A 72,089-nucleotide genomic window follows, 5' to 3' on the forward strand; every position below is an offset into this window, starting at 1 on the left:
TCAGGCTTACACCACCAAAATAAAACTCCCAAGTAGTCAGTATGACTTGTGTTTTTGAGTGGTTGGAATAGAAATATGGCAATTTTAACCAAATACATGGTAGATGTTTGATTAGTCAGGACTCTTCTATCACAGAGGAAACAACTTGCATTAATAGCTACAGACATTTCTTGTGTGTGTTTCAGTATTATCATTGATAGACTTATTCAGTACTTTATAATAATCCACCCAGTATCAAAGGAATTAGTAGTACAACTAAAAAAATATCAATAGGATAATTTTCATAGTTTCTGTTGGTCTATTTCAGACTCTAAAACTAAGAGTTAACCTCACAGAATGATGAATTGAACAATTATTGAGGGTTGAATTACTCTCCTTTTGGATGGAATATTATCATCAAAACTGTGATTTAAAATTTGGTGTATTATCTATACCATCAATATTAATATATAGTGTTTTTTCATCTGTAAGTCAAAACACATAGATCTAGGCAGAAAGGGAAGAATAGATGTCATAAATCGATGCTTTGTAACTGTTATAGGTTTAACTTTATCCCCCTCAAAAGGTAATCAACTCCTACCCCTTTAGTTCGTGCGAATGTCCTTGTTTAAATTATGGACTTAGCGCTGGCCCTGGTGGCTCACGCCTGTAATCTTAGCTACTCAGGATTCTGAGATCTGAGGATCATGGTTCAAAGTCAACCAGGGCAGGAAAAGTCCTTGAGACTCTTATCTCCAATAAACCTTCCAGAAAATTGGAAGTGGTGCTGTAGCTCAGTGGTAGAGTGCTCGCCTTGAGCTGAAGAGCTAAAGGATAGCACCCAGGCCCAGAGTTCAAGCCCCATGACTGACAAAAAAAAAAAAAAAAACAAAAAGTATGGACTTAGCCAGGCACTGGTGGCTCATGCCTGTACTCCTAGCTACTCAGGAGGCTGAGATTTAAGAATTATGGTTCAAAGCCAGCCTGGCAGGAAAGTCTGTAAGACTCCTATCTCCAATTTACCACCAGAAAACTGGAAGTGGCACTGTGGCTCAAAGTGGTAGAGCAAAAGAGTTCAAGGACAGCATCCAGGCTCTGTGAGTTCAAACTCCCAACCCATAAAACAATACATAGGGACTTGCCATCTGACCAAATTGGAGAAGGCCATTAAGTAGACACTAATCCACTATGAGCAGTAGGCTTATTAAGAAGATAAAATTGGACATAAAGTTATAGAAACAAAAGAATGATGACATGAGAGTGGAGTAAGTAATCAAATTATGAGGGTTCTAGCCTCTTCACCAATGATGGACTTATAGGTTCATAGATTGGAGGAAAGATTTGTTATAGAGGTAAGATCACTTGTATTGTTTCTTGACCTTCATGATTAAGCAACTTTGCAGTATGACACATTTTCACCATGATGTGCTACTGTTTCACTGCAGGTTCAAAATTTTTACTGAAACCTCTCAAAGCATAAACCAAAATAAAACATTCTTCTTTAGTTAATTTTTGGAGGTATTCTGTCACAGTAGTAGGTAACTTACTAAAACAAGAAAACTGGTATTAGGAATGGGGCTCTTTCTGTGACTATTTTTGATGTAGTTCAGAGATTTTTGGAATTGTTTGGAGAAACAGGCTAGAAAAGTTCTAGGACATTGTAAGCAAGGGAGATTCTAGACAAAGCTCAGGTAAGAATGCTCAGAGAAATGCAGATAGTCTGCTCATGAGATTTCAGCTAGAAGTGAAGACTGTGTTTGGAATTAATAAGGGGCCATTCATTGTATATTTGGAAAAGAATGAATCTATATTTTGTACATGCCCCAAGACTTTGTGGGAAGTAGATTATAAAAGTACAGACTAATTAAACTATTGAAAGAAATTTCACAGTGGTATGGTAAGAATTAAGAGCAAAAGCAAAGAGTAATCAATCTTTCCAGAAAACAAAATATTTATAAAATTGAAGGCAAAGGTAGGTGTGGCTAGTAAAGACATTAACACAAATAAAGAGAATCTAAACAATCTGTACCTGGACAATAAGAATAATGATTGGGGAGAGAGTAGATATAGCAACACTCCATATATTGTAATTATTGACTAATAATGTATACAGAGACAGAACCCAGGCCCTGAGTTCAAGCCCCACAACCAACCAAAAGAAAAAAAAATACGCATATGCCCTTCTTTCCATATATATCATCTAAAGACATTCATTTAATAATATAATACAAATAACTATGCATAACTGCCCCTCCTAATCACAATATCCAACAGCAAAGATCAAGGCTGCTGGTTCCCAATTCCCTGAAGGCACCTGGGAATCATTGAGACCCAAATCCTCTTGGGCTCAAAGGTGTACAAGTATAAGACTTTCATTTAAGACAGAATCCCTGTGTGTCTTCCTCCCATAGACCACACAAGAAGTCACTTTCACAAGATTAATTTCCTCCAATTCAGTCATCAAAACATTCAGACTCCACTGCAGCTGACATCCTGCTTAAAACAAAAGTAGTACCATCCATGTGTACTAACTTTACAGGCATGGAAAAGACAAGAGTTATGAAGTCATCTACCAAGGTTTGTTTGCTTGTTTGTTTTTGTATTTTTGTCATACATGGGGCTTGAACTCTGGGCTTGGGCGCTGCCCCTGAGCTCTTCAGCTAAAGGGTAGCACTCTACCACTTGAGCCACAGCGCCACTTCTGGTTTTTTCTGTTTATGTGGTGCTGAAGAATTGAACCCAGAACCTCATGCATGCAAGGCAAGCAGTCTACCACTGAGCCACCTTCCCAGCCCCTCTACCAAGATTTTAAAGCCTGCTATATGTAGCATGTTCAGATTCCTTGCGAATGGCCCCTTTTGCAGTGGTATGTGAAGCTATGAAAATAATACAGTGGGTCCCCAAAGACCTGAGAGCTATCAGAAACATGGAAGGAGGGAATCTGCAGGCAGTAAGCAAGCTGGCCTCAGAGAGTGACCGTATGAGCAGAGTGTCCATCATGGCATCATGAGCCCTAGATGTCTGATATGGAACTACAGGATTTAAAGTTTGCCCTGAGGTTAGTTTTTCTTTTAGATTTCTCCTTGCTTTTTTTCTTATGCTTCCCTTTTGGAAACTTTTGTTTTTCTTTACCATGAAATGAACTGAACCCAGCCAGTCCTTGGCCATGCAAAGGAAGTGCTCTATCCCTAAGCTACATCCCCAGTCCTTTTTCCTTCCTTTCAGAATAGGAATAGCCATGTGATATTACAGATTGGAAGGGTATAACTCATTCTTTTGATTTTTACAAAAGCTCGAGGTAACAATTTACTTCCTCAGAGGAGCCTTTGGACTGGAACTGGTACCACTGCAGGAATTCTTCGAGGAGGACTGGAAGCATTTTGTATTGTACTATGGACATGAGTTTCTGGAGCTCAGGGGTAGAGAATAATAGTTCACATTTAATATGAAAGCTATGCTGTGAACTTGGTCCCTAAGGTGATATCATTCAAGTGTAGAGCTTTGGGGAGGTGTTTTAATTATGAGGGCTCTCACTTCAGAATTGGATTTACCTCTTAGCATATTCATTGCTTCACTGGTTTGGGAGGAGTGCTTTGTTATAACAGGAAGTTTTTGTCCTTTTGCTTCTGGGGTGCCAGGGCTTGTCACCTTGAGCTCCTCTCTCATCACAAGCCTTGGAACAGTGAGGACAAGCAACCATGGGATAGAAGGGCCTGAAACTATGAGACAAAATAATCTTCCCCTTTTGAGTTGATTTTCTCAAGTATTCTTTCAAAGTGCGAGAAAGCTGACTCATTCCTTCTTTCCTTTACGTGGCAGGAATTTGTCATTATTAATCATAGATACAGAATACTGATTAGGCTACTCATAATATTTTGACAGTGCAATATTTAAATAGATCACTGAAGCAACAAAGAGGATATTAAACTCCATGAAGAGAAAATAGCTATCATGAAGAGCATTACTGTGTACCTTACCACAGAATTAGCAGTAAGTGAATAAGGTACAGGGTTTATTTATTTTTATTGTCAGAAACTCCCTACAACTCTTTTATTTTTTCCGGTTGTGGGGCTTGAACTCTGGGCCTGGGTACTGTCCCTCAACTCTTCAGCTCAAGGCTAGAGCTCTACCACTTGAGCCGCAGTGCTACTTCCTGTTTTCTAGTGGTTAACTGGAGATCAGTCTCATGGACTATCCTGCTGGGTCTGCCTTTGGACCATGATCCTCAGATCTCAACTTCCCAAGTAGATAGAATTACAGGTATGAGCCATTGGCTCCTGGCTATGCCTGCAACTCTTATAGCACAAATCTCAACTGCGATTTAACTTTAAAAGACCATATCAGTGTAGTATTTTGAGCTTTGTAGTAAAGGAAACTTAAGAAGGCACAGGTACATAAATAATAAAAGATAGTTAGAAGATGTAAAAGAAACTAGGTGTCGGTGGTTCAAGCCTGTAATACTAGCTGCATCAGGAGGCTGATTTGAGGATCGTGGTTTAAAGCCAGCCCAGGAAGGAACAGTCCATGAGATGTTTAACTCTGATTAACTACCAAAAAGCTGAAAATGGAACTGTAGCTCAAGTGGTAGAGAACTAGCCTTGAGCAGAAAGCTCAGGGACAGCACTCAGAACCTGAGTTCAAGCTCCAGGCGATTTCACACACACACACACACACACACAATGAAAAAGGGAACAACAACAAAATATAGATCAATAATTTTGCAGAGTAGACTACATTCACCCAAAAGGGAAGTCTAGATAAGTCCAAATTAGCCAAACTAAAGTAGATATCCTCTCTCCCATTTCCCTTTTCACCAAAAGCCCTATGAGAATGATTAAATAAGTAGAATGAATACACAAAACATATACACACATGCACACAAATCTTCTCTCTAACACAAATACATATATCATATATTACATATCATATGCATGTCTGGAATGCCAGTTAATATATCTGAACAATTTTGCCTTATTGTTATAATGCAGATGAAACATGTGTTTCCTTAAATCTTTCAAAAAATAAGTCTATAATTGTTTTTTTTTCTTGAAAAAAATGGATAATATGGATAATACAAAAGATACTACAAATAAAGTTTGCAAACTCTAATTATATCTCAAATTTGAAATCTTACATATCTTGGGAGCTAGAGGATGTAGCTCAGTGGTATAATACTACACCAAGTCTGTTCAAACCCCAGCACTAAACTAAAACCCAAAAACAAACTCAAACAACTCAAACAAAAATATCTGCACATCCAAGCATCTCAGCTGTGTCTAAATGTCTTCTTTTGCAAACTAGAGATGATTTTCAATTTAATTAAGCAACCAAAAATATAAATGACCATCATAGAGCCATGTATTCTTTACATGGTATACCATGCAGAATTCACCCACTCTAGCAGTCTTATGTAACATATGCAATTCTTCACGTACTAGACATGTATGTACACATAAGGTATACATATAATATGCAGTCCCATGTAATTTTTACTTCTGTTTAGAGTCAGTCAAACTGTAATGATCTCTTCACAAAGAAAGGCCTAGTAAATTCTTTTGACTAGGAGCATGGCAACTGCTTCTTCTTTCACTTCTCCAAAAATACTAGTTATCAGAAAATATTCCATAAGCCTAATGAACTAGATAGCAAGTTAGGACATGTAGTTGCGCATAGGTTTAGTCGTAAGTGGTTGATTGTTGAAAACTTGTAACTGTTGCTCTTTAATGTCAGTTCAGCCAGTAATGTTTTATCGTTGAAATTAGAATTTGAAAACAGCACCTTCATCCCGGTCAGTAATTAATAAAAACTTAAAATTTTACTAAACTGAAAAAAATCGTCTTTGAAAAGTTTAGAGTTTTAAACAGCCCAAGTGTTTGTAATTCAGTTATTGCCTGGTGCCAATTCTCGAGGATACAACACATGAAAGCATTCTCAACCATGTACATATTTAAGTTTTTGTACCCAAAGCTTTGATCCTCCTTATACATTTTTTTTTCTGATGAAACTCAGTATGTTGCCTTGATCTGGGTGTGGGAACATAAAGGACAGGAAAAGCAAAGATAAGGTGCAAAGAATTCGTGCCACCACTTTAGGGGGGGGGTGGAAATCCTCGGTACACAATGATCCTCACTACAAAATAACATTTCAGCTATTTGTATTCCGAGGTTAGAAAACGACATCTGCTTAACTGCCCGGCAAACCTACGTTATCCTGAAACAGCTCGTTTGTCAATGCGGGACAAGCAAACCAAGCTCAAAGTCCAGAAATTGCAAAAGGAATGTTGGTTGCAGGGGGCAGGGGCACCAGGTTGGGGGACTGACTTTGCTTCCCTACTTACATTCCGGAATGAGCTCATACTTTATCTTCGAACTGGGAATCTCGGTTGCTTCTGTGTCGGGGAGAGGAAGTGGCTTGCGAAGGTAGATGGCCAAGCTCTTTCATTGATACTTTCTGTCACCCCTGATCTTGCATCAGTCCTGCAGGCAACTCAGGACTTTCAAAACAGACCTACCACCATTACACAGCCTTGTTCGACCCACAGCTGCTTCCAGTGGGTCAGTGGCTGTGGGGATAGAAGGGGAACTTTCTAGGAGGTTCAGCCTGGAGAAGAAAATGGAAAATCCTGCCAACTAGAGCACGTCGTTGGTTTGGTGATTCAGGAGGAGAGGGGAGAAGGTCGACAGAGTGCCTTGGATTACTCACAGTTTGCCTCTGAGACTGGAAGCATGAGGGCCAGGCACGCCAGCAGCACCCCGCAGTGCCCACCCAGGACCCTCATTTCACAGGGGGCAGAGGAGCCGGCGGGGGCGGTGATCCAGACCTGTGCTCTCCGCGGCGTTGCAGCCAGCCCGGGCTCGGCGCTCCCAGCACTGAGCCCCAGCGACGCTCCGGGGCAGCCTGAGCTCTGGCCAGCAGCCCGGGGAGGGGACCGCCCGCTCGCAGCTCCCGGCTCCCAGCTCCCAGCCCCCAGCCGGCGAGGGGAAGTGATAACGAGGACATTTCCAGGAAGCTTTTTTGGAGCTGGGGGAAGGGCTCAGAGAGAGAAAGCAGAGGGGTGCCCGCACAGGCGGCGTAAATACTTTCCCAGAAAGGTTCCCCCTTACTGGTTCCCCTAGGCCCTGCGTTTTCCTGGCTGTCTTTGGAACAAGAAGTTTCCAAAGGGGGAGGGGACACGGTGGAAACCTCCTGGGAGCCGGGGTGCAGGACCGAGTGTGAGCAGACCTTTAAAGGCCTGTGAGGATCGGAGCTCCAGGCTTAGAAAAAGAAATCCCGATGGACTGTTTGGGCCATGAGGATAACAACCTAAACCTTGATGACAATGACTTACAAGCAGGGCAGAGATGAGAAAGATTGGAATAAAGGAGGATGGTTTTGGTCTGCACTTTTTGTACTTGTGCTTATTGTGTACACTATCATCAACAACAAAAAACATGTTTTGGCACAAAGAGAATATTTCAGATTATATCATCTTCATGCAGCTGCCTCTTACTAGTTGCAAATTGTTTAGCTTTTCAAAGCTTTGGTCTTATCATCTGCAAATAGTTTTGTGGTGAGGGATTTCAATAAATAACAGAACAACTGATTAGTCTGTGTTCAAGAGTAGTATTGATTGCATATTTACTATTATGCATTCTCTGTCCAAATTGAATGCAAATTGATTTTCTATGTGTGTGAGTGAAATTCAATAGGGAGACCATATGTGATGGATTTCCAGCTCTAGCTTTTTATGACTGTAATTATCCAGCTGGATGGAAGGTGATTCATATTAAAGTGCACTGCTTTCTGATGAGTAAATCAGCTGGGAAATTCTCTTGCATTCGGCATGTAGTCCATTTTTTCTTGTTCTCTTTCTAGCCTAACAATGCAGATAGACTATCAAGGAAAAAAAAGTCTATTCATATACCTAGGCAGAGGAGTTTTACAAAAATATGAGATGTGAAGAGGTGGCTAGATCTCTGAGCACATTATCATACTGAGCTGGCCAGATTAGAAAGGAAAGGGAGTTTGCAACTTCTGAAGGAAAGGAGGGAAATTCAGGGAGGGCAAAAACGTGTGATCAAGAAGAGTCTCCCACAATGACAATTGTCTCTAAGTATCACTTCTGGGTACAATACATTCTTTGCTAGGAATAAATGTTGTAGTTTGGATCTGGAGTGTCCTTCAAGACTTAGGTATTAAAAGCTAGTTGCCAGTCTGTGTTGCTGATTGTGGAAACTTTGGAAGTAGGGACTGTGGTAGGTCACTGGGGCAGGCATTTGAAGGGAATATTGAGATCTTTGCTCCATCTTTTGTCACTCTTGGCTTCACAATGCTAAGAGTGAACAGCTTTATTCCTGCATTCCATCCCTTTCTTCCAATAGGCAATTGCATTGCCATGGCGTTCTTTTCCATCCCAAGCCCAGAGCATGCAGGCTAAATGCCCAGAGACTAAAATGACGAGTCCAAACAGCCTTTTTCTTCCTTAGGTTGGTTTTCTCAGGTGTTCTGTCATAGTGAGAAAGATGGGTAATAGAATTCTTTCCAAAGGAGGAAATTAACAAACACCTTCCTTTAGGCAGTTGAAGAGTAGGTAAAAAAAAAAAAATCTTTTCTTCTTGTGGATTTTGGTTACCTTTAGTTCAAATATCCCATATTCCAAAGTAGCATACATTGATGTGATATTCTGAGTCACTACAGCTCACTGAAAAAATGTTTACAGCATATCTTTAAGTACTCCCCGTCTTAAATGTTATTCTTTTCTTTGTTTCTCTGCTTCCTGCAAATCAGTCTACTTAGCATTTTATTCTTAATACCAAGTGATTCAAATGTAAATATAATTCTATTCTCAGAAAAAAAAGTTTTCTTGGGATCAAACTAAAGAAACTTTAAGCACTATATTTAATTAATAAATATTTAGATGCGTGTTGGCCCTGACACTTCAAATAAAGCACAGTGGGAATCTCTTCATGTTGTGAGGATGATTTCAGATTTTATCAACTTTGACATCTCAAAATTTCCCAAGAAGGAAGAATGTCCCAAATTAAGAATCAACAAATTCATAATCAAATATTCCCAATACAGACATAAAATGATAAAGAGCATAAGGAAGGAGAATGTAAGGAAATATGAGGCACCTGAAGAGAAAAGAATATCTTGGTCTTCTGAAGACTTCAGCTGAAAGTGGCATATTTTTAATGGTTCACAAATGTGAAAGACAGTGCGAGTATCACTGTTAATAACGGTCCAACACTAGAACATCAAAGCTAGGAAAAAGTCTGAAATGTCTAATAATTAAATTTGACATATAACTTTGCTTAAAATTTTCATGTCAGTAATGAACCTAAGAAGTTCACTCTTTGATGATGATGTCTATTTTTGGCTCAATATTAACATTGATTAATGACAAATCTGTATCAAGAATAAGAGTCTCACAGACTTTTCTTCCTGGAGCTGGCTTCAAAACTGAGATCCTAAGATCTTAGCCTCCTGAGTAGCTAGTGGCACAGTCTTGAGGATGACCATGCTGCTTTTTGTTAGTGTCCACTCCCTACCTCCCATATTTTACAATGACCATATCTCTTCCATAAGGAAAACTTCCTACCACAAAAATCGCTTTTATTTTACATGAAAGCGATGTACGTATGGATTAAAATATTACTTTCATTTGAATTATTGGGATAATTTAATGAAAATTTCCAACTAGTCTTTTTTTTTCCCATCAGTTGTTGAGCTTGGGCATGGTGCTGTCTCTCAAGTAAATGAGTAGAATCAGATCTTAGAGAACAGACACAGCAAGCCCAAGAAAAATGGCCAAGGAGAGGAAAACCAGAATCACATAACTGAAAGGCCAAGGAAGAAAAGAATTTTAGAAAAAGTTAATCACAGTATTTATATTAAATTATATAAAAGAAAAATTGATTTGGTAATGGGAAAGATAGAGATTATAGAGAGTACATTTTGAGTAGTTGAATGGGAGTGAAGCCCAAACATATTAAAAGGACAAAAAGAGTGAATGGCATTAATAGTGTTTTTTTTTAAAGTTTGCAAACCACTTGTTTTAGAAAGTGGATCATGAAGTAGAAATAGAAGAAACATTATGAATCTGGCTTATTGTTAAGGGAGACTTCGGCTTACAACTGCCCTGCCTTCTCTGCCCTCAGCCTGAAATTGGATGTAGGCATGACATGCTATACGTATTTATGAAACAAGTGACACCAAATTCTCTTTTCTTTTATCAGGATTTGAAAGAATGCACTTAATCAAGAACTTTATGAGCACACATGCTAGGACATATTATGCATGCAACTTCTGGAATGTACTTATGCATTTCCTCTCAAAGAATATATGAGAGCCAGGCAGTCTGTGACTCACACCTATAAACTCAGGTCTTTATATGTGAAAATCTAGGTTTGGAGCAAGTCAGGGAAGACAAATGAATGAGATTCTTAGTTCTAAATGACCAATAAAAATCTAGAAGTGGAGGCAGTGGCTTAAGTAATAGAGTGCTAGCCACAAGTGAGAGCTGAGGACCTAAGTTCAAATCTCAATACTCTCACATTCACGATTATATTATTAATGTGGATATTCTATGCCTCTTTAAAAATATTTCAAAAGAATGCAGAAATCAATTAGTTACCATCTATGTTTCTAAACGTCTAGGAAAGAATATACATCAAAATGTTAACACTTGCTTATTAGTGGTGAGTTGGGAATATCCATGTCTTCATACTTTTTTGTTGTTGTAGTTAGTCCTAAGGCTTGAGCTCAGCCTGGGCGCTGTCCCTCAGCTCTTCAGCTCAAGGCTAGTGTTCAACCACTTGAGCCACAGCGTCACTTCAGGTTTTCTATTGGTTTATTGGAGACAAGAGTTTCATGGACTATTCTGCCCAGTCTGGCTTTGAACTGAGATCATCAGATCTCAGCCTCCTGAGTAGCTAGATTACAGGCCTGAGCCACCGGCTCACTAGTCTTTAATTTATAATTGGTTCTGTATATTGTTCCTGAATTTTCCAGCTTGAGCCTGCCAAAACAATCAACCCTGCTGCACCAACAAACTAATCACAAAACAAAACCCAAGCACAAGACGTGAGATCGCTGGATCTCAGTCGGAGGTATCACAGACAAGAAGTAGCACGCTGCACAGGTAACGCCTTTTGGATAGAGATAAAGACCGGTTCTCTCCACTTATCTCTGGACGCTCCGGTTGCCTAGTTACTAGAGCCATCTTTCCATAGCTCCACCTCCTTCTTCCAGGACACACCCTCTTTCCATTTCAACCTCTCCGGAGGGGGCGGGGGACTAGAATCTCTCAGCCACTCAGAGGCCACCAAATTAAAGTCTTAATCGCTGATTGGAGAATAAAAATGTGGGCGGAACTTAGGGGGAGGGTCTTCCGTGCCTCGGAGAAACGTCAGCACGTCGACGCGGGGGTTTTCTCTGGCGGAGATCAGCTAACGCCTTAACTGGGTGCCAGCTCCTCCCGTCCCGCTGCCCCTGGGGCTAGAGGGCGTTCGTTACCCTCGAGCTCTCGGGTCGACGTGGTTAGCGGGGCTTGGTGCTCGCACTGGTCACCTTCACCCCCTCCTAACTTGTCCTCCGGGGCTCTGCACCTTAGGGTCGCTCAGGGGTGTGTGTGTGTTGGGGGGGGTCTCCCTGAGATCGGCCCGGGCGGGGGACCCAGGGGCCGATCCCCTCTACGGTCTCTGATGGGAGGCGACGGCGGCGGGTGGAGCGGCCTGGGATGTTCAGTCTGATGGCCAATTGCTGCAGCTGGTTCAAGCGGTGGCGGGAGCCTGTCAGGTAGGCTGGACCAGTGATCCTGGCCCGGTCCCCGGGGTGGGGAAGGCCGCGCCCCGGCGCCGGGCGCAGTCTGGACTTGGGGAGCCGGGCCCTGCGTGTACCAGGCCGCAGGGGATGCTTTCCTTCCCCTCCGCCGACTGGCCTCACCGGGGCGGGGGGGGGGAAGGGGGGCGGGGGGGTTGGAGATGAAGCCTTTGGGTCTGGTGGAAGTAAATTCTTACCAACTGTGTGTCATGTTAGGTTTTAACTAGATTTCAATTTGCTAAAAACTTATGGAGCCTATGTTTGAGATTGAAAACGATTTGTCGTGAGTTTTTCTTCCAAAACAATTGTAAGGGATTTCATTCCAACTTTCCTTCTCTCCCCGTTGTGTCTGTCTCTCACTGTCTCTGTCTCAGTCTTTCTGTCTGTGTCTGTCTCTCTCTCTCTCACACCTTTTGTTTGAGGACTTAGGTTTGAAATCTGGCTCTACTGCTAGATAATTATATGATTCAACTAAGTCCCGACCCCGTTTATCTCATATTAAATGAAGATGATAATATCTACCCCAGCCTAAATGATGACAGTGGTTGTTTTCTCCCCCTTAATCTATAATTATCTTCAACTTTCATGTAGACTCTAGTAAAAACCTAGTTGAAAGGGTCTGCTACTCAAAGATTCATGTTACAATGCTTTGTTGCTGAGAATAATAACGTATACCTGGCACTGTGTTAGGAAGAAATTCAGATGCTCTTTCTATAGAGACCCCATGAATTTGTGACTCTTTGGAAATGTTGACTTCCCCATAGTTTTGCTGTGTAATTAGGCCAAAGGTAAAAATATAGTAAATAATTGTAATTTTAGCAATCGTCATGGACTGCTCTTTAAAGAACGAATCTGAAAATGTGTTCAGGAATGAAATGTATTTGAAACGTAACTGTGTTTGGAAAATAAATTTGCATTAATTTAGGCTAATATTCCCTTTAGCACCATTTCCTTGAATTTGAATGTTTTAAATAAAAAGTGATATGAAGAAGAGCTAAAGGTATGTTTGGATATAGACCTTGAGTTATTCCTTTGAACATCCTGGTCTGAGTCAGAATCTGAAAATTTTAAAATTTGAAAATTATTAAGAATAGATGTTCCTTCTGTTTTCTTCTGAGTTGACCTTTAAAAAGGCATTTATTTTTATGAGAGCAGCAAATACAATATACTAAATACAATAAAAAAGTTTACAATCTGAAGTTTTCAATTGAATCCATCTTTCTTAATCTTCTAATACTATGGATAGGGATATTCTCTGAAAGTTGCTTTTAAGAGTTCAGAGGGGAATATTGTTTCCAAGTAGAAGAGATAATTGAATTTTATTAGTAAATCATAAAAATTCAGCCTTTTAACTTAGAATATATTGTTTTTAATAAGTAGCACCTTGATCTGTGTAGTCCAATGGGATAGCAACAAGTACATGTGTCTTTTGAGCATTTAAAATGTGGCCATTCCAGATTCAAGTGCAGTAAGTGTAAACCACACGGTATATTTTGAAGGATTTTGTAGGAAAATATCAATATATTTAAAGGTGATGTTGTGTGAAATGGCAACATATTCAAACTAGTTTCACTATCTTCCTGTTTCCTTTTTAAATTGGATTTTAGCAAATTTGATTAAGAGATTTGTATTATCTTTCTATGGACCTTGCTAATTCATATTATATTTTAATATAAAGAACACATAGATAAACATCTCTCAGTGTTGACTAGCCATGAGCTTTGAAGATTTGGAAACAAAATTGGCTTATTCCTTTGATTTAAGTATCCTTGTCCAATGCTTGGTTTATAATAATTGCTAAATAATATTCTGATCCCTTTTTACCAAAAATCATCCTTAAGTAAATTATTAAGTGGTTCTCGTTATTTTACTGGAGTAATGTGAAATAACTGAATTTTAAAAACAAAAATTTGTGCTGTTATGGTATTCTTCCCTTTTTCAAGAAAAAGTTACCTTTAAATATCATATTCATGTATTCTTTGGTACTTATAACATTTGAGTATGTAGTTTTAAAGTTCTGTTGCATATTGAGATTCTTACATGTTTTATGAAAATGTGTTTGCAAATTTGAGAATTGATGATGATTGTTAACATGCTCTCAGATTAGTTTGCTAAATTATCTAATCTATTTTACACTTTATTTTAACCAAAAGGTTGAGAAATTATCTACTATATTATATATCTACTATATTATATACTATATTATATATTATATACTATATATCTACTATATTCTACTATATTGTCTACTATATTCCTTTGTATTTACCCATCTCTCCTCACATTTCTGAATGAACGTATTATTTTACTAGCTGGACTGTGTTTGTACAATGCAGGAGTCACAGATCAAATGTTAAGGCACAGTCTAGGTTAGGAGTCAGGACTAAGGTGTTGTACTACTCAGGAAGCCAGCCAATTTTCAGATCATACTTTGTATTAACTACAAGTCAGGACATGAACCTTGGATTTTAAGCTGTGTTTAAATCTTGAATACCCTAGAATTCTAGACCCACAGGCATTTCTTCAATAGAATCAGTGCAGTATATAATGATGTATTTTGTTAAGATTTTGTTAAGACATACATAGTATAGCTATCAAGAATAAAATTTTAACTTAAGTAACTCATTATTTATTAAACTGTACATTGTATAGTCCGAGTTTGATAGTTTCCTGACTAATGTTCCCCCCTTTTTTCGGCCCAAGATTGAGTGTATAAGATCACGCACTGCATTTTCCATGTATCTTATTCTCCCCCAAACTGTTATAGATTGAGGGAGAATCTACAAAAATAAGTCTTTCATTGTATTTTATAACTTTGAAACTTTGAGTAGTACAGACTAGTTCTCTGTATAATACCTCTCCATTTGTTTTTCTTTTGTTTCTTTTGATTTAATTAACATATTTGAATTTTTGGGAGAATACTACAGAGGCAACATCCCCTTTACAATACATTCATAACATTGATGCACTTACTCCTAGTAAAGTTAACCTTGATCACTTGGTAAAGGTGGTGTTTGCTTGGCTTCCCAATGTAGTGTTGGAATCAAATAGATTTGTGACTGATCCTCAGAGTTCTAGCTTCTTTTCTTCTGTCTGGTTGTTCACAATTTCTATCTTTCAGCATTTTGAAAGAAAAAATGTATCTAAGTATTTGATACATGCTGTGTAGAAGTCACTCAGGAAGGGGACTTGATTCTGAGAGACAAGCATGGATAAATGATTTACTGTCTTTAATTGACGTTTTATATTTAGTACTATGTAAACCTTTCTTTTTTAGTGAATATTTATTTATATATATTAGAAAAACATATATATGTTTTATATATAACATGTATATGTGTGTGTATGTATATATGTGTGTGTGTGTGTTTTATTTGGTGTCTTAGGAAAACAGACATTTTATTCCTTTCTACTGCTGAAGGCTAGAATCTGTAGTCAGTAGCATTTGTCAACTGGGCTGCCTCTAGAGTCTCTTGTGGACAATTTATTCACCAAGACTACTTCTTAGGCCTATGTTCTGTGTTCTGTGCCATTTTTTCATTGTTCACTATTCAGCCACCTCTGAAGTTTGAAAATTAATATATAGCTGAAATCAGATCACAGCAAGAACTTCTTGAATATAAGAATAAAAATTGTACTCTAAAATGTATTACTAACTTTTGCTATCAGAAATACAAGTGCTTTTTTTCCTTCTCAGTCTTTAGAGCTTCTCTTTTATTCTTTTGTATGTAGACTCAAGTATCACTTAAGTAATACTGAATGTATCAGTTTCCTATTGCTGCATCACTATAAACTTGGTGACTTAAAACAATACAAATTGTATTATATTGTAGTTATGAAGTCAGATACCTAAAATATGTCTGCAGGTTTATATACTTTTGGAAACTTTAGGGGGAAAAAATATCTACTTTTCTTTGCCCTTTGCAGGCAAAGAAAATAACTTGAGTTATTTAGCTCTTGGCTTTCTGAGCTCCTTCCTCCTTCTTCGATGGATCCTTGTGATTACATTGAACCCATTTGGAGAATCCAAGATAACCTTCCAATCTCAAATTCCTCAATCATGTATATAAAATTCCCTTTGCTGTGTTAGGTGATGAATGCACTGGTTAGAGACTAGAGAATGGATGTGTCTCACAGACCATTTTTCTGTCTACCATACTTGATAACCCTTTGACTCTGAAGGCATACCACTCTTTCTTCTTCCCTTCACGTAGTAGCCCCAGTTCACGTTAAATTATGGGCATTGTCACAATTTTCCCTTCACTCTTATACATTAAAATTCTTTTTGTCTTAACCTTTTAGGTTAACTGTCTTCTTATATTAGTTGTTTGGTTAGTTGTTGGTATAAGGTTTAAACTCTAGGCCACATAATTACTCTACCATTTAAGCCACAATCCGAGCCCCTTGTGTCCAGTAGGTTCTTAGATTTCTTGCCTGGGCTGGTTTGGACCATGATCTTCCTCCTTAAACTTCCCTTATGGGGTAGGCAGGGATAGATAGCTGGGGTGAAAATGTTGGTGTGTGGTCTCATTGGGACAAAGACTTAGAGGTTGCTTCACTTGGAATTGAAGGTATCCCACAAGGAAGTTAAAGCATTTAACTTAACATTTCTTTCTTCGTTTTTCATCTGTCTCACAAAGTCAAATTCCTGTAGGATGGGAGGTGGTTAGAAGAATGAATGGTAATTTTATATGGGTCTGAAGAAATTCATACATCATAAGCTTTCCCTTATCATGATTTCAGGAATAGCTCACTTAAGGAAAAAAGTTACAACAATTTATTATCATATATTTGTATGTGTGTAATATGCCCATGTGCCCGTTACCTGAGTTTTCACACATATTAACCTTTAATATCACATTTTAGTTTTATTTTAAAGGAATCTGGTAACAAAGCATTAAAGTATCATATACCTATTTTTCTAACACTATCCTTCCCAGAGATAACAAACATTTGAACTAATTTCTTGCTCATTTATAATTTTCTACATCACTGTTTCCCATACCAAGTCTTTATTTCTTACATTTTGTTCTCTGTGATCAAGTCTAAATGAAGAGACCCATATGTCACTAAGTGGATCAGTGTTTTCTGTATATCAATGTGGCATCTAAAAAAGCATGAGTTTTTTCAGCATTTCTCAAATAACTCCCTAATGCCATATTTTTGGTCTAAATAAATGTACTAAATCTTGACCATGTATAGAAATTGCCTAGTCATTAATTTCCTAATTAAGCTGCACTTACAGATTAGCAAGGATTATCTTATGTGCTGTATGCTGAACTGGAATGTTTTACATTTCTGTCTATCCCTCTAGTGCTTATTTATACTTAGTAAGAATTGAAGAATTGCAAGATAACAAAGGACTTATATACATTCCTCTAATATATACATATGTATGGTTTGTGTGTGTGTGTGTGTGTCTGTGTCTGTGTGTGTGTGTCTGTGTCTGTGTCTGTGTGTCTGTCTGTCTGTGTCTGTGTCTGTGTTTATGGTAAGCCTGAATTCTGTCACTGAGCTTTTTCCCAATCCCATGTCTTATATTTTAGACATGAAAAACATAATAAGAAATTGATTTCATGAAGGCCTCAAAGCTGGTCTGTGATCCAAAGAATTGTCCCTTCATACTGTATTAGTAGTCAGTAATTTAGACAGTGATTGTGGTGTGCTGGGCTCTGTAACTATAATTAAAAAGTCAGGAAATGGTACAATTGTACAATGAAATCACATTGTAATTTATTGGTATTCTTTTTGTTCTATCATTTTTTTCAATTATGAGACAGTGTTCCCAAATCTCTTTCCATGGCTTTGTTTCAGAAGTTTTATGTTGTGTTTATGTTAGCATTTATAACATGTCCTATGTACTTTTACTGGTTTCCTGTGTTAAGCTTTGTTCTCTTAATGTTTTTATAAATATTTTACCTTTTATGTACTGAATAGTTTTGATGTTAAAAATACCTTTATGTATTTACTTCAGATAAAGTAACTTTTTGGTTGATAGATGAGAAATTTAGACTGTAGTTATTGAAAATGTTGCAGTAGAGGAGAGTGACAGAGGCTAGAGGTTGATTGACTAGAATAAATCATATGCATGTCTGTACATGCCACAGGGAAATCCCTCTGTGTATAAGTAACGTATGCTAACAAAATGGGGGAAAGAGAAAATAATGCAGTAGTTTCATTCTAAACTTTAAAGTTTTTTCAAAGTTCAATACTCTCAAATCTTTAATTGCAGATATTTCTGATATATTGATTTGTACATATGCTTTATCAAAAGTTACCTTGAGATAAGATACCCTAAGAGGGTATTCAGTTTAGAAACTGCTCATCATTACACTGACTTGAACAACATAAATATTAACCCTGGACTCTACTGGTCTTCACTCCTTGAACAAATAACTAAAATAATGTAAAACAGAAATCTGAGTCTCTTAATCCCTAGCTTTGTTTTTTTCCCCTGAGAATTATTTGTTTGATAAACCTTTGGTTAATGATTACCCTGAGTCCACAAATACCTAAACCTTTTCCGAATATTTCAGCCAATTTTGATATAATATATTAATGTCTCACTCTTGCAAATTTGCTACTGAAAAGATTGAGAGCTGGAGAATCACAGTCCTAGATTGGTGGGCAGGAAAGATAGATCCTATCTTCAAAATTACCAGGAATAAGCAAGGCTGAAACAATATTCAAGTGATAGAGAAGTTAAGAAAGCAGGAGATCCTGAATTCAAGCCACAGTATCAAAAAAAGAAAAGAAAAGAAAAAAAAAGATTGGTGCTGAGTGCTGGTGGCTCAACAGCTGTAATCCTAGCTACTCAGGAATGCCATAGTCATGTTTTCATGCAACATGCAGTTTCTGACCTTAGTTAATCAACTTATTACCAGATGACCATCTTTTTAGATATAGCAACTAAGTTGTGATTGAAGTATGGGGAAAAATTGCAAATTATTATTATTTTTTGAAAATGGCTTTTCTCCCTAGATACCTGACTAATGTGTGAATGTAATTATCATATAGATTGATCGCATGCCAATAGAAATGCTCATATAAATTTACTCCTGTATATGTGAGTAAAGTTTAAGATAACAAATGGTTAAGGTTACCAAAAATAATTGTATTTAATATTTTTACAAACAATTGTATTCAAACTTTCCCTAGACACTGCTGTGCACTAGGTTCTTATTAATCCTTAAACTTTGAGCACCTTGTCTTGGGATGAGCTTTGCTTGCTGGGCAGCATAAGGGTAAATCGTGAAGTAGCTTTAACTAATTGTGACATGCTGTATCAAGTAAAAGCATAGGTACTGCAGAAAGCTGAGAGCATTTAATTCTGAAGTAATTAATTTGATGTGCTTATCCATGAGATACTTTAAAAATGTTTTTGGACAGCGCTCGCTCTATAGCCCAAGATAGTCTTGAACACATGATGCTCTTCCCTCAGTCTCTCTAGTGCTATGATTACAAGATTATACCACTATGTCTGTACCACTTTGTAAGTTCACAAAATTTTCTAGTGTTTGATCGTGTTCATTTCCTACTTTTCAGAATTGGTTCTCAATGGTGCTATTTATTTGATTTCCTGTTGTTTTTTTTTTCCTGTTCTAATGTTCAAAGTTTCCAAAGATTATTAGAATTCTCCTTTCCCTGGCTCTTTCTATGCATTTCCTGGGTTACTTCATTTTCACTGCAATCTAGGTGATTCATAAATGTAGTCCAGATCTCTTTTCTGGCTTCAGATTTTTAACAGTGACATTGGTAACCCAGCAATTGAGTTTAGTCTTAAACTGAACTCAACTTAAACTAATTTCATGAATCAGTTTAAGGCTGAACACATGAATCCTCTTACATAATCTGTTCCCAGCTCATGTTCTATGGACTCCATGTCTTGAACTTGGTGTATAATAGGAGTTGGATGGCCACACCCTTGTGTTATAAATTATCTATATTTTACCACATCTTTTTGGAGCGGTGTTTTCATTATTTTACTACTGAAATTCTTTAGAAGCTAGGTCATGTGTCCCCGGTAATACAGCTTTAAAAATTACAAAGTCTTTGTGACACTTGTTTGTGGCTATAAGAGTGCTCATAGTATGTTTACATAGTACTAGTACAAAAATTGTCAGTCCTTAGAATACCACTGAGCCCTTTCTATCTTAGTCTTTCTGATTTAGGATGGAACCTAAGACTCAGGGACATCTAACAGTAAAAGTGACATAATTAGTTTATACTTCTTAGAAGGCCACCCATTAATTATTTGCTAATACTAGTTTCTTAAGTGAAAGTAAGTCAAAATTTCCTTTCAGATTCAATATATACTTAGACATAGTAAAGATTTTGTCCTCTTATTGCTTAAGTTTTCTGTACTAATATCTACTTTTAACCACTGGATTTGTTAGCTCACAAGACAGGAGGATGTCTTTTATTTAATATATTTTTATTGTGAAAATACTGTACAGAGGGGTTACAATTATGTGGGTAAGATAATGAGCACATTTCTTATCAAGCATTGTAGCCTCCTCCTTTGTTTCCCCTCCCGTCCCCCCAACAAAAGTTGTAAAGTTCATTTTTTGACATAACGACTTGTACATCTCGTTGCAATGGGAGGAGGATGTCTTTTAATGGGGTGTTCTTGATTTGAGTCCCTTTTTACATCCTCCAGTCTTTACCTTCCCCTTCCTTTGCAACATTCTCATTTAAGTGCTTATCTGACCATGTCTAATGCTGTGCTGGATGATGTCCTTATTTTCTCTTTATCATTGTGCATAGGTAGATGAATATCTGTCATAGTGTCATAGTGTCACCATGAATTAATATTTATGTTTTAGTCACTCTCACTAAAGGATGAGCACTTTGGGATAGAAATCATCTGATAAATTTTCATATCTATAATCCCTATCATGCTTTTACTGAATTATTGTCTGAATAGGTGATTGATTTTATTGTATCAATTTTTTTAGACTCTATGGTCCTATGAATACTGTCTTACTTTTTCAATGTGAAGAGCTAATGTATTTGATCTATAATTGTAAGATTAAAAGACAAATCATTCATCTCTTTTTGTCATTTAGGACATCAAACTATCACCAGTGAAATTTATCATATTAAAAAACTATAAAGATATGTACATTTTAACATATATTCAATTGTTTATCCAAATTTTAAAATTATATATCTATTAAAAATCACATAGGTGTGGTGGTGATTGCCTGTGACCTGTACTACTAGGGAAGGTGAGGCCAGAGGATCATGGATTTTTTGCCTGCCTGGGCTACCTATTTAGCAAGACCCTGTGGCCAGCCTAGGCTACTTAAAAAAATCGTCTCAAAACAAACAAGCCAGGCAGGGTGAATCATGCTTGCAATCCCAACTCCGTGGGAGGCTGAGATTGAGAGAATGAATCATGATTATGGCTAGTTTAGGCAAGAAAAAAGTTTGCAAGACCCCCATATTCATATAAAAAGCTGGGCATAGTGGTATGCATCTGTCCTTCCAGCTACATTTAAGAAACCCTTTTTGCTCTAGCAAATTCTGAAACCCCATCTCAGAAATAACTAGAGCAAAAAAGTTGGAGGTATGTCTGAAGCCTATTTGCCTAGAGTGCTTGCCTAGCAAGCATGAAGCACTTAGCTCAAACTCCTATACTGCCAGAAAGCAAACCAAATGCTAAGAGTTTATAGACGTTTGATTTTTTAAAAATAAAAATTAACATTTAAAACCCACTATTTTCTAGGAGTATAAGTTTAATACTTTCTTTTAAAGCATTACAGTAATTTATGTTGTGATTTTTCTTTATACTGCTGTTACATATTTATTCACCAAGTCTTTAATTACCTCAAATATTTAAAACCTTTTTTCAAGTATATGTCATAATATTAAAATTTTACTAGTTGCAAGGATAGAGTAGATAAAAAAATGAATCCAGAAAGACTTATTTTGTGCCAATCAGAGCCTGATTATAATTTTTCAAAATGATTTTCCTTTTTGAAAACCTTTTCAGTTTGTTTGAATCTAATAGCATAGATAGATAGATAGATAGACAGACAGACAGACAAGCACTTAAGGTATGACTAACAATTTTGATAGTCTTAAAAGTAATGATCAAAGATGACTATGTAGTTCAGTGGTAGAGTACTTCCTCTGTTTGCACAAGACTCGTGCAGTGCTCAAAATATGTAGTAGATGAAGTGTGTTGCTGTAAAACTGAAATCTTGACATGGTCAAGATTATGCTACCACATAATGGTGAATGACACACGATCTTTAAAACCGTGTATTAGAGGATTTTTACTTCAGCTCATGAGGATATGTGAAACAGCTCCATGATGTTTATAAGGGCGTCTGATTCAGATGATGTTGCTTGTAGCAAGGTCTTAAACTTCTACCTTCTGTCATAGCTGCTGGAACTTCCTCTTTATTTCAGTTGTCCTGTGTTACTGAAGTCACTGCTCCAATGGCTATGGTTCATGGAGACTAAGAATCTTGAATATTTGTTTACTACTATATAACGAATGTTTAGTATTTATAGAATAAATGTTGCAAACAAGTGGAAAACATGGATTTATTCTCCAAAAGTATTTGTCTAAGTTGTTGGATGTTTAAAGCACTGTAGATTTTGAACTTCATCATAAATAACTGAAAAGTTGAGCTGGTTTTAATGTTAATGTTGTTTTAATCTCATATAGAGTAACTTGAATTTTCTAATATATTTATTAAATGATAAAATTAGCTTCCTTAGGAAGCAAATTCATGTTTTCAAAGTTGATAATGCTGTAAAAGTTCCACAAGCAATAGGACCCCAAGGAGACCTTCCATGCTGCCTCATCTCCATGAATTCATCATCTGCTGTGGAAGTCTCTTGCATCCCAGCTGGCTTCACTACTAGCTGGTTAGGCCTGGGATCTGAGGATACTTGCCTATTGTGATTTACTTTATTCTTTCTCTGTGTCTTGTGCAGTAGTCACTTCTGTTTATTCCCTATGGGCTGCTGAAATGGAAAAGCCCAAGCCTCCTGGATAATAAAGGGGATTATTATGCAGAATAGATTTATCTCAGTCAACTTCAAAGCCAGTATGGTAGACTGAATCACCAGATTTAGAGGGCCAATATAATAGGTTAGTTCCTTTATATCTTTTGCAGATTTATGAAGTTCCTGGGAATTTGGGGGAAATAGGACTAGGGTTCTCATTCTGACCTGGTAATTGTTTCATTGTGTGACTTTTGACTAATTTATCTGGACTTAGGTTGTAAAATTGAACTAGTTATTATTTAATTTCAGTTTGGCTCTATCCTCAGAAATACTTCAAAAGTTTTTAATTAAAGAAGCATCTTTAAAAATATGTTAGAATCTGGGTCAATAACCACACCCTTATACTGTATTTAAGATTCACATTGGGTAAGGGCTGTATATCAAGTAACAGAGTAGAGCAGAGACCTAGAAAGAATTATTTTCTGGTGAAATAGATTTGTGAGCGGGATGCCATTAGCCCATGCCTGTAATCCTTGTTATAGGAGAATCATGGTTCAAAGCCAACTGGGACAGAAAAGTCCCTGGGAGACTCTTAGCTCTAATTAACCCCTCAAAAGCCAGAAGTGGAACTATGGCTTGAAAAGGTAGAGTGCTAGCCCTGAGCAGAAGAGTTTAGACAGAGCCCAAGCCCCAAGTTCAAGCCCTATGACCACAAAAAAAAAAAAAAAATTGGGAGAGACACTTAAAAACAGAGTCCTTAACAATGATCAAGAACCTAGGGTCAGACTCCACCCCACACTTTTCTTTTCCTTATTTTCTATTCCCCTGATTATATACTATATAATTTTACTTTGTTTAGAGAACAAAAGAATGATAGTTTACAGCTATTTTTGTTTTAAATTTTCCTCCCTACTTCTTATTTTATTCATTATAGTCCCTCCCCATACCTGGCATATTTCTTATTTAGAACAGATGCTCTTTAAATGTTTCTTGAATGAATAAAGCTGCTTTTATTATTCTTTTTCAATGCTAAATGGAAAGGAAAGTGATTTTATTTATTTATTTATTTATTTATTTTTAAGAAAGGTGACTCTTGTGATGGTGGGACTTGATAACGCTGGTAAAACAGCCACTGCGAAGGGAATCCAAGGAGGTAAGCTGAAAACATTTGTGTTCCTCCAACTCTTAAATAATTCTCAATTATTTATGTTAAATTGTTCTGTTATATTGATAGGGTACACATGGTTTATATTCCATTACTTTCTATTCCTGATAAGTATGAGCTCTGGTTAACTGTACCAGCAAGTTATCATATTCACACTTAATAGCTGTTCATGCTGATACACAGGTCCTGCCAGTAATGCATCTCTATTCTGGCCCCAGGAAGGAAAAACATAAGATGATAAAAACCAATGCCTTTAAGGTTCTGTTGTTCCTCTAGGGTTAAGGGTTCCTATCTTCTACTTACATTTTCTTGGCCAGAATTTGGTCATACAGGTGTTCTACAAGAAAGGAACAAAAGGAAGTATAGTTAGCCTGCACAGCTCTCTTTGCATCTTAATGATTTTTTTTTTTAATCACAGTGGATGATATTTTTTCTGGGAGAAGTATGAACTCAGTACCACATGAGTTACTTTCTCAGCCACCTTTGCTTTATTCTTCAGATTGGGGTTGTGCTTTTTTGCCTTGGTCAGCCTTGGGCTGCAATCTCCCTACATACCTACATTTCCTGCATAGCTGGGACTATAGGCATGCACCCATCAAACTCTACTTCACTGTTATAGTAGGTCTAGCTTCAAAGGTGTCCCAGCCTCTGTCTCTCTAGTAGTTGGAATTATAAGTATGTATCACTATGCTTAGTGAAGATGGTTAGTTTTAATTTAAGGTTTTGTTGTACACTGTAGTAGAGTCTATGATAGTAGAGAGGCTACTGAGGCTGTATCACAAGCTAGGTATCTTGAGAGTATCACTAGGAAAAAAAATCTATCTTTGATTTGTTCCTGAAAATTGCTGATGAAGGTAAAAGAACATGCATACTAAATAGTCAGAGGTCTTCTATTTAGTTATGCTTTGTAACACATATGGAGGAAAACATTGGAGGAAAAGATTTAGTCACCACAAATTCTGCTATGTAAACATTAGATGCAAATTACATAATGTGTTTGGGATATTCCTTTGAATCCCTTTTGGATGTATCTTATGGGGAGTATTGTTGCAGAGCAAACTTTTTCTGCTAAGAGATAGTGAATATTTGAGACGGTGGAGCTGACTGCACACAAGTCTGACAGCGTAATGAGAAAGCAACAAGTGAGCACCAAAAGCTGTTTATTTATGGATCTTTAAATTTTGAATTTCATGTGTATTGAAACATTTTTCTTTATGTTTTTAATCATTTGCAAATGTGAAGCATAATCTTTATAAATATGCAAAAGCAGTTAGCAAGGCAGATTTGACCTGCAGGCCTGGACACCTCATTTAAATTTCATCCCTTTTTCTATTCCTTCAAAACCTTACATTCAAGAAAGCTCACACATTAGATTTGCTAATCAGACTTAGAATATTCTCTTTTAGTTTGGCTCTTTCTCTTCGGTGTTATACCTCTATATGTTGGTCAGTTCCTTTTTCTGAGTCAAAAAAATACTCAGGGCATCACATAGTAAGGTAAAAGTCACAGCTGCCCCTTCCTTTGAGCTCCTCTCCTTTGTTCTTCATCTCACATTTCTTCTTTAATCTACCCTAGTGATGACTGACTGATTACCTTTATCTTGAGGATTCCAGTTTTACGGAGCTATTCAAAGTGTCCCAAATGAATCCTCCTCAGGGTTTTATATTTTTGTGTCTGTTGTTTTTATTCCTAGACTGAATATGGACAGCTTTTATAGTAGTTTCTCATGATGTCTCAAGTCAGAATGTAACTGGCAAACATAAAGCCTAAGCATTTTTCTGTAACTGTTGAGTCAACAGGGGTCTATTAATCTTTCATTGTTCTCTGTTTTCCACTCTTTGGTTTTTATTTTCATACCTCTGTGAGATACTAATATAATTAACGTCAAGTCTAAATATTGTTTCTTTTTATCATTTGAAACAGAGCACCCTGAAGATGTAGCTCCTACTGTTGGATTTTCTAAAATTGACCTTAGACAAGGAAAGTTCGAAGTTACTATCTTTGACTTAGGAGGTGGAAAAAGAATTCGGGGAATTTGGAAGAATTACTATGCTGAATCCTATGGGGTAATATTTGTTGTGGATTCCAGCGATGAAGAGAGAATGGAGGAGACAAAAGAGACAATGTCAGAAGTGCTAAGACATCCTAGGATATCGGGAAAACCTATATTAGTGTAAGTAATATTATTCATATTGTAAACCCAGGGGCAGCAGCGTTAACCAATCAAGAAATTTATCTGTGACAAAGTACTAAATAAGCTAAATTGGTCATCCACTAGTGTAATAAAATGTAAATATCTGTGAGTTGCTAATATACACTGAGGGATTGTTGTAATGGTATCCATAGTGATAAAGAAATTGAAGCTGTGCTTTAAAGAAGGCTTATAATTAGATCTCCTGGGTATTCAACTACAGTGACTGTTTTATTTAATGATTTACTTTGTATTGATTTTCACATTTTGAAATAGTCTATTAACATGGTTCTACTTGAGAGAGAGAATCATCCAAGGCCAGCCCTGTGAAAGTGTGAGGTGCTATCTCAAAAACAAACTAAAAGCAAAAGGACTATGAATGTGGTTCAACTCTAATTTCCAGTGCCGCAAAAGATAAAGAAAAAAAAAAAAAGACCAAAAGAACAAAAATACCAAGGTTGAGATTTTTCTTTTCAGTTTTTCCCTTTTTTTGTTGAGTGCTTTAAAAAAAGTTATTTTAGTTGTTCAATTTTCTAGTGCCATATTTCTTTTCCCAGAAATTGCTTCTAAATTTCCATATTTCATATATGATCTTTTAGTTATTTTCCTACTAGTTATGTGCTTATGTTATTTTGCCTTCATGTCTGCATATTTTAAAGATAAGACTTTTATTCTCATAGCACTTATGCATAGTATTCACCAGATGGCGCTGTAATTATGAGGCATACTAAAGTAAAAGTAGCTTAGTTTTGTTTTCTTTTTTTTGTTTTTGTTTTTTTTTTATCTTTTAAAAAATGACCCCTCTGTACGGTATTTTCACAATTAAAAAACTCATTTAAAAAGACATTTTAAATATCAAAACATACTTTTATTATTTTTAAGTAGTTTTAGAAAGGAGTTGACAAAGCTGTTTATGAATACAATATGTCTTTTTTTTTCATTTTTTTTTTAATTTTATTTTATTTTATTTGTGAACATACTGTACAGAGGGGTTACAATTGCATGGGCAGGATAATGCGTACATTTCTTACCAAGCATTGCAGCCTCCTCCTTGAATACAATATGTCTTAATCAATGTCACCCTTTCAACATTCTCTCCCATCCCTCCCCTCCCCACTCCTTCCCTCATTTTTCTTTTTTTAAATGTTTTTTATTGTGAAAATACTGTACAAATGGGTTACAGTTACATGAGCTAGGTAATGAGTGCATTTCTTATCAAGCATTGTTACCTTCTCCTTTGTTTTTCCCCTACTATCCCTTCTCTCCTTACCTCCCCTACTGCCCCACCCCCACCTATATAGTAAAAATTGTTGTTTAACAGTGTCTTGTACATCTCATTGTTGCAATGGGTCAACCTGTATCCCTATTTAAATATTTTGTTTTTTCCCTTCCCCTCCCCAAATTAGACCGACATCAAATACAGTGAAAACAGGTTATACCTTGGGGAAGGGACATACAAAGCAACAAAAAAAACCACATGATACATTATAGATACGTTAGAAATGATAGCAAGAAAGAAAACAAAAACACTTTTGTCCCTATCTTGGGGTTCATTTCGCTTAACATCATCTTATCTGGTCATACATACATAGCTTTTGACCTTTTCTGCTTGTCCCAGATATATACTAGTTATGGCAAATAAGGGAAACCATGGGACCTATGTTTCTTTGGGCCTGGCTTACTTCACTTAATATAATTTTTTCCAAGTCTTTCCATTTCCTAACAAATGGGGCAATGTCATTCTTTCTGATGGAGGCATAGAATTCCATTGTGTATATATACCACATTTTCATCCATTCATCTACTGAGGGGTATCTGGGTTGGTTCCATATCTTAGCTATGGTAAATACTGCTGCAGTAAATATAGTTGTGCTGGTAGCTTTAGTATGGTTTTGTTTGTGATCATTTGGGTAAATGCCCATAAGTGGGATTGCTGTTTGTTTGTTTTTAAAATTTTTACTGTGAATGTTATATACCGCAGAGTTACAGTTATATAAGTGAGATATTAAACACATTTCTTTTTGAACAGTATCACCTTTTCCTGCATTTTAGCTTATATTTTAAGTTGCTCTGACTTTCAATTAACTTTCAATTAGCTTTCTTTGTGTTTTGTTGCTTTTGGCTCATTTCCTGACTCATTATTAAGGATTTATCTTTTTTAAAACAAACAACTTATTGTGGATAGATGAAAAATTGTAAGTATACTTTCTCAGTGTTTTTAGAAACAGTCGTAAACAGATTTTAAAATAATGCAGCTTGGAAGATTTGATTGCAAATGCTAAAATTTTGTTTCAGACTTCACTAGTAAAGCTTTACTTTAGGAAGGGGAAACAAAGGAGGAGGCAACAATGCTTGATAAGAAATGAACTTATTTTCTTGCCCATGTAATTGTAACTCCTTTGCATGGTATTTTCACAAGAAAATTTTTTTTTGTAAATTTAGTAAGGAAATTGGTTCATGTAATCAGTTCACATCTTTATTGAATCTGAAGTAAAACGTTAATAGAGATACATATGAAAGGTGAACTTTAATGAATGCTGGCCATTTGTGAAATAATTATGTGCATCTTAACTAAATTATCTTTATTTTGTACATGTATTTTTCCCGTTAATATATTCAACAAATATTTACTGAGTATCTACTATATGCTACACATTATTTTGGTGAGAAGGATGTATTTGTGGAAACAAAAGGAACAATACATGTATATGGCCTCTAGAGCTTAGATTGTAGTGAGGTGCACAATATATCTAAGTAACAAGTTACATCACACAATAGATGATAAGTGAATTGTCTTTATATAGATACACATTATAGTGATAAACACTGATTTATTTTTGATCTTAGAGGAAATGATTTCAGCTTTTCCAAACATACAGTATGGCATTGGCACATAGCCTTTATTGTATTGCAGTACATTTCCTTCTTAATATTTTTAAATTTTTTTATGAGCAAGTACATTCATTTTGTGCACTTATTGAGATCATCATGGAGATTTTTGTCTTTCACTGTATAAATGTGATCAATCTTTGTTAAGTGTATTTGTGTACATATTGAACCATTCCCTTATATCTAGGATGAATCTAACTTCAGTGTGGTGTATTAATATTTTTGTGTATTAACGTCAGGATTTGATTTATCACGAACTTCCAAAGTTTCTATAAATCTAGTGGGAAATGCTAATGGGAGTAATTATAACTTAGGATTATGGAATGCATGTGAATGGAACAGTGAAATGAAGAAATACAAACAAGACACTGAAGTATCTTTTACCTAAAAACTAGAAAAGTTTCTAGAGTAACTTCTTCATTTTGAGCCACAACAGGGACAACAGCAACAGCACAGTTCCCTGCAAGGATTTCTTCTTTTGTATTTTACAGCAAGTCCAAATTTCTCTGTAGTATTGTTAACATAATCTTTTGTACTGTTCACCATCATTTCAATATTGTTGATACTCTCTCCTTGTTCCTCCACTAAAAGAGAAATTTGAATGAAAAGATCCCGTAAATCTTTTATGTGGTTCTCCAAATTAACAAGTTCTTTGTGTCTCTGTTCAATCTCTGAGAGTTGTGTTTTAGTGATATTGATTTCTGTAAGGAAGCTTTCATTAAAAACTTCCCATTTTCCTTGATGAAGCATATCATTTACTTCTTCTTCAGGCAGTTCTTTTCCAGCAACTTCAAGTTGACGGAATATAAATGTCTTGCATTTCTCTTGCTTTGCTGCTATTGTTTCATTGTACATAACCATGGTTTGCTGAAAATGGCGGAACATGGCAGCATACTGAGACTTAAGTATCCTTGTGACCACAGATGTTGGACCATTTTCAACCTCTGACTTTTTAAGTTCTTTAACTAAATTAGCCAAACCTCTGTTAATGTTTTCTGCTTGGCATTTTATCTCCTTTGCAATGCTAGTGTCTCTCTTGAGTAGACTAAACCTTCTCATGGAAGCCACTAGACTTTTTTGTTGCTGTCCAAATTGATGAACATTATCTGCAAAATTGCTAATGTTCTCCTGTAGCTTTTGGATCTCATGTAGGTGCTTTTCAGCTACAGGTTCTCTTTCATAAATAACAGCTTGCTGTACAAACACCCCTTGTTCCTCTGACTCCATAGTCAGTAACTGATTGTTTGTAGAGAGTTCAATTTCTTTTGTTCTCTGCTTTAGTTCTTGAAGTCGGTCTTTCATCTTCACTTTTCTCTTAAACAGAGAAAATGACTATATTAAACAAAGATAAATTTTATATTTTTTTTCCAGAAGCAGTTGGCCTCAGATAACTATTTCCTATCTGAAAAGAAAGAAAGAAGGAAAAGAAAAAAGAAAAGAAGAAGGAAAGGAAAGAAATCCTTGTTTCTTTTAAAAAGAAGCTTTAAAAAAATTAGAAAAGTCATCTAGGCATGGTGACACAAGACTACTACAATATGTAGGAGGCTAAAGCAATAGGATCACTAGTGCAAGTTTGAGGGTAGCCTGTACCACATGGTGACATCTTGTCTCCAAAATATAAATAAAATAGCAATAATAATAATAGTATTTTTTAAAAACTAGGGTAGGCAAAAAGAATGATGAAATAGGAAAAGTAATAGAAAATACATAATGTAGGGTTGCTGTGAGTTTAATACAGTAGGGAGAAAGAAGTGATGGGGAAACTTGCACACAATAAGTTCTTTAATATCTGTATGCTATCTGTGACATGCTTTGCCTTAATAAATAGTACTTTAGAGCATAATTCCAATTTTTAGGTTTAATCTTTAGAACTAGAAGAATTTTCATTACTAAATATGCTTTACCTATGGAATGTGATCTATGTAATGTTAAAAATAGATTACTAAATATGCATATTCAGTTTAAACCAGTTCAGTGACAAGTACATTCTGTGTGAGTTTTAAGCAATACAGGTAATTTTGAACTTGTTTTCTGATATCTCTAGATTACATATTATTTTATATAGCTCTATTTGCTTATACATTTTATATATCTGAAAAGATGCCTTTGATTGTATTTTGCTGATTTTTCTTAACACCTTTGCAAAGGTATCCAGACTATTTTAGAACAAAATATGTACAAGTTTGTATTCAGTGATGTCTTTATGAAACCTGAGTACATATTTATAAAATAGTCTAATTTTGAAAATGCTAATAATGTTAGCATTAATCCATCTTTCCTAGCAAATTTACAAGAAATCAAGTCAATGGACATGATTAATATTTATGTAAAATTATATGCACACAAATAAAATGAAGTGGTGAAATATTTTCACAGCATATCTTGAATTTTAAAAAGCCATTTAATGTCTTTTGTGATGGTTTTAGAAGAGGCTGTATCAGAATATATGTATGGTACTAAGTGCCATGAGACTAGATGATGATGATGGTTAATAATATTATATGTGGTCTGCTGGTTAACTGCAGATAAAAGTCTCTTGGACTTTCCTGCCTGGGCTGGCTTTGAACTGAGATCTGAGGATCTCAGCTTCCTGAGTAGCTAGTATTACAGGCACGAGTCACCAGCATCCAGCTAAGGATGAATTCTTAAAAGAGGCAGTTAGGTTAGGTGAATATTGAGGAAAAAAGCCAGATCATAAGGGGTAAGACCTTGAAATTTGTTTTTTAGCAGAAAAAGCCCTTTATAGATGTTGGAAGTTTACTTAAAAACATTGCTATGTATATTTGCATCTGCATTGCTAAACTTTCGTTGTACCTCATTTTTTTCTTGTCTGTAAGTTATTTAGAATATTCTGTTTTAAGTATTTAATTCAAGTTAGCTTTGTACATTTTTATTTTCTTGCTGATTTTCTGTAGTAATAGTGAAAAAGAACTTCAGACAGTTGAATTTATGGAAATAGATTTCTAAGCTATAGAATAAGACTTACAATTATTACTTTTACATTTCCTGTATTCTACTTCACTTGTGAGGGATAATTTATTTCATTTGTGAGTAGAACAAGTCAAATCTTACATTTTTTCACATTTGAGGCAAAAAATTTTAATAAGCTGCAATATCAAACTTGAAAAATTTGTAAGAAGATAGGTTAGGAAGGAATATAAGATAACACTGTCAAATGTAGTATTATACAAGATGGTCAATATAAAACAGTAATTATATCTTCTAGAACAATAATTGTACATAAGGCAATCAGCTTTAATCATTTGTTCTGGGAAATAGCAAAAGTAGATTTGAGTGATTCATATAAAACTTTATTCACTCTATTACAGATAATGAAAATTGGTAAAGACAAACATGAATAAAAAGTTCATAATAATTTATAATAATGGGATAAATGTATTATATATTCACAAATGCCCTGACATAGTCCTTTCTGTCAAATAAAATATTTCTGGAGAAGCATTACTGGATTCTACCCAAGAAAGATTATTTCCCTTTTTCTTTTTCTCTTTTTCAAAATTATAAGATGCATTTTTATGCCTATCAAGCATTTTTACTCCCTCCTTTTTTTTTCCCCTACCATTAATGACAATTTGTAACATTTCTCTAGATTTAGGTTAAAGCATTGGATCTTACTGGAATTTCAGCTCCTTTGGCTCCTTAAATTAAGGGTAAAAAATTAGATTGTGTCTAAAATGAATTAAGAATTACTATGTTATACATATCATTTAAGTTAGACATTTTTGTAAAATACCTATTTAATGCTTTTTTCTCCTTTTTATTTAGTGTAAATAAGTTAATGTTATTACATTAACTTGAATAGTAAGATCTTTTAAGATTTTTCTTAAAACTTACATGATTTTTTTTTTTTAGTCGGTCATGGGTCTTGAACTCTGGGTCTGAGCGCTGTCCCTCAGCTCTTCAGCACAAGGCTAGCACTCTACCACTTGAACCACAGCGCCACTTCTGGTTTTCTGGTGGTTTATTGGAGATAAGAGTTTCACAGACTTTCCTACCCAGGCTGGCCTTGAACCACAATCTTCAGATCTCAGCCTCCTGAATAGCTAGGATAACAGGCGAGAGCCACCAGTGCCCAGCTTTACATGATTTTTTAACTTGTACTTCCTGATTCAACTAACCTATATATACATTCATTGATCTATATAATGATTGATCTATATAATATGTCACAAAACCAACCTTAAGTCTACTGTTAAAATACCATAATTATTTTAGTATGAAATGGGATATTTATTAAATTTAAAAGTATCATTTATAAAATGACTTAGGAAGCATCTGACCTACTCAGAGATGTTACATTGAAACAATGCAGAATTAAACACTGCATTAATTTAATGCTTTGAAAACTTTATGTTAAATTCTGTAATTTAAATACTTTCAATATGCTAGCTGACATAGTAAATAGGTAGCTGAGTCTTTTTATATTTTGTATTATTCCTCTTACAATAAGATTTTTTTTTCTTCATGCTGGAAACCAGCATGAAGGAACTCATTAAAACTATGTGGAAAACTGCCGTAACTTTGAAGGTTAGGCTTTTGGGCATTAGCCTCTTGTCACTGTTAAATATAAAAATATTCTCTCAAGCAAACATACCATGATTAATTTATTGTCTATTGAAGAAAGGATTTTAGATTTATTTTTTATAAGAGTTGATTTTCTACTGTTTCCAAAATGAGAAGCCATTCCTTAAAGAAGTTAAAAATTATTTCCTTTAAAGCTAATTAACTAAGAGCTCTACCACTAAATCCTTTTCCAGCTTATCAGCACAGTATATGAACAGATCAGCTATGTTTTGGCTCTTTCCAAATCTGAACAAAAGAAGTAGTTTTAACTAGTGTGTGGAGCTACGTTTAACTTCCACAGTAAAACTAGATTTCTTCTAGGGATATCCCTATGTTAAATGTACAAAAAGAATAACTTACTTTTTGCTTGTTCCTGTTGCTGTTTTTCCACCTGTGATGTTGGAGTCCTTTCTCTGAAAGAAAATCTGAGTGCCAGCTAATGATATGTTTCATCAAAATACTGAGATCTCTATGTTATAGGTCACAGGCTGATTTCTTATGGTTCTTACATAGTTAAATGAAAGGCAAATAATGAATTCAAATAAGTTAGAGATAAAGCTGTACTTTTGCTAGTCATATTAAATGAGAACAGATTGCTTACTTCACACCTGGAGAATCTGGTTCTTCCTGTTAAACGCCTGTTCTTTAGATTAAAGGAAGATCATTTTCATTGGAGCTAGTTGGTAACTGGAAGCTTTTGTTAAACTGCTTTGGTTAAACTGCTTAAAGCTTTTGTTAAATTGCTTATATATATACATTGAATATAAAATATATTACTTCAACATTGTATTTATACATAAACAAATGTTTCTTTTTTCTGTAGATAAAAACCTGTTAAAATATAGAATTAAATAAGAAGAAATGGGCATAAAAACATAGTTGGTATAAAAACTTCTATTTCATTTATGATTGTATCTGTCCTACTTTAGAAAACTCCCTAAGGTAATAGCTCATAAAGTCATAGAATTTCAGAAGTAGGACAACCAATAAAGACCTCATGATCTTAAACTTTCTGCCAGACTTTTCTTTTTAACTATACTAATATGTAACTTAAAATATTTTCTCTATAATTTTAACATAGAATACTAAAATTGTAAACAATATTAATGATTTATTATACTACTATAACAATCCAAAATTAATATTACAAGGAGAAAATATTTATGAGAAAAACTAGAAATAAATTCTCTGTAAGAGCAAATTTCTAAATTCTTTTTCTTTTTTTTCTGAGATGCTATTTTAGATCAATAGGAGTAACATCATTATCATAGATATTAAAATAACATTTGCATTTATTATTTGATTTAGAAGTTCTATTTCCTAGATTCTGCCCACCACACACACAAAAAGATTGTATATTGCACACCACTGAGTATTTTTCAGTCTTTGTAAGTCCATTTCTACATTATCTACACAGTAGTACTTTCTATAAAAACAAAACAGGGAAAAACAAAATACTTCAGTGGAGAATTACAGAATCCATGTTGGAGCACAAGGTATACACTAGATCAATTTTCAGTTTTATAATCTACAAGGAAGAAAATGTTTAGTTTAAAAAAACACTCCATGAAAGACGTATACAGTATTTTAAATGTTACATACACAATGCACACTCCATACTAAGTAAGTTCATAATACCCATAAGGTCTATAAAACCCTCACTACTCAGGAAGCTGAGGTCTCAGAATTTTAGTTAGAAGTATACCTGTGGAAACAAATCCTTTAAGGTGTCATTCCCAATTAGCCATCAGAAACCAGGAAGTAGAGTATTCAAATGGTAAGACTACCAGCGTGACCGGATAGGGGTGGTTGTTGAAGCTGAGCAGTCAGAGCTCAAAGCTTGGAGTTCAAGAGTTAGTACTTACACAAAACAAAACAAAATGTTCCACTTTCATCATATACTTGTTTATGTTTTTAAAAAGAAAGAAAGTTGGGCTGGGAAGGTGGCTCAGTGGTAGAGTGCTTGCCTTGCATGCTTGAGGCCCTGGGTTCGATTCCTCAGCACCACATAAGCAAAAAGAAAAAAGCCGGAAGTGGCGCTGTGGCTCAAGTGGTAGAGCGCTAGCCTTGAGCTGAAGAGCTGAGGGACAGTGCCCAGGCCCAGAGTTCAGGACCCACGACCGGACCCCCCAAAAAAAAAAAAAAAAGAAAGAAAGTTTCATGTTAAGAAGGGTCAGATATTCATTAGTTCTTACTGTCTATATTTGAATGAGGAGAGGAGAAGGGACAGATACTCAATGGTTCTTCCCGTCCGTGCTTTGTTATATAGCTTTGGATTTGGAACCATGTAATCATTTTAAAAATTATATCTTAAAGAACCAAATTATCCCTAAAAAAGCAAAAGCACCCTGGAACAAATGAGTTTAGCTACATTTCTAGCTGTGGTATGGCTACACAAAGAAGTGGTATTCAAGTGGTTTTGAAGCCCAGTATTTGGTAAATTGTTAGTGTGATAAACAGACCAAAATAACCACAAAAAGCTCTTAAACTGCATTTAATAAATCTTAGTAATGATACATTAAGTTGAAACTCATGTAGGAAGGATAAAGCAATTAGATAATGCCAATACTATGTAGAACTTACAATTTTCAACACAAAAGTAAAGAGATACAAAGATGTGAGATGCTAATTAAAAACAGTCATCTTTAACTTGAAGTTAAAACCATATGCTCATAATTTAAAAAGAAAATAACCCTAGTATTGAAAGGGTTAGGAAATAGTCAAAAGTCCATGATAATGATGGATCACAATGCCCAACTTTTGGTCTTTAAAATATATTTTCCCTGAAAAGACTAGATGCCCAGGACATTGTTTCATACTGAAAAGTAAAAGACTTTTGGAGTTGTACTTACCCTCACATTTGAAGGGGACTGTTTCTGACTGAGCCTGAATGCTATAGAGAAAATATTTTATTTTCAGATAAATTTGATGGGAGGAAAAGTGTGTGGGATTGATAATGTAAATTTTAAAAGATTTAACACCTTTTTGTCTAAATCATAATTATATGATCTGATTTTGAACACATTCTTATAAAATTATACTGGGAATGTTGACCCCATTTAATATTAAAGATATTACTCATTCCGTTTGGTGTGATGTTATTTAATTTTAAAGTTTGGGGGTGAAGTGACCAAGAGAGAAAAAGGGATAATAACAGATTATTTAAAGTATATGGTACCAGTGATTTTTAAAGGTATATGATAGAGGTTCATTAAATTTTGCTATGTGTTTATTAATTTTTTAATTAAATCTTTTTTTTTCTTGCGAAAAGTCTGTCAAACCTGACTAGTACAGTATGGTTGTTTTTAGGTTTCCATAGGAGATTGGTTCTAGTACCCTTCATTATCAAAATCCACAGATATTCTAAACCCTATATAAAATAGTGTTCCATTTGCCTAACCTTACACGTATGTCCTTGTATAACTGGAATTATTTCCAGATTTCTTAGATCTCAAAATGAAAGTGCTGTATTAATAGTTGTTAATACAGTATGTTTTGGGGGAGGAATGAGTAGCAAGAAACAAGTCAGTATACATTTAGTACAACTTTATTTTTCCCCAAATATTTTTTATCTGACTTTGGTTGGTTTAATCCGTGGATGTGGAATTCAGGAGTTCAGAAGACCAATTGTGTTTTATTGAACTTATTGATACTCCCCATTCCCACCTCCCCCCACTATCTAGCAGGTAAACAGTGCTATTTCATAGTAATTCCTTCTGTATTTATTGTTCTAGTTACAGGGCTTGAACTCAGGGCTGTCCCTGAGCTTTTTTGCTCAAGGCTATAGAGCTCTACCACTTTGAGCCACAGCTCCACTTCTGGTTATCTGTTGGTTAAGTTGAGATAGGTCTCTTGGCCTTTCCTTCCTCAGATGGCTTTCAGCTCTGATCTTCAGATTTCAGCCACTTAAGCAGGTAGGATTACAGGTGTGAGCCACCAGGATCTGGCTGACATTTGTTTTTCTTTAGAAAAGTTAGTTTGATTTTTCATTTTGTACACTAGTTGTCTCTAAAATGTGTGTGTGTGTGCGTACTTACGTATATGCATGTACATACACAAACACAAACATATACCATATATATTGAAGCTTAGTGCTACACCAAGTAAATTAGAAGTGCTTAGGTGTCCAGTAAATTGAGTGTTTTTATAGAAATGTTCCTACATTATTGGTAGCTTTAGTGTGGTCACTTTGTGGTCAACTGGATAAATGCCCAGGAATGACATTGCTGGGTCATAGAAAGCTGTATATTTAGTATTTTGAGGAATCTGTATACTGCTTTCCAGAGTAGTTGAACAAGTTTACATTCCCATCCATCGTGTAGTAGCATTCCCTTTCAGTTACATCCCCGCCAGCATCTGTTATTATTAATTTTCTTGATCATGGTCATTCTAACTGGGTGATGTGGAATCTCGATGTTGTTTTCATTTGCATTTCTTTTATGGCCAGATATGTTGAACATCTCCTTATGAGTCTATTGGCCATTCTTATTTCTTCTTCAGAGAAGTCTCTCTTTATGTCTTTAGCTCATTTATTAATTGGGTTGTTTCTTTGAGGATTTGTTTTTGGAGGGTTGAATTTTTGAGTTTTAAGTATTTAGATATGAGACCTTTGTCTGCTGCTAGTAAAGATCTTCTCCCATTCTGTGGGCTTTCAGTTTATCTTGCTAACTATGTCTTTTGCCATGTATAAAATTAGAAATAGAGATAAACTAAAATATTACAAACTTAGAATAAATGTTTGGCAGTTAAAATATAATATGTTTTGTATTTTAAGAAGATAAGATCATGAAATAACTGTATACTTTTTTTTTAAAGAAGGATATACTTTTCAGTTGTAGACTGTGGAAAGGAGCCTATTCATTTTTCTGTTTGTAGCTTTTTTATTGATCTACTTTTTCTTCCCCCTTTCCTCTGTCCTCTCCCTTCATCTTTCCCTCCATGATCTTCCCCATCTGTGTGTTGAGACACAGAATCTTGCAATGTAACCTAGAATTTGAAGTCTTCCTGTTTAGCTTCGAAGTGCTGGGATTACAGGTGTGTGCCAATTTTCCTATGGTCCTTGCTTCCTTGACATTCCTCCTTACTTGGTTTTCTTTTTATAGGCTACTGCTTTCAAACTTATAACAATAGAAAATAAGGAAAAACTTAGGACTACAATACATTCTAAAATCAGTTTCTTCTATAATCAGTAGGTTTTAAACTTTGGAAGAAAAGAACATGGTCAGATTATTTTTAAGTTGTCATCTAAATATACATTTGCTATAATACCACTTCCTTGTCTTCCTAGTTTGGCAAATAAACAAGACAAGGAAGGGGCTTTAGGAGAAGCTGATGTGATTGAATGTCTTTCTCTGGAAAAACTGGTCAATGAGCACAAGTGCCTGTGTCAAATAGTAAGTGATTTTAATTTTTTTAAATACAATTTTATTGTTATTATTAAGGTGTTACACGGAGGGGTTACCATTTCATGTCAGGTAATGTATACATTTATTTTTTTGAGGCAATGTCACCCCTTCCTTCATTTTCTCCCAATTCCTCCCCCTCCACACCTCTCCCCACCCTGCTCTGGCCCTGGCCACATGTTTATTTTCCACCTAGTGTATACCAAGTAGCATGATTCCATTTGTTAACTCTTCCTTCCTCTCTGCACCCCATTTTGACCCCCCCCCAAAAAGTAACAAAAACAAAAACCATCGCCATCACCAACAGCAATAACAACAACAAAACCCATGCTTTCATCTTTGGGAGTTTGTTTTGGTAAGTAAAATTTAAATGCTAGAGAAGGTATATACCTTTGGTTCCTCTCCAAGGGTATCTTCCTTTAGTCTGACTGTTTATGTGCCTAGAGTCCTGTATAGGTTATCATGTCCAATTATATTTTAAATCTAGCTTCCATATATGAGAGAAAACATGTGCCATTTGATTCCTGAGCTTGGATTACCTCACTTAGCATGATTTGTTCTAGGTCCATTTGACAATCTTATTCTTTCTGATGTATTAATAAAATTCCACTGTATATATTCCTCATTTTATTGATATTCTCTGTTTTTTAAATTATGTTTAAATAACTTTTAAAAGTTGATAAACATGGGCTGGGAAGGTGGCTCAGTGTAGAGCGCTTGCCTTGCATGCCTGAGGCCCTGGGTTTGATTCCTTAGCACCACATAAGCAAAAAAAGAAAAAAGCCGGAAGTGGCGCTGTGGCTCAAGTGGTAGAGCACTAGCCTTGAGCTGAAAGAGCTGAGAGACAGCGCCCAGGCCCAGAGTTCAGGCCCCACGACTGGACCCAAAAAAAAAAGTGATAAACAATTAGAGAATAATTTTAAGATTTTTTTTCCACTTAAGGAATCATCCTCATTCTGTTTTATTAGTATTAGTTAATAATTTAAGACTTTATTTTAGGACATATTAATTATGCCAATATGTCATTCTGTAAATTATGGAAATTAAGAAAGGAAAAGTATAAATATGCAATTTATAATGAATTTTTAAAAATTAGGAGAGTTATCATACAATTTTAAGGAAGATGACAGAAGATTAATTTATTCTCGCTTTATAAGACAATCTGTGTGTGTGTGTGTGTGTGTGTGTGTGTGTGTTGTGCTGTTGTGCTGATCCAGTTTGAACTCAGGGCCTGGGCACTGTCCCTGAACTTTTTTGCTCAAAGCTAGATAGCACACTATCATTTGAGCCACATTTCTAATTTTGGCTTTTTGATGATTAATTGGAGATAGAGTCTTACTGACTTTTCTGTCTGGACTGGCTTAGAACCTCAATCCTCATATCTCAGTCCCTTGTGTAGTTAGGATTGCAGGTGTAAGCTATTCTCCAGTGCTCGGCTCTACAGTAGTCTTTAAACTATGGATTTATTGATATTTACTGCTATAAAGTAGTTAGTATAAGAAATTAAGATTTCCTGATATTTTTATAAAATAGTATCTTTTCTTAGGTTAGTCTAATTTTATCTTCTAATACACATAACTATTCTTGGTCTTAATGTTTGGGTCATAATATCTGTTGTACCTTACAGATAGTATCTGTCAAAGCTTTTAATTTTTGTATAGTACTAAAGTTATTTATCACTGAAAGTTGTTTTGTAAGTTAAATAAACAAACAAGTCATTTGATTTTGGTTTGTCAGTAATTTTACTTCATGGTTTTTGAATACATTTGTATTGAGAACTTTTCATCTTTGAGTTAAATTTTTGTTTCAGGAACCTTGTTCAGCAGTTTTGGGGTATGGAAAGAAAATTGATAAGTCCATTAAAAAAGGCCTTTATTGGCTACTACATATTATTGCAAAAGACTTTGATGCTTTGAATGAACGCATCCAAAAAGACACAACAGAGCAACGTGCTCAAGAGGAACAAGAGAAACGGGAAAGGGCTGAGCGAGTGCAAAAATTACGAGAGGAAAGGTAGGTAAAATAATTTTGCAGCACAGTTTACTTGAAGAGCAAAATACATGACATTTTTATTAATGATAAGCCTCCTCCTGCGTGCCTAGAGCCATAATTTTTAAAGCCTGGAAGACCAGGCCTCTAGTTTAGGACTTTAAGCTTAAAGCAACTAGGTCTGTCAGCTTAGCTTTAGACACAGGGGCCCATGATTGCCAGCACTGGAAGAACTTCTCCTTGCTTACTTCTGACATCTATCTAGAAAGAGCAAAAGGACCCCAGCCAACTGATCAGCAATAGGACCAATATCCATGCCCCAAATTACCCTGCTGCCCAGTGCTTGAACATATTGCTGGGTTTTTCACTGATATTCCTTCTGTGTCGTGTTGAAGTTTCCTACATACTCAGTACTACTGTGTCTCTAAGGATTAGTTTAGGCCAGAATAGTTTATTTAGTTCCTAACAATTGAAACTTTCTCAAAATGGCAACTAGTTTTAATCCTCTTGAGTTTGCCAATGATGTAATGGGGTTCTCTGATGCGAGTTTGTTATGCAGGAGTTCCTTTCACAGCAATTTCCCATACAGAATTTAAAGCTTATAAGAACCATGTTTCTCCTGTAGTTTCGACTTCTAGACTGCTGGTAGCACAAGGGGTTTTTGGCCCGTTCAGACTTACTTATGTTTGAGGCTTAGGAACAGGAGAATAGGAGTTGAAATTGCCAATTACTTTGTATTTTCTTTGATTGCCTTTCTACTTTTCTATAATGTTTGAGTTTCTCTTCACTTACTTATTAAGAGTAATTTAAATACCTTACAGCTATTGCAAATATATTTCTTAGGAATGATTCAACATTTTTTTTTCAAAAGGAATTTCAATTTTTCTCCCCTCAAATAATAGAGAGCAAAGAGAACGAGAGAAAGCTGAACTTGATGGAAGCAGTGATCTAGCTGAGATGGACCCTGCGCCAGTTCTTGTTAATCCTTTCCAGCCAATAGCATCTGTAATCATTGAGGTATGAGGTGTGGCAAATATATATGTATATACATATTCATTTTAATGATAAATTAACAATTTCAGAAAGGAGGTAAGGAAATTGTGTCAGGAAGTAGAAGACATTGTTCAGTGAGATTAGCTCTAACAAAAGTGCAACTGAGAGACTGAATATTTACTGAGTTTTCTTCCTCTTATAATTCATCTTCTGATGCTAGGGGGTAGATCAACAGTAAAATCAATGACTTTTTTTTAAAATCAAAAGGTAACTTGGTGTAGAATAAAAAGGAAATTGTGACTTCAAATAAGTGGGAATAAAAATAAGGGTGAATATAGTAAATAATTGCAGCTACTGTTTTTGTTTTTACTTTTAGCAGTGATACATTTACTCTTATATATGTTGTATCCCAGAATTACTTTACAATAATATTTAGATGTTTATACTATATTCTGGTACATATACAATTTTCTGTTTCAGAAATCTGACAACAAATTCTCCTGTACCTGAATTCTATTTAATTTTTAGTTATCACAAGTTTTGTCAACATTTACTTATAGGTCTGAGTTATGAAGAAGTTAAGTGATTATGTGTGTATATGTGTGTTGGTGTGAGTTGTACATGTGTGTGTTGTGTGTTCATTTTCATCTTGGCTCATGCCCACAGTTTGCATAGCTGTATTTTAATTTCTCCCAGCAGCCATGCCCCTTCCCAGCCAGTTTCGCTCTTATGCAGCACTCCTCAAACACTCCTACATTCTTTGTGGGCCTGGTGTGAAGTCAGGCCTGCCCTTGACTTCTCTGCTCTTTGTCCCATTAGTCTCTTCTTTCAGCTGTCCATGAGCAAAAGTGGTAAATGTAGACATTTTATTTTAAAAGGCTTGTTATGCAAAGTTAAAAGGCAAAAATAAAAATAAAGCTATTTCTAAGTAAGAAATAAAATACACAAAGTTCAGTGTGACTAGCTTTAGTGTCACAAACAACATGAAAAAATAAAAGAATTTCTGTAAGAAAAATAATAGTAAAAAGACCATTGGGATACCACAGTTCCCTAAAGAGGAAAAAAAAGGATCATAGAGGTATTGATTAGTTCATCTTCTACAGTAATAAGCAATTTAAAAATGTAAATCAAGCTCAAATGAAATTCAAACAACCCTGTTAAAATTATTATTCATTAGTTTAGCTGCATTATAAAACAATGATAATGATATGCAGTTTCGAAGGTGATTTAGAAAAATGTTATTCTTCCAACACTTTGGGATAAATAAACTGTTTCAGTTTTTTTCAAGGGAAATTTGTGATTGTAAAGGGAAATTTGTGATTGTAGTTCACATTTGAAAATATATGGCCTAATCCAGGAGCTTAATTTTAAGAATGAATAAAACAGTTTATTTCTTATAATAGTGAAAAATTTGAAATTTCTTTGTCCATAGAAGAGGAATTGATAAGTTATGATACAACTTTAAAATATTAATGTAATTGATGAAAACTATAACAGCTAAAACTTACATATCACTTTTTACATATTAGATACTATTCTATTAACATCACATATTCATTAACAGGAAAATAAATATATATCCTCAAAGACCTTTAATTACTGGAGACAGTTAATGTATTTATATATTATTGACAGTCTATGTTTCTATATGTGTGAGAATATGCCAAGAAAAGCATATGATATACTGACTAGTGATCACCTCTAGATTATATAATTACTGATAATATTTGAGGGGTTTTGTTTTTTGGTGTCGGTACTGCGGCTTGAACTCAGGGACGTGCCCTCGTGCTTAGCTTTTTCACTCGAGGCTAACACTGTACCAATTGACCAACACCTCCACTTTCAGCATTTTGCTGATTAATTGGAGATAAGTATCTTTGAGATTTGTCTGCCAGTCCTGGCTTGGAACCTCAATCCTCAGATCTTAGTCTCTTAAGTAACTAGATTACTGGTGAGAGCCACTGTTGCCTGGCTTGTTGTTTGTTTTGTTTTTCCTTTGTAACTTCTGTGTTTATAAGTATTTAGCAGCCAGCATGTTTTAATAACATAATCATTTGAGTAGGAAATGTCAGTATGTTGAAGTTACAGAATGTTCTTAGATTATTTGATCTCTTAAACATGATCTTAGATATACCCTGATAATAAAGATAGTGTACTTCATTTTTGTTAGAATGAAAAAAAGCTTGAAAAAGAAAAAAAGAAGCAAACAATGGTGAAGGATCGTGATAGTAGTGATTGCCACTTGAAACATAAAATGGAACATGAACAAATAGAATCTAAGAGCCAGATTGGTGATAATATCCACAAAAACACAGAATCTGAAATAATAGAAAATTATAAGGAGGCAATAATACAGCGGTTGGAGAATGAAGATGAGATAGACCAACAGTCTTCAGAATCAGGTAAGAAATCTCATTAATTTAAGTAGTTTTCATAGATACATAATCATGTTTCATTTTATTTACATCATACTTATTTTTGAAAAAAAGGTACTGGAATAGATTTTGTCTCTAAATGTATTTCTTATGGTTTTTATAGTCTTTAGTTACTCTTTTTTTTTTTTGGCCAGTTCTTAGGCTTGAACTCAGGGCCTGTGCATTGTCCCTGAACTTATTTTGCTCACTACTAGATCCACAGTACTACTTCGGGCTTTTTCTTTTTATATGGTATTGAGGAATTGAACCCAGGGCTTCATGCATGCTAGGCAAGCACTCTACCACTAGCCACCTTCCCAGCCCTCTCTTACTTTTTTTATGCTTACTTAATATGTAATCTTTTATAGGATTTTAGTAGAAAATTTAATTTTTAATTTCATTTCCATAAATTTAGGAATGCAGCATAATTCCTGAAAATCTTTGAAATTTTTTAAGATTTTACAGTCTTTTGTTTGTGTTTACCTTTTTAAGTCTTGTAATGTGAAAATCAACATTATTTTCCTTATTTCCTGGCCACTTTTAGGATGCAAGCATAATCAGTACATTTAAAAAAATTATCTTCATGAAAAAAATTATTTTCATGGAGTAAGAGATATTGCTCAGTGATAGAGTATGTTGCAAGGTTTTGAGTTAAATCTACAACTCCTCCTCACCAAAGAAAAAGTACAAAACTAAAGGATAAGCATCATGATAATAAGCATCATATTTATCTGTAGGACTGCTTATCACTGCAGTATTCCTAACTTAGTACCTGCCAAATATTCTTAACAGAATCACAATAGCTCAATGGCTGTGGGCATTTGACTATGTAAAATGATGCTTCTCACAATGAACTCCAAGAAATGCAAACATGTTTTTTCCCCCTTCTTCTTTTTGTGTATTTTTTGCTGTTACGTCTTTTGTATTTCTTGCTTTTATTCTTTCTTTGGTTTATTCTCTGTTGTTATTGTTTTTGATTTCTGTACACGTTAACTTACATGAGTTTAGCTGATTTGGGGAAGGGAAGGGGAATCACAGAAAAGGTAGCACAAATGGTGAACCAATACAACAGGTACTCACCAGACACTATGTTGGAAATAAACTTTACAACTTGCAGAGGTAGAAGTTGGGAGAGGGATGGGTGAAAATGAGGGAGGAAAAAACACTATTAAAAAAGAAATGACCTTACCTATGTAACTCTAAACCCTCTGTACATCACCTTTACAATAAAATTAAAAATAAATAAACAAAAAACAGGAAATGCTCAATCATTATTACTTCCTTTCAATTCTTAATGATATTCTTCACTATAGTATATATGTACATATATAGTGTATATGTGTGTGTTGTGTGTGTGTGTGTGTGTGTGTGTGTGCATGCACACATGCACATCTTGAGGCTTGAACTCAGGGCCTAAGCTCTGTCCTTGCTCTTTTTTGCTGAAGGTTAGTTAGTGTTCTCTTACTTGAGCCATCGTTCCACTTCCTGGTTTTTATTTGGTTAATTGGATATAAATGTCTCATGGTCTTCCCTGCCCCAGTGATGGCTTCAGACAACATTATTTCATACTTTAAAATATGCCTTTGGTTCACTATATTATTCAACGTAGTGTTACATAGTCTTTACCATAGCAATTGTGGATCACACTGTCATCATCATATAAATATGAAGCAGGCATTTAGAAAGGCTGAGCAACTTAAGATCATACAGCTGGTGTGTGAGTATGGTGAAGCCACTGTTCAAGTTGTTTGTTCCTTAGTCTGTGCTCTTCCATCATCCTCAGTTACTGTCCATCCTGACGTGCCAAATGGTTCTAGAGTGCTTCTTCATCTTTTCATTCTTCCAGCTATAAAGTTATAGCCTTGATTCTAAAAGATTATTTCTGTACAGAAATGTCTCAAATAATGCCAACTTATTTAGAAAAATAATTTGTTTCTAAAATGCTGTTTTTTTATTTTATGTTTGTTTTTTTTTTACTTGAGCCACAGTGCCACTTCTGGTTTTCTGAGTAGTTTATTGGAGATAAGAGTCTGATGGAACTTTCCTGACTGTGCTGGCTTTGAACCTTGATCCTCAGATCTCAGCCTCCTGAGTAGTTAGTATTACAGGCATAAGCCACTGGCTCTCAGCTTTTGTTTATTTTTAATTTATATTGCTTTGTGGGTTTCACATATGTGGCAGTTGCTTATTTACAGAAACTAATTTTAGAAAATGCATACTACATATATAAATTTAGGATTCTAGAATTGTTCAAATATTTTAGCATATTTGGTGTTCTAGGTCTATGCCATTCTATGTGAAAATTTACCCATTCTTAAATTTTTTCTGGGTTTAAGATAGAATTGATAAAGTTGCTTTTTTTCTTTTTTCTTTTTAGAAATATTACATATTAAATTCTGCTTGATCTACTACTGTGCTATACATGTTTAGATAGTGCATATATTTTATAAGTATTATATCATGAGTAATGTGTTTATAATTAATTTGGATCTCTTTGGTGCACAATTCAAAGGATCATATTTGAGTTTGTTTTGCTATTTTTTCTATTATAGAAGGGCACTTTTCCTCAATGATATGAAGTTATGGTTTTATGTCTTATAGATACCAGTAAAAAGAAAACTAAGAAACTAAGAATGAAAAGGAACCATCGGGTAGAACCAGTTAATACAGATGACTCTGCTCCTAAGAGTCCGGCACCACTGCCACCACCTCCTCCTGGTGAGTAAATTGATATTGATACAGAATGAAGAAATACTGCTTTAAATAATACAGAAGAAAAGGGAAATAACTTATATATTTTGTTAGTATTTTATTACCTTTTGAATTTGCAAGAAAGAGTCTTGCAGTCTATTTGTACAATATTTGTCAATCTATTTTTTATGAAAATAAAAACACAGAAAAAAGAACAACGGTGAAAACTACTTAGTAAACCTTACCCTGAAATTCTTAGACTGTGTTCAAATTCTGTTTTAAATATCAATATTCAGATTATGCAAAGAAAATTGAGTTTGATGAATTAATGGCTAATGACAGCTTTGAAAAATTTCACCTTTTCATCTTGAAAATTACCTAAGTTGAATTTTTGCAATATTAATCCAATATCATACCCACCTGTTTCATGGGTTAAGTGGTATAATGTATTGGGATATAGCTGCACAATAATTGTAACTTCTTGACACTAAATATTATACTTTACCTCAGAAATACTTAATGAATACATAAATGTGTTGTGATGACCATTATAAAGCTTACAATACTAACATTTTATGAACTTCTCAAAGACTCAGTTCTAATATTCCATTTAATAAAACATATTTCTTTTAGCTTTTCTACGGATTAAAATGGGCCCAAAGTTTGTTTATGATGGTGATGAAGGAACATATTTTTTTAACTAAAGGTGAATTAACTAGTAAGTTAAAACAAATGTTAGCCTGTTTTGGAATAGGTTAAAATGGATTCATGGTTATTCAGTACTGTTATTTGGTACATTTGAATCAACACTTCTTTATCAAGGGAGGAACCCTCTCAACAGAACTAAAGAGACATTTATTTAACAGTGCTTCTAAATGTTTTTCTTTTTCTTTAGTTGGCTGGGGAACCCCCAAAGTCACTAGACTTCCAAAACTTGAGCCTCTTGGTGAAACCCGTCATAATGGTAATACAAAAGGATCAGTTTTCAAATATCATCTATGCATCTTACATCCACTTTTCTTTACCTCATAACTTCAACAAACTTAACATTTTATTTTTGGAAGCATTTTATATCCATTGCCATCCTTTTTTGTTATACTTAGATTTTTTTCTTTTTATTTAAGTTTTAAATTTTTATATTCACTTTACATCTATAATTTTATTTGTGTTTATTTTAGAATGCAGAAATAAAAAGAATCAAACTTGTTTTTCTATGTTTATGAACAGTTATAAAAAAGGAAAAAATTTAAAGCTAAAATATTGCAATTACATTTACAGTGGGATAAGTGTGTTCTGTATATGATCAATATATTCTTTGATAAAACATTTATTAATAAAGCCATTAATCAAGAGAAAAATTTGCTTGAATGGAATTGCTATAGTTATAACTAGTGTATAACATTTGAATTCCATGAAGTAAAGGATGAGAAAATAAAGGGAAAGTCATAGAAAAATGACAACAGGCAAAAAAGGAATGAAAGACTGATTACTATTAACCTGCATTTTTTTGTTTTGTTTTTGTTTTTGGTGCCAGTACTGGGGCCTGAAGTCCAAGCCTTGTGATCTGATCTTACTTTTCTTTTCCCACTCATGGTTAGTGCTCTTACCACTACCATGAACATCCAGCAGGTTAACTGAAAGTAAAATGTAAGGATTTGTCTTCCTGGACTTTGTCTGCATCTCAGTTCTCAAATCTTGGCCTCCTAGCTAGAATTATAGGCACAAGCCACCAGCACCCAGCTTCTTTTCATTATTTTTTAATGTAAATACAAAGGAATAATGACATACAATTGTTGCTCTGCCAGCTTGTTCATTGAAAGGATCCAATTCCTTTCTCTTCCCCCCTCATTTTTATTAGTACTAAGTTTTAAACTCAGGGTCCTTTACTAGATTGGCACACATCCAGTCCCTCCAGTTCTCTTTTTGCTGGCTAACATAGAACTTACTCTAGTATTTCCTAATTTTTAGAAAATTAGTGCCATATAATTTAATGTTATGTAAAACTATTATTTTTCAAGAAGTATGTAAGTACACACTGCTTGTTTTCTTTCTCATAATACTATAGGTCAGTAATGAAATATTTTAAATAAATATTAGACTTATTTTGTATTTCTAAAAGCAGAAAAGTTTGTTTTCAGACTGAGAGTTACATTTCTGCCTTATTTGCTGATTTTTACATTGTAATGTTTCTCTTGGTTATAATAGGTTACTTCCTGCTTTATACCCGATTTATATGTACTGTAGTATATTGTCAGTATAAATAGTCACAGAACAGAAAATTGAGCCTAAGGATGCATATGTATATACATACTTGTATACACATACTTCTGTAGAAAAATAATTTCTAATAGGATTGATAGTTTTCTCTAAATTCATATTTCAGGAAGCATCTATTTTTCACTTGACAATAGCTAAAAACATTCTAATACTAAGATCAGTAAGATGTACATAGTAGAGAGCCTTACCTAATGAAGAGGACCACACTCCAGCTTACACAGTAATGTTTACTACAGAACATAATATGGTACAGAATTATATACTGTGCATAAACTGCAGGAGTTAGGGAAGTTCCCTTGAACTAAGTCTTCAAACATTAAGGAGTCAGTAAGTAGAAGAAACAGACTATTCAATAGTAGGCATGACTATAATGTACTCAGGAAACTGGGGCAATAGTATCAAAAGTTCTGTCTCACCCTGCAGGGTCTACGAAATGAGATTCTGTCTGAAAGACAGCACCTTATACCCTCCACCCCCACACATAAAAAAATGGTACAAAGGTGAGAACAGGCAGTACAGGGTTTATTTGGACAACATGCAATCACTTGCTACTACAGTTTAGGTTGATGTGAATAGAGTTAGTAAAAAAGAGATAATTTTAAATTTTAGAAATTATTGAAATTTGGACTTTGATACTGATGGAAAAAGGCTCCTAGCTATGTTAAAATATCTGGACTTGCTTTTTAAGCATGTGAATTGTTATTAGTAGATTTAATGCTTAGGGAAATAATTCTTCTCACAATGTGAAGTAAAAACTTAATGATAGTGACAAACTGAAGAATCCTAGTCAGGAAGCTGTTGTAATCAAAGTGGACATTGTAATAATGAAGAAAAATACACAAAATTATTTTAAGAATTATTAGTGATATTAGAGTAATGGAAATATAGGTGGAGGGCAGGAGAAATAGAAAAATTTTGGTTCAAAGGACTAGCAAGGTTAGTGTTGTCTCTGAGACTAAAAATATGAGTAGGAAGGAAATCTGTTTTGGAGAGATACGTAGAGGTATGTGATGTATCTGTTTGGAAAGTCTGACAGTCTAACATAATGTCACTCAGACAGAAGGGACTCAGGAGGTAAGCTGGAGAGGATGAATAGGTAGGATATTTTCCCCAGTGGTCATCACATAGCCAGAGTACTTTGCCATAATGAACACTTGTTGAGGAAATGCTAGTTTGCTGTTTGTGGGAGAATGTCAAATGACATGCAAAGAGTAGATGATACCTTCATGGGGCAGGGAGAGTCTCACAAAGACAGTTAGTGTAAGAGTTTGAAACTGGTCCCTCCTCCTTCATTTTTCTACATTTGCTCCCAAATTAGATGGAAAGAATTGTAAAACTATAAGGTCACTATATTTTAATAATCCAGTTGGCTTTTATTTATTCATCAAAAATTACTTTCCCAGAACAGAGAAACCCAAGATAACCTTTAAAGGTTTTTAAATACCATTATTTTTCCAGTAATTTAAAGTTAAAGCATATGCAACCTAGATTAAAAAAAATATGTACATTCATCTCTAACTAGAAAAGAAAACAAGCATAATAACATTTTGTATTTTAATATAAAACACATTAAATTTTTTTTGGTTTATCAAGAGATGTTACTCTGATATCCTACTAAATACTTAATATATGGTTACATTTCTTTTTCTAAATTTTGAACACATTTTTGGTCTATATATCTATAACTGGATTGATAAAAGATTGATGGAAACTAGATAACATATGTGATAAACCAGAATACATAATTAAAAATCAACTCTAGTCAGTTAAAATTTGCTGAGTTGACAAACTTATTATAATTCTAACAGAAAATTTTAATTGAGTCGTACACTTTGATTACAAAAATTTACCTTGATAATAATTTGACTGTGTGTGTGTGTGTGTGTGTGTGTGTGTGTGTGTGTGTGTGTGTGTGTGTGTGTGTGTGTGTGTGTGTGTGTGTGTGTGTGTGTATGCTTGCTGGTCCTGAGGCTTGAATTCAGGACCTGGGTGTTGTCCCTTACTTTTTTTCTTTTTTTAAACTCAAACATGTTTAGCACTATACCAGTTAAGCTACAGCTCTATTAAGACTCTCATGAAATTTTCTGCCTGGGCTGACTTCCAGTTATGATCTTCAGATCTCAACCTCCCTGAATATCTAGGATTCCAGGCATGTAGCCACAGGGACCTGCCTGCCTTTGACTCTACTTTTTAAATAGCATTAATAATACAAAGCTTGCTTGATGTAATGGTAAGACAGATTCATTTGGAGAAAAAACTTAACCGAGAATACTGATTAGCTTTCTGGGCACTCTCAACCTCTATTCTGTCCATGTCATATATTATGTATTACATGAGAAATGAGTCAAAGAGTCAAAAATACCAAATATATAAACTAAAATATTTGAAGTTCTTTATTAGGATGTGTGTTGGCAATTAAGTTGATCATTTTATTTATTTATGTACAACTTATATTAAGTTCTACTTGTATCCTCTATGATGAAATCAATCACATACCTGTATGCATGGAACAATGCATTTTTTTGGCAAAAATACGATAAAAACAGTGACAGATATGAACTTAATTTGGGGGAAAGAAAAAGATACTTCTTACACATGCATTTGATCTATCTTTTCTGAAAATATTTTTAAATTTATCCGAAGAACTACCTCTGTTTTCATTTTAATGATAGCAAGAATAATATCGCATATCCTATGCCTGCCATTGTGCTTAAAGTTTTAATTCTCCCAAATTATAGCATGACAATGTCTGCCTTTTGTGCATGATGATCTCATATATTCCACATTGCTAATAAATGGTTGAATCCAGATTTGAGCTTAGATCTGTCAGCTTTGAATCCCATACTTTAACTCATTGTGTTATTATATTAACATTTGTCAGGGCATCATTGAAGCCTACTAGTTGCACTGAATATCCCTCCTATACAATTTTAATATGTTTAAGTGGTCCTGAACACCTAATGATTCTGGAATGATTTTAAGATAGTAGACTCGAAATTAATTACTTATAGATGACATATGTGCCATTAAGCTTATAAGCCAATTTATGATCATTAAAGGAATAGAAACTTATTTTAAAGATAGACTATTTTGTATAAAATTTCCCTAACTATGAACAATGCAGAAACATTATTGTAACTTGCTTCTTCTAAAATACCTAGCAGTAATCACCATTGGATAAAAACACAGTATGTACAAATACAGATTTACAAGTATCCTGTGAGAAGATTGTGAAGATGTGAATATATTTGATCTGTTCTTGCATGAGTATGTAATTAGAAACCAATATAGATATTAGTGTGTTTGTGTAGCATTTTACTAGGTCGAGTAGAATTTACCCTGGTTGTTTGAACTTATTCACATTTTTTTGTGGTTTCTTATTTTTGTTTTTATTTTCCTTACCTATCATCTTCCTTGACCAAACTTCTTGTTTTGCTCTTTTTGAAGATGTTGGTTGGAATATAAAAAAACTGTTTCAAAAAGTTTGACTTCCATAATGGTTTTGGTTTCCTTCTTTATGTAGATTTCTATGGGAAGCCGCTGCCTCCACTGGCTGTGCGACAGAGACCTAACAGCGAGGCTCATGATGTGATTTCATAACCTAGTCATGTGGACTAGCTGTCAACATTAGAAAAGGGATCTGGAGCCTTGTTATTTCTAAAAGGAGAAAAACCCTGAGCATTGATGACTGCAGTAAATAACTGATTTTAATGTGAAGAAAATAGCCAAGACGCTGATCTGATGATTTGCTTCTCCAATATCATCACAGATAAAACAGGAAGGAAACAAAATGACCAATAGATTGTATGAGCATTTTAATCGAATTAGCAAGATTTAGTGTTGACATTATGGTTAACACATCCTGCTGATGAGCATGTTCCTGAAGGAAAACCTCCTTAGAAGTAGAGACAGTGGACTCAGAATACTTTATTTACTATTTAATAGTCTGTATTTCTATACAATAAACATTTTTTGTAAGATACATGTGTATGGAATGGGAATTCCTGGGGATTTGTAACTACATTTTTAACTATTTTTATATTTTTCTAAACTTTTGACTTTTGTTTAATTTCTATTTTCTTCATTGTGCACTTTTCTGCAGATACTTTGTTTAAACTGTGTCTGGAATATAGAGTTGATTGACAGACATGAACTACAAAAACAGGATATATTTATATGGGTTGAAGTGTTTTGTTATAACATTATTCTTCAAGTATCCATTCTCTTTTTGGCCTAACTTTAATTTTTTTTTTTTTACAAAAGCAAATTCTCAGATCTTTCTTCTACTAAACGATATGTACCCAAAGACACAGTTCCATTTGTGGTTATTTTTCTTCTTTTCTTTGGTGTTGAACCCAGTAAATAGACTTGAAATGCTTTTTTAAAATCTAATTTTTAAAAGATTCTTTAAAAATAAATATTCACTAAAATTCATTAAAATAAATATATGTTTTGTGAACATTATTCTAAGATACAGTACACCCCTGTTTCTAGAACCAGACACTTTCAGAGGTAATGGTGCTCCGCACCAGCCCTTTATACTGTCAGGAGCTAGTTATTTTCTGACTTAAATTTCAAGACAAAAACGGCTTAAAAGGCACCTGCAGGTTCAGAGGTTTATATTTTGCAACAAGTAAGTTTGGACATTAAAGCAATAAGAATAAAAGTTAGCTCGTATACTGTTCATATATACTTTCTTAATTTCTCAGTTTAAAATAATAGCGCTTTTTTGTAGTTGAGAGTATCATCAGATTCTCTACTCATCTGTCTTCCAACTTTTAGCTAGATACTTTTGAGTACTGGTTTCATAATGTTACCTTTAATTGAAAGCCTGACTTTATATATCAAGGGTAAAATTAGATAAGCACAGTAATTCTCAAGTCACCTTGATAAGATTGGTGCATTTAGTAACTTACATTGACAGCACGCAGTAGTGCCTCTGAGGCAGTTTCCTATGATTAAATTTTACTTCAGAGCATCCCACTGTATTCACATTTTTCACAAACAGGCCACTTAATTCTATAGTCACTATGGTACCAATTTTTGGAGTTTATATGTGTGACATACCTATCACACTGATCAAAAAGCATTCCACTTCAGATACAAAATTCCTAAATTCCATAGGCAGTTGAAATGTGAGAATAAGCGTTGGAGGAAGACAGGATACAGATTTTGGACTGGATTGTAAGGGAAAATTGGCTTATATTAGATTCCTGTAATACATACATTTATTCATTTAAAAAACTAACTCATACATTTCCTATCTTTTCCCCATTCCTCTGATTTGGAAGACATTTTAAAATTCTTATACATATTTACTGTTCTGTATAATTACTGACATTGTTTAATAAAAGATTTTGAAATATTGTAAAGTGAATCAATGTTTTATATAATCCTACTGAAAATTAATTTGTCTCTCTAAAGTGTTCTAATAAATACTTTGAAAGATATTTTGTTAATGTAGGTTTTAACAATTAAATATCTATTTTGTTATATGCATTGTTATATACATTTTTATTCTTGATCATTATTAATTACATTTTTACACAATAAAATAATTTATGCCAGCATGTTGTTTCTCTTACATTTGTTGGTTTTAAATGAGATTCTTTGGATAATGAGGTTTTTTAAAATACGTTTTCAGAAAGACAAATTAAATTTGAAGACTAAAATAATATACTTAAAAATTGTTATTGTAGGGCTGGGAAGATGGCTCAGTGGTAGAGTGCTTGCCTTGCATGCATGAGACCCTGGGTTGGATTCCTCAGCACAAAGAAAAAAGCCGGAAGTGGTGCTGTGGCTCAAGTGGGAGAGCGCTAGCCTTGAGCTGAAGAGCTCAGGGACAGCGCCCAGGCCCAGAGTTCAGGCCCCACGACCGGACCCTCCTCCCCCCCAAAAAAAAATGTTATTGTAAAGGTGATTTACAGAGGAGCTGCAGTTATGTAGGTAATGTGTACATTTCCTCTTGAACCTCTTCCCTTTCTCCTAGTTTTTCACTCTCAACCTCCCCCCCAATTGTATAGTTCATTTTCAACACAGTGTCTAGAGTATTATTGCTGCATTTGTTCACCCTTTGTCCCACCATTTGTGTTCTCTCTGTTGTCCCCCAAATAGATAAACTTACATACAAGACATAAAAGTGACCACGAAGAAAAAAACAAAACTTAAAAACCCTGTTTCCACACCCCAGCGTTCAATAAGTATTGTATGATCACATGCACAATGAGCCTTTGGGGTCCTCTCCTAGGCCCCATCTCCTCGGGTCTGTGTGTGTTCACAGGCCTGTTTATCATAGCCAAGCGCGATGTTTACGTGTAGATTTATAGCACAATACAGTCACACAAAGGAGCGAAACCCTGCAGCCGGTACTTCGGAGGGTCTGGCTTGATGCGATTGTTTCCAATGGAACCCTGCGGTAACATTCCACTGGTGTGTGATCCGACTTAACCTGCCATCCTGGGACAGAGCCTGCCTGAGCTTTCTCCACATCCCCCGTGACAAGTTCTCAGACTGATGGACCCAGTCACGATAAATCACCTGGCTGAGACCACGCACGTACACAGTTCACCAGTGAAACTTGCCCGGAATCCCTGGGCCTCTCTCCCAGTTCCCAGCAGGGCCCCCAGCTTCCACGCCCTACGGGCCCACAGCATCCGGGTCCCAGGAAACACCTGCCTCCGGGAGCCGCGGAGCCGCCTCCCGCGAAACTCTCGCGGAAGCTGTCAATCTCCTAGCTAGACTTCGCCAAAGGGGATCTCGCGAGATCATAGCAGGAAAGCCCGCGAGCCGGCCGCTCGTCTGGCCATCGCGGAAGTCCGGTGTTCTGTCTCGGTCGTTCTCACGTCGAGTCTCGTCGCAGTCTCGTTCGGACGCTCCTCCTGGGACAATGCTGACTCGGGTGAGGCCCCGGGGCTCGGGCTCGGCGATGGCGCCCGACCCCGACGCGTCTCCTAGCCTGGAATAGTGTCGTGTGCGCTGGTGCTGCGCTCGAGTCCCCGAGGTCCCCACCCAGAGCTCTTCCCTGCGCGGGGCCTCGCTGCCCGGCCCGCCGCCGCGTAGCTTCCCCGGGTTCGAGCCCGGCCTTCGCGCGTCGGGGTGGGGGGGTCCCGGTGTTCGCTCCGGGTCGCTGGTGTGTCCCGGAGTCCGAGGACCGGGTTTCAGTACATTTTTCTTGGACCTCGAAAGAAACGCTTTTCGTTAAGGAATAAGTTTCCGGGAAGACACGGGGCCTCCCCGCCCCCTGGCCTGTCTGTCCGGCCTCCCCGCCCCCTAGCCTGTCTGTCGGGCCTCGGCCTCGGTTCACGCGGGGCGCAAACAGGTAGTAGCCCCCCTGAGGCGTGCACGGAGCCGCCTCTGGTCTTCTTTAAGTCAGTTTTGTTCTAGTTGATGCCGTTTTCTTGGCATGATCAGTTCCACTTCTCACCTGTGCTTCACGTTTGGACAGCGATCAGGTTGAAAAACCCTGCTTTTGCATAAGTGGATTGCGTAATAGTAACACAGCTTTGTTGTAGCTAATAATGCTTCCATGACCAAATGGCAGGGGTATCTTTTGATTTTTTTGTAAATAAAAAGACCACGCTGTTGTTGTTCAATAAATTTGTACTATTATCATTGAGTGTCAGTATCTTTTTTTTTCTTATAATCTTAGCTGAGATCAAAATCAGAGGGGAAGCTTGCAAAACAGATTTGCAAAGTTGTGTTGGATCATTTTGAAAAACAGTATTCCAACGAACTCGGAGATTCCTGGAGTACAGTAAGGTTAGTATAATCTCTTGATGCTCTGAGAGAACCATTGGGAGAGAGGATTTAGCGTAACTTTGGGGAGGTTGGATGCAGTGAGGATAAACGGTAGACTCTAAACCTGAAAGCAGACACTAATAGGAAATGATCAGCAGAAAAAGGAAAATTGTGATATTAAGAAAATTTTATGTCTTCTTGAGCAATTATTTTGCTCTATAAAACAACTGATCACTAAGTTTGAAAAGTTATGACAAAAGATTCTTAAAATTTTGAGTAGTTTTTGAAATTTAAAAATGGTGCAACAAGCCAGGCTCCAGTAGCTCAGACCTATAATCTTAGCAATTCAGGAGGCTGAGATCTGAGGATTGTGGTTTAAAGCCAGCCTGGGCATAGAAGTCTGTGAATGTCTTTATCTCCAGTTAATCACCAAAAAATCTGAAGTGGCTCTGTGGATTAAAGTCGTAGAGCAGTAGCCTTGAGCAAAAGAGCTCAGGGATAGTGCCTAGGACCTGAGTAAGCTGACAAAAAAGAAAAAAAGTAAGATGCAACAAGAGTAATTCTTTAATAATCATTTATTCCCTGATGTGTCTGTTGAACATACATACATATTAAGTGTATTATAAAAATAATTCATAAAATTGAGAAATTTGACTTGTTTATTGAGTTTTACTGTTGACAGTGTTACTATATGGGCCTTAGACACCAAGTATGTGATTTACAACACCCACTGTCTTTCAAAGAGCAAGACAGTCTTAGTGTCTGGATTGCTTACCATCTAGTGTTATAAGGAGAGTGGCATTGTTCTAACTATGTAAACCCCTAATTTGATGAGCATAAGTAGGCACATACACCTGTTTTATTTGTCAAATCGAAGGCCTGAGCAAAAACAAGGTCTTAGTGACTTTAACAAGTGTTAACTTGGCAGACGAAAGCAGACACATTGTAAGTTAAGCAAAGAATATGCACCATTGGAGAAGTTAAGGACAAAACCCAACCCATTATGTCACAGGGGAAAAAGTTATAGATCTGGATCATGTTTCAGACAATAGTTACTCACATAGTCATTTTACTTTTTATTGAATTAACTCACAGTATGTCTTCTGTATACAGATTAGCTTTAAGTAATTTTTAGAACAAAGATTGAGTCTTGGCAAATAAAATACAATCTGATGTGGTTTAAGATAATTTTAGAAGAAATTAAAGCTATTTTGGAGACATGAAATGAAAAGGTAAAATAAGTATGAGAAGGTAAAATATGAAAAGGTAGTGTATAGACGGTTTTTATTTCACAGCTAGATTTCAATATGAGTATCTTTTGTCACATAGGTGGAATGGAAGTGTGTAATAAATTAATGATGTTTTCAGTATGCAAAGGTATATCCCAAATCACATATCTTGAATGCTTAATGTGACAGACAATGCTGATGTAAGTGCTTTTCAGACACAATATGTAAGAGTTGTTTTTCATTTTTCATTTAAGGTTATTAAAGTTAACCTGACCATGTTCACTCAGCTAGTAAAAAACAGAGCTGGAACTTGTGCCTAGGTTCTCTAACTTAAGAGTTCGCACTGTTAACCCTTGTTCTGTGCTGCTGCTCCTACCTGGAATGTAATTAAAACATACTTGGATGATTAAAGATTTCAAGAGATATTTCATCTGTATATTTTAAAGAAACTTGGCTACTCATACCCTGTAATCAGTTATTTTTGTATTTAGTGTGCTTTGGCAGCCTGATAAATTATTGTTTGACCCTAAACAAAATGACTGGTGAACCTCAAACCCATTTAATTAGCTGTGCCTTCTGCTTCATCTACCTTTTTGTTGTGATTTTATGTTAATTTAAGTTTTGCATAACTGTGTACTAAAGTTGCTATAAGCAAAATAAAGGCTTTTTCAGAAGGCAATCTAAAATAGAAGATAGCTTAGTAAATAATAGAATTATGTATTTTTGTTTTGTAACAATTTATAAAGCGTAATAATGTGCTTTTAACTAAGTAGATTTCTATTTAGTTCCAGGAAAACTCAAGTGTTTTATTTTTTCCTTGTGTTGATAATAACTCTAATTTTAGCTGAAAGTTTTAGTATTTGTTTTAATTGTAGTGAATTGTGCTGTTTTGTAATGCCCTTTCTTGGCCATTCATTCTCTTAGAGACCCTTTAAAGTTCAAGTTTACTGAGTTCAACTTTTGTAATACATGTTACCTTGCAGTTCTTTCTCAAATCCAAAGCAAGACTTTAAACTTTGCTTAATATGATACTGTCTCAAGCCATGCAGTTCTTTCTAGTATCATTTCCCTACTTGAAGTGTTCTGAAAATTAAAATTAGTTGTTATATTGAGCAGACTGAGAAGCATATCATTTTTCTCATTGCTTTGGATATTTGCTTATGTTATCTCAAAGTATCACCATTAATCTGATTATCTCTTTTTTCTTCTATACCTCATCAACTTTGTAATAAAAACAAAAAAATGAGCCTCATTCACCTAAGTCCAACATTTCTCCTCACCTTTATGGAGGTGACATATAAGCCCTTGAAATATACCTGATAAGAGTGTCATGTTTACTAGAGACCTTTAGCCACACCTTATAGTCCAACAATGTGATTTGTCTGGAAAGTTAGCATACATATCAGCTCAACCTTTCACAAGTATTGGAGAATAAAAGGTAAAGGGCAGTTGACTATGTCTGCCTTTCTGGGTCTTCATGAAATTGGACACCAGAACTTATTGAGCACCTCTGAGTGCCAATACTCCTATGCATATTTTCACATATTACTGTGAAGAAAAGTGGGTCTTATCTGTCATACCACAGTTTGAAATAAAAAAAATTCATGCTTGTTATGCACACTACTTCTTGAGGCATGCCTACAATTTATACGTTTTTTCTATGATAAATTGTAGCCACAATTGTAAATACAGCAGTTTTTAATGTGTGTTTCTAGTGAATAGTCAACCATGAGAGTTGTCTATGGGATCCCACAAATTGTGTAGTTGGTGTGATTGGTGAGAGTTATCTTGGTGACTCCCAAAATGTATGGTATTACACAACACTACTCTTTCCCCTATCAAATCAAAACAAACAAACAAGGCTGTTGCTTCTGCCTGATATATGTTTTTTTAAATTTGGAATTCTTTCTAACTCTAAAGCCACTATTTAGTTAGGCTTTCATCATCTCTTACTGGACATATAATAATACCTGTAGTTTGCTACTTCCTACCTTTTTTTTTTTTTTTTGCTTATTTTAACTACTACACATATCAGCCAATAGTCTCATCATTGTAAAACCAACAACAATTCTCTGTACAACCCTCTAAGATGTAGTTATCTTATTTACAGATAACTTGAGACATGGGCTAATGAATACAGCTCATATGAAGTTTTTCTGTATGGAAATTTTATGTATTCTATTGAAAGCAAATAAGCAAAACAAAACAAAACAAAAACCATTTACTGACCCAAGTTTATGGATACAAAGGGAAAATAATTGCTTGATTCGATAGAATCACCAGATTTGTATAATGTGGTAGAATGGGATGGTTAAGGAAGAGAGAAATTAACTAGTATCTAGATTTCTATGTTGTCCCAAATGTTGGCTTTATACACATACATACAACTTTTGAATTTGTGCAAAACCCTATAAAGTAGCGATTTTGTGCTCCTTTAAAAATCAGTGGTAAGAATGATTACACTCTATGGCAAATGCATGCCATTTGGGCTGGTATGAGAGGCCTGGAATCCAGAACTCTGGAGTGTGTACATATATTCCAATATTCTTATGTTCTGGTTTTTTAGTCTTTTGCTATCTGGACCAAAAACACTAATGTTCATTCAGAACTTCCTTGCTATGTACTGTAGATAAGAAATTTGCCATGAATTTCTCTTGTATGTGTGATAAGGAAGAAACTTTGCCAAGAAAGAATAGAAAACCATCATCTCATCGTTAGAACTTCTGATGACTAAAAATAAAATGGATTGAAAATATACTCTTGTGTGTTCCATGAATTCATTTATTCTTCTTAAACCATACACTAATATTATTGAATGAGCACCCTCTGGAGGATAGTTATAACACTTAACAAGGAACTGCTAATTTTGAACCTGTTCAGTTTAGCAGTTTCTAGATAAAATGTTTTCATATACTTTTTTTTTTTTTTTTTTGCCAGTCCTGGAGCCTGAACTCAAGGCCTAGGTTCTGTCTTTGAGCCTTTCTGTGCTCAAGGCTAGAGCTCTACCACTTGAGCCACAACACCATTTCTGACTTTTTCTGTTTATGGAGATAAGAGTCTCATGGACTTCACTGCCTAGGCTGGTTTTGAACTACGATCCTCAGATCTCAACTTCCTGAATAGCTACAATTACATGTGTGAGCCACCAGTGCCTGGCTAAATCTAATTTATATTTAAAAAATGAGTGAATGTTGATAAGAAGACAATAATGATTTAGCATATTGGAGGTAACAACAGAACGCAATAGTGAAACATTCTACAGAAAGGTTTTCTGGGTTATACAGGCCCATCAAGTTTCAGGAATCAGTTTACAGCCCTGGTTTTCTTTTTTAAATTTAATTTAATTTTATTGTAAAGATGATGTACAGATCAATTACAGTTACATGAGTAAGGTAATGAGTACATTTCTTGTCGAACAATGTTACCCTCTCCCTCATTTTCTCCCATTTTTCCTTTCCCTAACTCCCCTCCCCTTGATTGTAAAACTCATTTCCAACATAATGTCTTTTCAGTATTGCTCTTCCTTTGGTTGACACTGTGTCCTTGGTCTTACCATTTTGTTATTCCCCTTCTCGTCCCTAAATCAGATAAACGTATAGATGAGACACAGGGTGCCAAATCTAAAACACCATAAACCTAAGGATAAGTAAAAATACAGGATAAACCAAACAACGTGATAAACCAAAGGAAAGAAAATGAAATAATAACTTCACATAGTACATTAAAATACAAAAAAAACCCTCTTGTTTTCTTATTTTGGAATTCATTTTGATTAACATCATTTTATATGGTCATATGTACATAGCTATTGAGCTATTGTCATCCTCTGCTAGGACTATCTTAGACATATTCTAATTACAAATGAGAGAAATCATGAAGCCTATGGTTCTTTGAGTCTGGCTTACTTCAATTACTATTTTTTCTAAGACTTTTCATTTCCTTGTGAGTGATGCCATTTCTTTCTAATGGAAGAACAGAATTCCATTGTGTGTGTATATATATATATGGTATATATATATATGGTATATGCATATATATATATATATATCACATTTTCTTGATCCATTCACCTACTGAGGAGCATCTGGATTGATTCTATGTCTTAGCTATGGTAAAAAAAAATGCTGCAATGAACTTAGTTGTGCTGGTAGCTTTAGTGTGGCCTTGTTTGTGATCATTTGGGTAAATGCCTAGGAGTGGGATTGCTGGATCATAGAGGAGCTCTATGGTTAGTCTTTTGGGGAACCTCCATACTTCTTTCCAAAGTACTTGAACCAGTTTTACTGATAGTAGTGTAGTAGAATTCCCTTTTGTCCAAATCCCAGCCAGCGTCTGTTATTATTTGTTTTCTTGATAATGGCCATTCTAACTGGGGTGAGGTAGAATCTCAATGTTGTTTTGATTTGCATTTCTCTTATGGTCAGAAATATTCGACATTTCTTCCTGTATCTATTGGCTATTCTTTCCTCTTTAGAGGAAAGAGGTGGTTAATGCATTTGTTATTGGAGGGTTTAATTTTTGAGTTCTAGGTATATTTTTGATTTGAGGCCCTTTTCTATTGTATGGCTAGTGAAGATCTTCTCTCAACCTGTGGGCTATTTAATTTGCTGGCTATATCCTGTGCACTGCAGAAGCTCTGCATTTTAGTGCAATCCCATTTATCCAGTCTTCCTTTGATTTGTTGTTTCTGGATCTTTATTTAGGAAGTTTCGGCCCATGCCAAGGAGCCATAGTGTACCCTCTGTCCCTTCCCGTTGTATTTTCAGGGTATCTGCTTTTACCTCGAGGTCTTTGATCCATTTGGAGTTGATTCTGGTGCAGGGTGATATGTAAGGATCTAGCTTCAGTTTTTTACATGTATATAGACAATTCTGCCAGCACCATTTGTTGAAGAGGCTGTCTTCCTTCCATCTAGTGTTTTTGGCTCCCTTATCAAAGATTAGGGTTCCAGCCCCAGGACCAGCAAAAAAAAAAAAAAAATATATATATATATATATATATATATGTATATATAATCTAGAATATAATCTAGAAATGGCTAAACTGAACTGGTTCAAAATTAGCAGTTCCTTGGTAACTGTTACAACTATTCACTAGAGGGTGCTCATTTAATCATTTTAATAGTCTGGTTTAGAAAGGTAACTACACAATTATTAGTGTGTCACTTTTATCAACTATTGGTATCTGTATATACAATTATTTTATTAACTTAGAATAGCTTTTAAAGTTCTTAAGAAAAATAAGCAATGACTATATTTTTGTTCTATTTGATGGTAAATAGTTGAAAGTGTTTTTATTAGCGCACAATACAAATCCTAATACACAATACAAATTGCTTACAAGGTGTATGATATAGATCAAGCCACTGCAGGCTTCATAAATTCAATTATATTTCTGTCCACTTCTCTGTTATACATGACTCAAATACTGGATAATTTTTTAAAATCAAATTTAGGTATACTGGGATACACATTCATAAGATTTGTTGTACAGTTCATAGGTTTCCCATAGAAGTATATTTTAAAGAAATAGTTTTATTTGAAAACCTGTTCAAAATGCAGATTTTAGGCCCTATATCAGATTTACCAAATCAATAGCTACAGGTAGGACTCAGTAGCCTTTTCTACAGATATTGATGAGCTTTAAAGTTCTTACCCTGATAAGTAGTTGAAACAGATATGCCAGGAAACTATCATGGCCCCGTCCATAGTAAGCAAGAAGCAGTGAGTGGAAAAAGCACATATTGGACCTAAATTGAAATTCACATGGCATGCATGAGTCACAGGTGTTACATTTTAATCCAGCCATTTCTTACACAGGCAACTCCAGGGTGCACAGCAGCTGGAATTTATTTAATTGACCATGGTTAATGAGGCTCCCAAATAACTCAGCCAGAAAGGTCAGCTAGTAAATAAATTAAATGTTTCCTGCTGCATCATCGTCGGTTGATGTGAGCTTGATTGTCAAGAGATCTAATTGTTGGACCAAATACAAATTAAACTAAAGCTATTGGGGGCAAGCCTGCATCATCAGTCTATAAGTGATTTTTCAATCATCCTTGGATCTGTATCATCTGAGCCACTCATCACCTCATTAACTCTATTACTGTAGAGTTCACTGTAGTTAGCTTTTTATTCTTTTTATCCTTGGCAGAGAGAAACATTAATATTCATTCCTTCAAACAAAATTTTTATCATAATATTTCTAACCATAGTATCTGGTCATAAATTTTATCTCTAAGAAAAATACTTTTTGTGCAAATAATGACAGACCGAAATCTATTTTCATAGACATACAGTTAAAATAGGCCCTTAAAAAAATGTTTTCGCAAGATTTATTTTCTTCAGAGACCTGAAACTGGGGCAAATGAGGCATACCCTTCTTGTGCAGTATATAAAGGGTCACACACAGTAATTATAATATTTTAGTGTTGGAAATTCTTTTTCTAGAAGCCACAATGAATAAAATCAAATTTTAAAATAAAAATAAGATCACAGCAATGTTTGCTGGAGCCATTTATGGAGGAAAAGGAAAAGTTGGGAAGACTGATCTTGACTGAAAATCACCGCAAATGAAGTGTAAACCCAGGACCTCACTCACCCTATTAATATTTTTTTCTCTTTTTATTTCTAGAGATATTCTCACTTCTCCAGAGCTATGGCAACATGCTGTCCTCTTGAACAGATTCAGTTATCCTTCTGCACTGGAAGAGGAGTTACATTTGAAGGGCTATCATCCACTTGTTGAAGGATCTTTATCCTACTACCCTAAATCTATGAAATGTTACCTCAGTAGAACTCCTAGTCGAATGCCTTCAGAAAGACACCAAACTGGGAACCTGAAAAAATATTATCTCCTAAATGCTGCTTCTCTTCTGCCAGTGTTGGCACTGGAATTAAAGGATGGAGAGAAGGTTTTGGACCTGTGTGCTGCACCTGGAGGCAAATCAATAGCTCTGCTGCAGTGTGCTTACCCAGGTAGTTGGTTTTCTTTCAGAACTTGACAGCATTTTAATAGCTGTATGTGTCAAATACTGTGAAAACATATGGGAAGAAATGTAAAATTGAATTTATAACATTAGGAAGTCTGAAAACCAGATGTTATGCTCAAGTGTAGATATTTTAGCTGAGAAGTCAGTATAAACATCCTCTTAGAGCCGGGCACCAGTGGCTCATGCCTGTAATCCTAGCTACTCAAGAAGCTGAGAACTGAGGATTGCGGTTCAAAGCTAGCCCAGGCAGGAGAGTCCATGAGATTCTTATCTCCACTAAACCACCAGAAAACTGGAAGTGGCACTGTAGCTCAAGTGGTAGAGCACTAGCCTTGAACTGAGGGACAGTGCCCAGGCCCAGAGTTCAGGCCCCACGACCGACAAAAAAATAAAAAACAAAAAATAACAGCATCTTTGGGCTGGATGTGATATTTCATACTCATAATCTCAGCTACTTGGAAGACAAAAGAGGGAGGATTTAGGTCCAGAGCTAGTCTGGTCAAAAAGACTATCTGAAAAAAAGCATTAAAGGCATAGGACTAACATGGCCTACGTGGTAGTATGACTACATAGCAAGTTCAAAACCTTGGGGCAAGCCACAGAACTGAAAACAAACATACAGACACTATGGCCAGATAGTATAAATGCAGATAAGCCAGTGATAACATTGTAAATTATTGTTTACTTTTTGTTGTTGTTGGGAACTGAACTCTGGACCTCAAAAATCTTTATTCGTATTATCATTGAAAGCAACAAATCAACATTCATGTCAATTGTTTTGTTAATAAGTGATACTGTAAAAAAGAACTAACCCAGATATTTGGTTGAATATTACTTATTTCTAGATGAGGCAGAATTCAGTATCAGTTCTTTCTGATTTTTTATTGGATGGTCTTATTTTTTATAAATGTAAATACTGTTGTTCACACAGGTAATAGAATACAAATGGTAAAACTCTGTTGTAGTGGCTTCATAGGCTTTTCAGTCTCATTCAGAAATATTGTCTCAAATCTTCAGATATCCTTAAGCATTACTTCAGTTACTTTTTTATGAGAGCATACTTTAAATTCATTTCCACTGTTGTCAAAATCCAAATATTGGAAGGCATTTCAGTTACAAAAAGCAGTGTTGCTTAATTGTTAGATTTATTCATTCATTTATTCACTTTTCTCAACCAAGACACCAGCATATTAAACTGCCCTTTTTTTTTTAATGCTCTGGGAATTTTTAAACTCAGTAAAGTTTGCCTTAAGATTCTAGATGAGAGAGGTCTGAGGAGATCTGAGGATTATAGTTTGAAGCCAGCCTGGGCAGGCAAGTCCATGAAACTCTTATCTCCAATAAAACACTCCAAAACCTCAAGTGCCAGGAAGTGGCCCTGTGGCTCAAAGTGGTAGAGCACTAGTCTTGAGCAAAAGAGCTCAGGGACAGCACCTAAGCCCCTAGTTCAAACCCCATGACTGACAAACAAAAACAAAAAACAAAAAATATTCTTGATGGGTAGGAAATTTGCTTATATTTTATATTTATATTTTATATTTATAAAATGAGTGAATGACCATATGAAAAAAGACATTCCACTGGAGATATTCTCCTTTAGAAAAGTAATGTCTGAAAATTCTTTTAAAACTATCCATACCTGCCATTCTCTTAGAAAGTTATTAGTAGTTTTAGTTCCAGGGCATACACATCCCAGTTTGAAGACTGGTAACTTATTTCTTCCTTTGAGAGATTTGCTATTGAAATAATTTTTTAAAGTGAGAAATGCCAGTCTAAATGTACTTTGTTTGGGTATGACTAGGTTGGTTAACTTAGAAGAAAATATAGTGCAAGTTTTAGAGTACTGGTAAAAGCTGTTATTGAAGCTTGCCATGTTTTAGGGTAAGAAAGCAAAATAAACAAGATCATTTTGTAAGGTTGTATTGTTACTAATTTAATTAAAGATGAATTTTATGGAATTATGTATTATAAGAATAATTGTTTCCACTTCCAGTCTATTTTTATACTGGCTGTTACAACTGTATACTTGATAATACTGGAAATACAAAATTTTTAGTATTGTGAAAGATGGAAGGGAGCTATCACATTGGGTTTCATTTTGAAGAGGGAGCATTTTAACCTTAAATTATCATCATTAGCAGGCTATAAATATTGTACACATCTGTGAAAGGAAGCTGATTTGATTAGAAACCCAGAGGCAAACTGACATAATCTAGGAGTTTGAAGTAAGTGAGAAAGAATCTTCCTGTTCTTACATCAAGGGTAATGAACTGCAGGCAGTGTTCCAAGTAAAGTAGTTTTTCCTCTAAGTAGGACTAATGATAATGGTTCACTAAGAAGTACAGATGTCTTCATGCTGATCCTTGAAGTGCAAAATTAGGTTAGCCACAGGCCTCAAATTTGGAATGCAGAAGCAATGCTAATCAAAGCTTTTATAAGCAAAACTTAAAATGATGGCTATACTAGGAGTGAATTTTATGCACCAAATTTCTTTAGGTCATTATTTGCTGTTTTTCTGGACAGAGGCTCATTGTGTTAAATGATCTCAGAGCTTATGTTTTAGGATGATTTGGGAAAAAAAATACTCCACTCTTCTGTTTGTCTAGCTGTTCTCACCTATTTGCACAGTGATAGACTCGTCACTGTGTGTGTGTGTGTGTGTGTGTGTGTGTGTGTGTGTGTGTGTGTGTGAATTCATCCTTTGAAGTATCTTAATTGTGACAGTAAAGGAACAAACAATTTTAATTCTAAATAGTAAACTGTGAACATACTAAACAATGGTGAGTGAGCTTGATCAAGTAGTATGTTCAGCTTTCTGGGCTATAGCTCTTTTCCAGTAAAATTCTTCTCCCTATCAGTATTAAGGATATTTTTTTTTTGGTGTCATTCCTGGGCTTGAACTGAATCTGAATGCTGTCCTGAGTACTTTTACTCAAGGCTAGGCCTCTACCACTTGATCCACAGCTTCACTTCCAGCTCATTTTTGGTGGTTAATTTGAGATAAGATTCTTAAAGACTTTCTTGCCTGGGCTGTCTTTGAATTGTGATCCTCAGATGTCAGTGTCCCATGTGCTAGGATCGTATGTGTGACCTGCTAGTGACCAGCATAACATTTTTTTTGGTATGTGTACAGTTAGGGAGGTTTTGAACTCACAGCCCTCTTCTCTCACTTGGCTTTTTCACTCATAAGTGGTACTACCATTTGATCCATTTTCTTGCTGGGTAATTGAAGATAAGTCTCTCAGATATGTCTGTGCAGCTGGCTTCACTCCTTCAAGCACAGTCTCCTTCCTTAGTAACTGATTATAGTCTCAAACCATAGTTGCCAGCTAGTAATAACATTTTGACAACTGGTAAGCCTTTGGTTGTGGATAAAATTGGAAAGACATCTTCCTTGAATTGCTTTTGTGCTCCTTCCTGCTGCTTCTTATCTCTAGGTTGTTTTTTTTTCTCATGCTACACTTACCATTTTGTCTGCTTTCCCTACTATCATCTTTCCATCCTTTAGGTTTTTCCCAAGAAATCAACTTCCCTTCATTAGGTGCATCTTTGTACTAATAACAAAATAATAACTTATGTTGGAACACATGCATGTATCCATGTTAATCATGTTGCTAAAAATGTGATATTGAATGTTTTAGCAGTCTGTATTTCCAATATATTTTTCCAATGTTTTATATCTTCATAAAAAATCTTCTAAATCCTAGAAATTAGAAAATCATGGTGTGACTATCACTAATATATAATGCCTCTCTTAGCTCTACATGGCTTGAGTTAATGATTATTACCCACATTTTTACACATGAAACTGAGACAAAGAGAAATTAACTAAGCTGCCTAAATGGCAGTGCCAAGATCTGAATTATTTCTTCATTTTTGAAGTTTCACCATGATACTCTGCTGATTTGTAGATGAGTTAGAGACAGGCTGTGTCTAGTCTATAATAAATGTTTAGTAACCCAGAACCTTAAAGTGGTTTTATTCCCAAATACGTTTTAATCTAATGTTACTTAATTTTTAAGCAAATTCTTTGTTGCAATTTTGTGCTTTTGTGAAGTTATAACATTATTTACAAGTAGCAGAGACAATTTTATCATTAGCCTTTATGGCCCTTTCATTACATAGGCAAGTAATGTATGAAGGGTCTAACACTTTAGAGTCCTCGCTCTAGGCAGTTTTCTCTATTTAGATTGCATATATGGTCTGTCTTTGTCTTCTATACCTGCATTTTCATGAAATAGTATAAATCAACATGAAATATTTTCAGATGATAAAAAGTGCTATCAAGGCAAAAAAAAAAAAAAACCAGCGCTCAATCTATCTTTAAGCTTCCTATTTCTCCTATATTTTGCCACTGAGTATCTGAAGATTATTGAGGATTACTGAGATTTTGTTTTCTTTAATATTTTCTTTTCTACATCTTGTTGTTTTCTACATAAGGATATAGTCTGTGCACAGAAGAACTAGGTATTTATTTCACTTAATCTGCATTTGTGCCAGTTTTTACAGAAACTAGACTATATACTTACTTCCTCTGATTCTGTGGGCCTTTCTGGTAATTCAGCACTAGATGGCACCCTAATTTCACGTTTGCATAGAGTCCAAGCCTTGTTTCTGCTTCAGTCCTAGGGGATCCCTTAAACTCAATTGTGTCCATATCCTTCATAGGCTTGATGCTCTAAGTAGGCTAATCTGTGCCTGCAAAATTCTATATGAGGTCAGATTAGGACCAAATGCCTCATCCAGGAATTTCTGGATTTTGCCTGACACAAAGCCATACCATGATAGGCCTGGCCCCATGCTCCTTTTCAGTGACTTGAAGCATAGTCCCCTTTTAGTTCAAGTTGGAGATTAATTTCTCTTTCTTGTCTGGGGTCAGGGATGAATAAAAGGAGCAATTCCAAGGCTACTAGTGTTGCAACCACCCTGAGTTACACCCAGAGCCCACACCTGTTGAGACTGGCACAGCATAAGGACTATCTGCTGCTGAGGTGTGCTCATGGCCCAGGATTGCTGCAATCAGGAATAGGTGATGCTGTCTAAATTTAAGTTTCCAATCAACCATGGCATTAAGGTATAACCAGAGGTTCCATCCAAAGGCACTAGCTTGGGAACAGGAAACTTTTATTAGAATATGCCCAGTATAGATTTCACTAGTCTGGCACTGATTTCTAAGGCTCCTATGTTCATTTTTCTTTCTTTCTTTCTTTCTTTTTTGTCTATCGGGGGGCTTGAACTCTGGGCCTGGGCGCTGTCCCTCAGCTCTTCAGCTTAAGGCTAGGGCTCTACCACTTGAACCACAGTGCCACTTCCGGTTTTCTAGTGGTTTGTTGGAGGTAAGAGTCTCACAAACTTTTTTACCCGGGCTGGCTTTGAACCGCAATCTTCAGATCTCAGCCTCCTGAGTAGCTAGGATTATAGGTGTGAGCCAGCAGTCTTTTCTTTACTCCATAGAATGAGTCTTATTTGTTTTCTGTGCTGTCTAAAATTGTGGGAGGGCTAGTAGAGATAGCCTCCTATTTTCTTGCCTTGATGCTAGCTGGGGGCACACCTGAGTCTCAAAATTGCCAGACCTGCACAGTCTTAAGGGTATGCATCAGACCCATGCAAAATCTAATAGTGATATATGCTGAAACATAAGTATGTCCCATCAAGATTCAGGTTTATACCTACTACTAAACAGTTTAAGAGCTAAGAAGGTATTTGATCTCTACTATTCTGTTCTTGACAGTGAGCTTCAAGCAAAGTTTCTATTCCCCAGTGAATGGAATCTTGCTCCTCACCCTTCTGCCCAATTGATAGTAGACTCATTGGCTGGCTCAGAACGGTGTAGAGCTCAGTCTTCAAGTACTAGCCTGAGAACATGGATTATTAAGCTCTGCCTTAGTTTCAGTGTGATGGGGCTGAATATCTGAACTTAATTCCTTCCCTGTCTGCAAGTAGGAAAAATCTCTCTCCCCATGACACACTACTTTCAGTTGAGGAAGGGATACCATGACAAATCTTTCCTTTTTGCAACTTTATTATATTCAAACCAGACACTATAGTTTTTCACCTAGCTTCCTTAGCCTGTATAAAAGGAGTTTGGTATGCAAATACATGATCAAATGAGTAAGACTATGGGAATACAATCACTCATGGGTCTTATGCAGCCACCATTTTGCTCCCAAAAACTTATTGCAATTAATCCTAAAAAAAATAAAAGAAACATTCTGCAAGGTAGCTAGAACTGAGACACTTAAATAATTATCTTTCTTGAAGTCTTCCCAGCACACAATGTAAATATGTCTCAAATTAAGGAATCCAACACACTACCTTCCTTCATTTTAAATAAAACACATGCCACAGAAGAAACTTTACATTTGTAGTAGAATATATTCTCTTCTTTTAATGGCTTGTGCTTTAGTGTGAGAACTGTGTTTAACATATTGTTTGTATAGCATATCTTTTGGATTACATAATTATTTATAGATTTTCATCCCTCTCAATTAGAATGAATTGATGAAGTAGGAGAGCTTCTGGGAGGGTATGGAGCCATGCCTATTATAAATGTTTTATTACATGTATACTTGTGTCAGTATTTCAGTTTTTAAAGAACAAGATATTGAATAAACATCAAGTCTTTTTTAATGCCCATGATGAATTGACTTTTCTCTCTCTGTGTCTCAAGAGTGTATATGTGTGTGTATAGTAGTATATATACAGTATATAGTAAATATATATTGCTGAAAATAATTTGTCAATTCTATTTTCATTTGAAACTTTATATTTAGGTTATCTTCATTGTAATG

General features: G+C 35.4%; 4 protein-coding genes across 6 annotated transcripts in view; 2 read left to right on the forward strand and 2 right to left on the reverse strand.

Moving 5' to 3' along the window:
- Positions 1-6,876, reverse strand: part of Pros1 (protein S (alpha)) — a 48,565-nt gene extending 41,689 nt beyond the window's left edge. The window contains exon 1 of the mRNA XM_013024077.1: positions 6,682-6,876. Coding sequence (XP_012879531.1) covers positions 6,682-6,757 — 76 coding nt within the window. The 5' untranslated portion in view covers positions 6,758-6,876. The remainder of the gene's footprint in view (positions 1-6,681) is intronic.
- A 4,539-nt stretch (positions 6,877-11,415) lies between these two features.
- Arl13b (ADP-ribosylation factor-like 13B) lies at positions 11,416-54,261 on the forward strand. Of its 3 annotated transcripts, none has more exons than XM_013024175.1 (10): positions 11,416-11,757; positions 23,829-23,899; positions 25,835-26,084; positions 38,863-38,968; positions 40,788-40,990; positions 41,869-41,983; positions 44,130-44,361; positions 46,975-47,091; positions 47,960-48,028; positions 52,865-54,261. In XM_013024175.1, the coding sequence occupies exons 1-10, from the start codon at positions 11,699-11,701 to the stop codon at positions 52,939-52,941; spliced, it is 1,299 nt and encodes a 432-aa protein (XP_012879629.1). In that variant the 5' UTR covers positions 11,416-11,698; the 3' UTR covers positions 52,942-54,261. The 3 variants fall into 3 exon arrangements, with proteins under 3 accessions (XP_012879629.1, XP_012879630.1, XP_012879631.1); XM_013024177.1 differs by lacking the exon at positions 11,416-11,757 and adding an exon at positions 22,634-22,665; XM_013024176.1 differs by lacking the exon at positions 47,960-48,028.
- Positions 29,409-30,293, reverse strand: Stx19 (syntaxin 19). The gene has a single exon (XM_013024178.1). It carries the CDS (start codon positions 30,291-30,293, stop codon positions 29,409-29,411), a length of 885 nt encoding a protein of 294 aa, XP_012879632.1.
- Positions 54,262-56,129: 1,868 nt separating the features above from the next.
- The window catches only part of Nsun3 (NOP2/Sun domain family, member 3), a 48,982-nt gene continuing 33,022 nt past the window's right edge, over positions 56,130-72,089 (forward strand). The window contains exons 1-4 of the mRNA XM_013024174.1: positions 56,130-56,239; positions 56,990-57,099; positions 64,941-65,284; positions 72,072-72,089. The exon at positions 72,072-72,089 is cut by the window's right edge and continues 137 nt beyond it. Of these exons, the coding sequence (XP_012879628.1) occupies positions 56,228-56,239; positions 56,990-57,099; positions 64,941-65,284; positions 72,072-72,089 (484 nt within the window). The 5' untranslated portion in view covers positions 56,130-56,227. The remainder of the gene's footprint in view (positions 56,240-56,989; positions 57,100-64,940; positions 65,285-72,071) is intronic.

The sequence above is a fragment of the Dipodomys ordii genome, unplaced genomic scaffold (genome assembly GCF_000151885.1).
Source record: "Dipodomys ordii isolate 6190 unplaced genomic scaffold, Dord_2.0 Scaffold73, whole genome shotgun sequence".
NCBI lineage: Eukaryota > Metazoa > Chordata > Mammalia > Rodentia > Heteromyidae > Dipodomys > Dipodomys ordii.

Excerpts from the sequence above, each read along its gene's own strand:
- Stx19 (XM_013024178.1), bottom strand. The coding sequence starts at position 30,293 with ATGAAAGACCGACTTCAAGAACTAAAGCAGAGAACAAAAGAAATTGAA.
- Arl13b (XM_013024175.1), top strand. The coding sequence starts at position 11,699 with ATGTTCAGTCTGATGGCCAATTGCTGCAGCTGGTTCAAGCGGTGGCGG. Across the intron at positions 41,984-44,129 it reads TAGCATCTGTAATCATTGAG|AATGAAAAAAAGCTTGAAAA; the intron begins GTATGAGGTGTG and ends CATTTTTGTTAG. Across the intron at positions 44,362-46,974 it reads CCAACAGTCTTCAGAATCAG|ATACCAGTAAAAAGAAAACT; the intron begins GTAAGAAATCTC and ends TATGTCTTATAG.